Source organism: Leptodactylus fuscus, chromosome 2 (assembly GCF_031893055.1).
Source record: "Leptodactylus fuscus isolate aLepFus1 chromosome 2, aLepFus1.hap2, whole genome shotgun sequence".
In the NCBI taxonomy this organism is placed as follows: domain Eukaryota; kingdom Metazoa; phylum Chordata; class Amphibia; order Anura; family Leptodactylidae; genus Leptodactylus; species Leptodactylus fuscus.
The window spans coordinates 227,928,305-228,000,393 of NC_134266.1; positions in this window are offsets into that span (position 1 = coordinate 227,928,305).

Sequence of the window (72,089 nt, forward strand, 5' to 3'; positions counted from 1 at the left end):
TTAATTGTTGGGAATGCCGGGAAATAAATTCTTTCATATAAGTTCCATACGTTACAATTTGAGCTTAGCATGTTCAGTATTGATGGATCTAGGAATTATTACTTCCTTTCCCACACAGACCTAAAACCCGCTCAGTACATTTATTAGTTTCATTGTGGTTTCCGCTGCTATTTCTTACCATTGAAATGTTTATTGCAGTTTTCATTTTGCTTTTGTTCTTGTTGTTTTTGCTGATATGACAAAGAAACATCTCAAGTTGCTGTTGATGGATCATCCTCTATTTACTATAGTCATGGCCAAGACATCACTAACAAGTAACAATAAGATATGTTCACAGAGCACAAGCAAAGCAAATAAGGCTACATTCACATCTACATCGGAGTCCCCAATATGGATTATCCAGAACAATGGACACCGATGTACCCCATTACAGTAAATAAGACTGAGGCTCTGTTTCTGTCCATCATAGTGTGAATCTGTTTTTGTCTGTTTTTCTGTTCTTCTGGTTCTCTAATGTATCAGATAAATGTAAACACTAAAGCTAGGTTCACACCCGAACCTGATCTCCGCCTGGGAATTCCGTTCCCCATTCCAGTTTAAAAATGTGGAGAGAAAAGTCCTACAAGCAGCGCTTTACGCTCTGCATTTTCTGCCCTTTTCGGGCGGAAACCTGGTGGACCCCATTATAGTCTATGGGATCTGCGGGTTTCCAAAGGTAACTGCTTTTTTAAGCAGATTAGGTTTCTATTCGGGGGTCCCCAAGCGAACCCCTTGAATGGAAATCCGAAAGCAAGACAAAATGGGTAAAGTATAATACAAATATTTTACATTTGCTAACAAAACATCCTGTGTTAAAGGTGTTTTCTCATCTTCCTATTTCAGCAGCTTTGCCTGTTGTCTCTTGTTCTCACTTCCTGTATTCCTTATCAAACAGTCAAAGCCGTCTCCCCCCAGCTTGCTGAACAGGACACTATAAATGATCACAATACTTATTATAATCACTAGAAATATAATATACATGCAGATGAAATAATATACACATGCTTCTAGAGAAGGACTCTGTTTTTTGTGTGTTTACACAGAGAGATAACAGACAAGGCTTTATCAGCAAACTGCAAGTAGATGAACAGCAGAGCTATAGATAGATTTTGTGCACTATTCTGATTAATTTGTCAATTGCGACTTGCTTCATTTTAAAAAAATTAATAAAAAATAAAAGTTCTCTACTGGAATTTTATTTACTATTCTATTTTTATGCAATAAATTCATATTAACCTATCTAAAGGTGAAGCTGCATGCATAAATGGAAGAGAGGGGCCAAAGCAAAAGTTAATAATAACTGGCCTAAACCAAGATTTTTGGACTTGGTCACAAAGACAAACATAGACTGTTTGGACTATTAGGACATGGACTGTTCTATTCCAGAAACATTTCAGACCCCAAAGATTAATAAGTGGAGGGCCAGGTAAGTCAAGTAAAAAAAATTAAAGTGGTTATTCACTTTCCCTTACGTCTGAACTCTATCATGGCGGCTGGTGGGCATTCTTTAAAATCTTCAGTCCTCTTTGGGTCTCTTCTGTGACTTCACAAGCTCCAAGAGACAGCTGAGGTCCAGTAGTTGGGAGTGTGCTGAGATCATTAAAGAGGCTGGAAATATTTTACATTTGCTAACTATCCTGTGTTAAATGAGCTTTCCTATCTTTCTGTTGCAGCAGTTTTGTCTGCTGTCTCTTCTTCTTCCTTCCTGTATTCCTTATCGAGCAGTCAAAGCCGCCTCCCTCCAGCTTGCTGAACAGGACAATATAAATTATTAGAGATGAGCGAACAGTGTTCTATCGAACTCATGTTCGATCGGATATTAGGCTGTTCGGCATGTTCGAATCGAATCGAACACCGCGTGGTAAAGTGCGCCATTACTCGATTCCCCTCCCACCTTCCCTGGCGCCTTTTTTGCTCCAATAACAGCGCAGGGTAGGTGGGACAGGAACTACGACACCGGTGACGTTGAGAAAAGTAGGCAAAACCCATTGGCTGCCGAAAACATGTGACCTCTAATTTAAAAGAACAGCGCCGCCCAGGTTCGCGTCATTCTGAGCTTGCAATTCACCGAGGACGGAGGTTTCCGTCCAGCTAGCTAGGGCTTAGATTCTGGGTAGGCAGGGACAGGCTAGGCTAGGAAGGAGAAGACAACCACAACAGCTCTTGTAAGAGCTAAATTCCAGGGAGAAGCTTGTCAGTGTAACGTGGCACTGACGGGCTCAATCGCCGCAACCCAGCTTTCCCAGGATCCTGAATGGAATACACTGTCAGTGTATTCCCGTATACCCGATATATACCCCCGATACCCGTTCCAACGGTGTGCCCCCCCACCTTCACCCCAGAAATACCCTGCAAGTCCCCTAGCAATAGAATTGGGGCTATATACACCCACTATTTTTGCTACTGCCATATAGTGCCATTGTCTCACTGGGAATTCAAAGAATATATTGGGCTTACATATAACTTCAATTCCAGGGAGAAGCTTGTCAGTGTAACGTGGCACTGACGGGCTCAATCGCCGCAACCCAGCTTTCCCAGGATCCTGAATGGAACACACTGACAGTGTATTCCCGTATACCCCATATATACACCCCAAATCACCGTTCCAACGGTGTGCCCCCCCACCTTCACCTCAGAAATACCCTGCAAGTCCCCTAGCAATAGAATTGGGGCTATATACACCCACAATTTTTGCTACTGGTATATAGTGCCATTGTCTGACTGGGAATTCAAAGAATATATTGGGGTTACGTGCACCCACAATTTTTACTACTGGTATACAGTGCCAGTTTCTGACTGGGAATTCAAAGAATATATTGGGGTTACAAATACCCTCATTTCTTGCTACTGCCATATAGTGCCAGTTTCTGACTGGTAATTCAAAGAATATATTGGGGTTACGTGCACCCACAATTTTTACTACTGGTATACAGTGCCAGTTTCTGACTGGGAATTCAAAGAATATATTGGGGTTACAAATACCCTCATTTCTTGCTACTGCCATATAGTGCCAGTTTCTGACTGGTAATTCAAAGAATATATTGGGGTTACGTGCACCCACAATTTTTACTACTGGTATACAGTGCCATTGTCTGACTGGGAATTTAAAGAATATATTGGGGTTATAAATACCCTCATTTCTTGCTACTGCCATATAGTGCCAGTTTCTGACTGGGAATTCAAAGAATATATTGGGGTTACGTGCATCCACAATTTTTACTACTGGTATACAGTGCCATTGTCTGACTGGGAATTCAAAGAATATATTGGGGTTATAAATACCCTCATTTCTTGCTACTGGTATATAGTGCCATTGTCTGACTGGGAATTCAAAGAATATATTGGGGTTACGTGCACCCACAATTTTTACTACTGGTATACAGTGCCAGTTTCTGAGTGGGAATTCAAAGAATATATTGGGGTTACAAATACCCTCATTTCTTGCTACTGCCATATAGTGCCAGTTTCTGACTGGTAATTCAAAGAATATATTGGGGTTACGTGCACCCACAATTTTTACTACTGGTATACAGTGCCATTGTCTGACTGGGAATTCAAAGAATATATTGGGGTTATAAATACCCTCATTTCTTGCTACTGCCATATAGTGCCAGTTTCTGACTGGTAATTCAAAGAATATATTGGGGTTACGTGCACCCACAATTTTTACTACTGGTATACAGTGCCATTGTCTGACTGGGAATTCAAAGAATATATTGGGGTTATAAATACCCTCATTTCTTGCTACTGGTATATAGTGCCATTGTCTGACTGGGAATTCAAAGAATATATTGGGGTTACGTGCACCCACAATTTTTACTACTGGTATACAGTGCCATTGTCTGACTGGGAATTCAAAGAATATATTGGGGTTACGTGCACCCACAATTTTTACTACTGGTATACAGTGCCAGTTTCTGACTGGGAATTCAAAGAATATATTGGGGTTATAAATACCCTCATTTCTTGCTACTGGTATATAGTGCCATTGTCTGACTGGGAATTCAAAGAATATATTGGGGTTACGTGCACTCACAATTTTTACTACTGGTATACAGTGCCATTGTCTGACTGGGAATTCAAAGAATATATTGGGGTTACGTGCACCCACAATTTTTACTACTGGTATATAGTGCCATTGTCTGACTGGGAATTCAAAGAATATATTGGGGTTATAAATACCCTCATTTCTTGCTACTGGTATATAGTGCCATTGTCTGACTGGGAATTCAAAGAATATATTGGGGTTACGTGCACCCACAATTTTTACTACTGGTATACAGTGCCATTGTCTGACTGGGAATTCAAAGAATATATTGGGGTTATAAATACCCTCATTTCTTGCTACTGGTATATAGTGCCATTGTCTGACTGGGAATTCAAAGAATATATTGGGGTTACGTGCACCCACAATTTTTACTACTGGTATACAGTGCCATTGTCTGACTGGGAATTCAAAGAATATATTGGGGTTACGTGCACCCACAATTTTTACTACTGGTATATAGTGCCATTGTCTGACTGGGAATTCAAAGAATATATTGGGGTTATGTGCACCCACAATTTTTGCTACTGGTATATAGTGCCAATTTCTAACTGGGAATTCAAAATGCGCAAGGCTCCCGGAAAGGGACGTGGACGAGGCCGTGGGCGAGGTCGGGGGAATGGTTCTGGGGAGCAAGGTAGCAGTGAAGCCACAGGGCGTCCCGTGCCTACTCCTGTGGGGCAGCAAGCATTGCGCCACTCCACAGTGCCAGGGTTGCTTGCCACATTAACTAAACTGCAGGGTACAAACCTTAGTAGGCCCGAGAACCAGGAACAGGTCTTGCAATGGCTGTCAGAGAACGCTTACAGCACATTGTCCAGCAGCCAGTCAGACTCTGCCTCCTCTCCTCCTATTACCCAACAGTCTTGTCCTCCTTCCTCCCAAAATTCCCAAGCTTCACAGAACAATAACCCCAACTGTCCCTGCTCCCCAGAGCTGTTCTCCGCTCCTTTCATTGTCCCTCAACCTGCCTCTCCACGTCACGATTCCACGAACCTAACAGAGGAGCATCTGTGTCCAGATGCTCAAACACTAGAGTCTCCTCCATCTCCGTTCGATTTGGTGGTGGATGACCAGCAACCCACCCTCATCGACGATGATGTGACGCAGTTGCCGTCAGGGCATCCAGTTGACCGGCGCATTGTGCGGGAGGAGGAGATGAGACAGGAGTTGGAAGAGGAAGTGGTGGATGATGAGGACACTGACCCGACCTGGACAGGGGGGATGTCAAGCGGGGAAAGTAGTGTGGATGTTGAGGCAAGTGCAGCACCAAAAAGGGTAGCTAGAGGCAGAGGCAGAGGTCAGCAGCTTAGGCGAAGCCAGGCCACACCCGGAATCTCCCAAGATGTTCCAGTTCGTACCCAGCCCCGAAAAACTCCCACCTCGAGGGCACGTTTCTCGAAGGTGTGGAGTTTTTTCAAGGAATGCGCCGAGGACAGATATAGTGTTGTCTGCACAATTTGCCTCTCGAAATTGATTAGGGGCTCTGAGAAGAGCAACCTGTCCACCACTTCAATGCGCCGTCATTTGGAATCCAAGCACTGGAATCAGTGGCAGGCAGCAACGGCAGGACAAAGGCCGCCTGCCGTTCACGCCACTGCCACTGCCTCTGCCACTGCCTCTGCCTCTGCCACTGCCACTGCTGACTGTGCTGGCGATGCACTCCAGAGGACGAGCCAGGACACCACTTCATCTGCCTCCGCCACTTTGTTGACTTCTCCCTCATCCTCCCCTGTTCCTGTCTTATCTCCTTCTCCTGCACCATCAAAGGCACCATCAGGCGCTTCTTTACAACAACCCACCATCTCTCAGACATTGGAGCGGCGGCAGAAATACACTGCTAACCACCCACACGCGCAAGCCTTGAACGCCAACATCGCTAAACTGCTGGCCCAGGAGATGTTGGCGTTCCGGCTTGTTGAAACTCCCGCCTTCCTGGACCTGATGGCAACTGCGGCACCTCGCTATGCCGTCCCTAGCCGTCACTACTTCTCCCGGTGTGCCGTCCCCGCCTTGCACCAGCACGTGTCACTCAACATCAGGCGGGCCCTTAGTTCCGCGCTTTGCACAAAGGTCCACTTGACCACCGACGCGTGGACAAGTGCATGCGGACAGGGACGCTACATTTCACTGACGGCACACTGGGTGAATGTAGTTGAGGCTGGGACTGCTTCCCAAACTGGCCCGGTGTACCTCGTCTCCCCGCCTAACATTCCTGGCAGGGACACGAGAAGAACACCCCCCTCCTCCTCCTCCTCTACCGCCTCCTCCTCCGCCTCCTCCTCCGCTGTTAGATTGACCCCAGCTACGAGTTGGAAACGTTACAGCACTGGCGTTGGTAGACGTCAGCAGGCTGTGCTGAAGCTGATCAGCTTGGGGGACAGACAGCACACTGCCTCCGAGGTGAGGGATGCCCTCCTCGATGAGACGGCAATATGGTTTGAGCCGCTGCACCTGGGCCCAGGCATGGTCGTTTGTGATAACGGCCGGAACCTGGTAGCAGCTCTGGAGCTTGCCGGACTCCAACATGTTCCATGCCTGGCCCACGTCTTCAACCTAGTGGTGCAACGTTTCCTAAAGAGCTACCCCAATGTTCCAGAGCTACTGGTGAAAGTGCGGCGCATGTGCGCCCACTTTCGCAAGTCGACAGTAGCCGCTGCTAGCTTAAAATCTCTCCAGCAACGCCTGCATGTGCCACAACACCGGCTTTTGTGCAACGTCCCCACACGCTGGAACTCAACGTTTCAGATGTTGAATAGAGTGGTTGAGCAGCAGAGACCTTTGATGGAATACCAGCTACAAAACCCTAGGGTGCCACTAAGTCAGCTGCCTCAGTTTCACATCCATGAGTGGCCATGGATGAGAGACCTTTGTGACATCCTACGGGTCTTTGAGGAGTCCACAAGGAGGGTGAGCTCTGAGGATGCGATGGTGAGCCTTACAATCCCGCTCTTGTGTGTTCTGAGAGAATCCCTGATTGACATCAGGGATAACTCAGATCACACAGAGGAGTTAGGGATAGCATCCGATCCGTCACAGCTGGAGAGTAGGTCCACACATCTGTCCGCTTCACTGCGTTTAATGGAGGAGGAGGAGGAGGAGGAGGAGGAGGAAGAAGAGTTGTCCGATGATGTGATGGTGATACAGGAGGCTTCCGGGCAACTTCGAATCGTCCCATTGTTGCAGCGCGGATGGGTAGACATGGAGGATGAGGAGGAAATGGAGATTGAACTTTCCGGTGGGGCCAGAGGAGTCATGCCAACTAACACTGTGGCAGACATGGCTGAGTTCATGTTGGGGTGCTTTACAACCGACAAGCGTATTGTCAAAATCATGGAGAACAACCAGTACTGGATCTTTGCTATCCTTGACCCCCGGTATAAAAACAACATCTCGTCTTTTATTCTGGTAGAGGGGAGGGCCAATCGCATCAATGCTTGCCACAGGCAATTGGTGCAGAATATGATGGAGATGTTTCCAGCATGTGACGTTGGCGGCAGGGAGGGCAGTTCCTCCAGTAGGCAACCAAGTTCTCACCGGTCCACACAAACGAGGGGCACACTGTCTAAGGTCTGGGACACCTTGATGGCACCCCCTCGCCAAAGTGCCGCCACGGAGGGTCCTAGTGTCACCAGGCGTGAGAAGTATAGGCGCATGTTGCGGGAATACCTTTCCGACCACAGCCCTGTCCTCTCCGACCCCTCTGCGCCCTACACGTATTGGGTGTCGAAGTTGGACCTGTGGCTTGAAATTGCCCTATATGCCTTGGAGGTGCTGTCCTGTCCTGCCGCCAGCGTCCTATCTGAGAGGGTGTTCAGTGCAGCCGGTGGCATCATCACTGACAAGCGCACCCGTCTGTCAGCTGAGAGTGCCGACCGGCTCACTTTGATAAAAATGAACCACCACTGGATAGAGCCTTCATTTTTGGGCCCACCTGTGTAAAGCACCCCAACATGAAACTCCATGTCTGTACTCAACCTCTCCAATTCCTCCGCATCCTCATACTCATCCACCATAAGCATTGCACAATTCTGCTAATACTAGGCTCCCTCCACCCTGATTTCCCCCAACTCTGCTGGTTAGAGGCTCCCTCCACCCTGCTTTCCCACAACTCTGCTGGTTAGAGGCTCCCTCCACCCTTATTTCCACCAACTCTGCTGGTTAGAGGCTCCCTCCACCATGAATTGGTCCAAACTGGGCTGTTTAGCGGCTCCCTCCACCATGAATTGGTCCAAACTGGGGTTTTTAGAGGCTCCCTCCACCATGAATTGGTCCAAACTGGGCTGTTTAGAGGCTCCCTCCACCATGAATTGGTCCAAACTGGGGTTTTTAGAGGCTCCCTCCACCATGAATTGGTCCAAACTGGGCTGGTTAGAGGCTCCCTCCACCATGAATTTGCCCAAACTGGCCTGTTTAGAGGCTCCCTCCACCATGAATTTGCCCAAACTGGCCTGTTTAGAGGCTCCCTCCACCATGAATTGGTCCAAACTGGGGTTTTTAGAGGCTCTCTCCACCATGAATTGGTCCAAACTGGGCTGTTTAGAGGCTCCCTCCATCATGAATTGGTCCAAACTGGGGTTTTTAGAGGCTCCCTCCACCATGAATTGGTCCAAACTGGGGTTTTTAGAGGCTCCCTCCACCATGAATTGGTCCAAACTGGGGTTTTTAGAGGCTCCCTCCACCATGAATTTGCCCAAACTGGGCTGTTTAGAGGCTCCCTCCACCATGAATTTGCCCAAACTGGGCTGTTTAGAGGCTCCCTCCACCATGAATTGGTCCAAACTGGGGTTTTTAGAGGCTCCCTCCACCATGAATTGGTCCAAACTGGGGTTTTTAGAGGCTCCCTCCACCATGAATTGGTCCAAACTGGGCTGTTTAGAGGCTCCCTCCACCATGAATTGGTCCAAACTGGGGTTTTTAGAGGCTCCCTCCACCATGAATTGGTCCAAACTGGGCTGTTTAGAGGCTCACTCCACCATGAATTGGTCCAAACTGGGGTTTTTAGAGGCTCCCTCCACCATGAATTGGTCCAAACTGGGGTTTTTAGAGGCTCCCTCCACCATGAATTTGCCCAAACTGGGCTGTTTAGAGGCTCCCTCCACCATGAATTTGCCCAAACTGGGCTGTTTAGAGGCTCCCTCCACCATGAATTGGTCCAAACTGGGGTTTTTAGAGGCTCCCTCCACCATGAATTTGTCCAAACTGGGGGTTTTTAGAGGCTCCCTCCACCATGAATTTGCCCAAACTGGGCTGTTTAGAGGCTCCCTCCACCATGAATTTGCCCAAACTGGGCTGTTTAGAGGCTCCCTCCACCATGAATTGGTCCAAACTGGGGGTTTTTAGAGGCTCCCTCCACCATGAATTTGCCCAAACTGGGCTGTTTAGAGGCTCCCTCCACCATGAATTGGTCCAAACTGGGGTTTTTAGAGGCTCCCTCCACCATGAATTGGTCCAAACTGGGGTTTTTAGAGGCTCCCTCCACCATGAATTGGTCCAAACTGGGGTTTTTAGAGGCTCCCTCCACCATGAATTTGCCCAAACTGAGCTGTTCAGAGGCTCCCTCCACCATGAATTGGTCCAAACTGGGGTTTTTAGAGGCTCCCTCCACCATGAATTGGTCCAAACTGGGGGTTTTTAGAGGCTCCCTCCACCATGAATTTGCCCAAACTGGGCTGTTTAGAGGCTCCCTCCACCATGAATTGGTCCAAACTGGGGTTTTTAGAGGCTCCCTCCACCATGAATTGGTCCAAATTGGGGGTTTTTAGAGGCTCCCTCCACCATAAATTTGCCCAAACTGGGCTGTTTAGAGGCTCCCTCCATCATGAATTGGTCCAAACTGGGGTTTTTAGAGGCTCCCTCCACCATGAATTGGTCCAAACTGGGGTTTTTAGAGGCTCCCTCCACCATGAATTGGTCCAAACTGGGGTTTTTAGAGGCTCCCTCCACCATGAATTTGCCCAAACTCTGCTGGTTAGAGGCTCAATCCACCCTGATTTTCAAAACAAATGTTGGTGCCAACCTCAACTTACTACAAGGGCCAAATTCACTGCTGGTGACAAGCTCTCCTCACTGCAAGTGCCAAATACACATGTTTCAAGGTGTTTTCCTACTGTCAGAGAGGTGGTATTGAGTGTGTAAAGTGTGTAGTTGTTAGGCTGTGATGTTGGGGTAATAGAGGGTCTTTGGTGTGTTAGATGCCCCCAGACATGCTTCCCCTGCTGTCCCAGTGTCATTCCAGAGGTGTTGGCATCATTTCCTGGGTTGTCTTAGTGGACTTGGTGACCCTCCAGACACGGATTTGGGTTTCCCCCTTAACGAGTATCTGTTCCCCATAGACTATAATGGGGTTCGAAACCCGTTCGAACACACGAACATTGAGCGGCTGTTCGAATCGAATTTCGAACCTCGAACATTTTAGTGTTCGCTCATCTCTATAAATTATCACAATACGTATTATGATTACTAGAGGATTAATAATGCTGCAGAACACACATCGGGACCCTCTAAGGAGCCCAGGATAAGTGAGACCCCAGGAGAGATGAGACCCTGCACTGGGCCTGCACTTATTATGAGTATAATCAAAGCACTTTCCACAACCCTTTATTATAGTGTCTGGTTTTGTACCCAGGTCAGAAGGGTCCATTGTAGCTGAATGGCCTCACACTAAATTACTAATGCTATTGCAACAAAGTATGTATATGTCATGCTTCTACATTACACTGACTAAATACACTATAGATTGTAGCTCAAAAACTCATTACTATACATGACATACTATGATGTAAATAATATATACTGCATGATACAAATGATTTTACTAAATAGCATTCTTATTAGCATGTTGTAAGTATGATCTGGACGATTACAATGTAACTCTATAACCAAGTAACAACAGTTACAGAAACAGTTAATGAAATAAGATTAAGCCAGCTGCAACAAGAGGTTAATGGAGAATTTGGGTTTCCGGTGGGTATTAATGGATGAACTCTGAACTACATTGATCGCTCTGATTTCTTTATCATCGCTGGACAGACAATACAATCCTGCCAGACATCTCTCAAGTTTCTTGCTCTTTGGAGACAGGAATTGACATAAATATCATATAACACTTTGCAGTTGATGATACAGACATGGTAGCAGGCACATCATGAAAGCGATGTAGCTTACATCCCGTATACAGACCAGAAACAGATTATTGTACAGGTATTGTATGTCTAGGAATAGACATATAAGGGATAATATGCTGTATAATGTTAGAAAGCCTGAACACTTGGTTCTGTAGTTTAACCACTTGTGAAATGAGGGCTTAGACTTTATTCACACATTTGATGGCCGTTTTTCCAAAGTCCATTACACAGTCGTTTTGACAAAACATTGATTTCAATGTGTCTATTCACATGTCCATTCTTTTGACTGACCGTTCTTCACAGCTGTCAAAAGACAGATATGTTCTATCTTTGTCCTTTGCTCTGATATATTAACCCAATAAAAATCAGATTGACATCCACTTACATTTGTTAAAAATGAATCAGTATATATATATATATATATATATATATATATACTGTATATATATATATATATACATACTGTATATATATATACATACTGTATATGCAGCCAAGATTTAGTGCACTCATTTCTACGAGAAATGTAATTTACTATGAGAAATTCTTAGTCTTTACAGTAGTCAACAGGCTTGTTTGGTAGCCAGGCTAAAGGATGTGGTGATGGTACTGTCATTCAGGCCCCTTGGCTGCTATGCACAGGTTGATTATCTCAGATAAGGTCATTGGCGCTCTTAACATGGACTCCCTTTGCTAATATAGCAGGCCAAAAGTACTGCCCCTTTATTGCTGACTGCCCAGTTAATGTATACCAGGTAGCTGCTGGATCTCATAGTATTCATGAATCCCAACAGATATTGCTGACAATTTTAATGGACTCTTAATGTCATTGTTGTACTCTTGCAGTGTTGAAAGTGTTAGCCACATTTTCAAAATGGATGGTCAGTGGGGATCTGCCAGTCAAGACCCCCACATATTAGCTACTACCCTTACCATCAAGCCCCTGGCTACAGTATATACCAGATGTTGTGCTGCTCATTTGTTGTACTATTGATAGCGTTATGTGTCAGCCCTGCATAGACTTGAAGATTGCACCACCAGGGTATACATAGATATGTGCTGCATGGTCAGGCATACAGTTATATGCAGAAGCCGACAATCGCTCCCCCAAAAATCTAAAACTGTTGTCCTGAATTTGAAAAGTACCTGAATTTTCATCAAAAGTTTGAATATGTGCAGGGTGGACAGTCTGTTCTGTGGGTGTATAAACCTTCATATGTGGTGTCCTGTCAGTTTATCTGCCACTAATAGCCCCATTATGGATGCAGAACATTTTGCATTTCTGGTAGTAACTGTTTTCTTTATATGCAATTCTGCCAGAAGTAACTGTAAAATAGCAATAAAAAGCTGAGAAAAGTCCAAATGATCATAATATAGGAAATCCGGGGACACTGAATTCCAAATCCAGGATTTGATGCAGGTAAACAGACTCCTTAGTACAATAATGAAAGTTGCAGTGTAGAAGATGGGAAGGCTGTGTGTAACCCTCCACCTCTCCATTCGCTCTGTGAAGAAAGGAGTAAACAGCAAATTAGCTAAAAGGGGGGCACCTAGTTGCAGCAACTTTAGAGAGGTTTTTGAGGCAGAAAACAGCAATATATTTTTATTAAAGTACATTACATTTTGGTTGAGTCTCAATTTCATGATACTAAGTTATATCTGAAAAGTAAGTGACCATTTAAGGATAAGCCATCACAATTGATGTCCTGTCTTAAAGGATAGGCCTTTAATTATGAAAAGATGGAAGACCCTTTTAAATAAAGCTGTGACGATTTAACAGCCAAAATAATGGGGCAGATTTATTAAACTGTCTAAGATAAAAACTAAGTATTCCTTAGTAACCAATTACATCACAGCTTTCGTTTTTCAAGAGCAGAATATTAAATGAAAGCTGTGCTGTGATTGGATGCTATGAAAGTTTTTTTTATTTTAAACAGTGTAATGAATCGGCCCCAATGTCTTTTATATTTATTCTGATCATGGGCTAGTGAGTGAGGGTCCTGTATATGGGAACCCTATACCACCCATTATAACAGGGACTATCTATCTATCTATCTATCTATCTATCTATCTATCTATCTATCTATCTATCTATCATTTTTGGACATGACTGCCAAGTATATTGATATTCAGAACTAGTTTTATTGTAAATGCGGTGCTTATTTATAGTAACCGCATATTAGATCCTGAAAAATCTGCTAATATACTGTAGACTTGCTGAAACTGCTAAAATGAGATATATTCATAGAGGATATGAATATAAGCAGCTGACATGTGAGGCTGGATGTAGATCAAGTGTTTGTAGCACCATCTTATTTTATTTAGGCTGCTAAATACACAAAGACCATAGGTTTGCCATTAGTCACTAGTTGATCTCTACACATTGCATTTCTGTTTGTTGTGTTGTTGTGATATTTGTGTCCTATACATATTTTTTCCTGCATGATCATTGTTGCAGTTTTTGGTCCATTTTTTGGAAAGCAACAAAATACAAAGAAAACCAGTAGACTAAATAGATTAAACGTTGACCTCAATGGGAGCTAAGCTGCAGTTACAGCACCTGGCCACTATATCGTATAGGGGGCGTAACTACCGGGGTAGTAGTGGTAATGGCTGTCATTATTTACTGATCCTGGCTCCTGCTGGGATTGGTAAGTGAGGCCATGGGATCACAAACCACACAAACATTATCATTATACTTGGGGGGCTCAGATGAACATGTATTTATTTAGGCTGTATTTTGTTTTGCTCATTTTGTGCCTGAAGTCAAGGTTTATTTATTTTCCTGTTTTTTTCTAAGTAAACCAGTTTGCTGCATATATGTCCCTGTCTTGACTGTTTGGGTCCGCGCCATTGTTTCTACAGAGCTAACTTCCCCACAGCCTATATAAACCATCTGATCACCTGCTCATTTCTTGGGTGATGGTGGACATGTTTCTGCAAGGCAATAATTGGTAATAAATCCATCTATGAGCAATTGTTTGCCTGCCCATTGATATGTGTAAAGGGCACTTAGGCTGGTATCACACACATTTAGTATTCATTTCTTTTGGATTTTAACATTGTAACAAGTTGTTTGCTGTAAAACATCTCAAATGTTATTTGAACATCTACATACAGGGCTTCATTTTTGTAGCATTTTAGTGGTCTTTGAGGTCAGTGGTATTTTGTATTACATCATGCTGAAAGGGATATTTTACAGACATTTGCTCCAAAGGCTTCTCAATATAACCCCCAAAACCTCAAAAATACCTTCAAAAATAGTCAAAACTTAAAGACCACTACTAAAAATTTCTAGAAAAACACTCAAAATTGCAGACATTTGTGTAGTGGATGAAGAAAAGCCCTGCTATGTAAAGCTAATAATAATAATTTTAGTATTAATAGTCCATAGAAGAAGCATCGTCCTTATGTCCATTTCCTCTTCCCTTGACAGACACCAAAGATCGCCTTTACTATTTTCATTTACATTACGCATCCTGAATTTACCCTTGTATGAAGTCATTATATTGCAAGGGACCATATTTTACCAGAGGGCGGTAGGAAATATCAGTCATAAATAAACTGTGTGATAGTAGCCTTTTATAATGCGGTGCAATGTCAAGGGCTCGAGGATTATAGCAGAAGGCATTATAGGAAAGCAAACAGTCCGAGCCATACAATGTATCCAGATCTGCATTCCTACACTGTACTTTTTTTTTTCAATTTTCCATGCAGCAGAAGAAAACCAGCCAAGTGTGACTTGGCATAAACAGGTTTAACAACCTGCATCACAAGTAAGAAGAACCTGGAGCAAGGACACTCAATTATTTTCCAAGAGGCCAACTTTCTGCCAACCTCAATTTATAACGTCCAGACAATAAGACATAAGTCTGATTTCCTCCCTTTGCTGTGCACTGATCTGTGGACTGAAGACATGAAGTCTCACCTGGAACCTCCTTTGTGATTCTACGGAAAGGAACGCTAACAAGTCCTAGTTATATATTTGGAGATATAATCGGGTTCTGCAATAAGAGGAAATATAAAAGGCATTAAGCATAAAGTAATGGAAAATAATGGACCCTGGGAAATTGAAGTACGGTGAAATGGTTATGTTATGTGATGAACTGCAAGTAAAATAGTAGTTACTGGGCACCGCTGTATATAATACAATACCCGCAGGCTGAAACTCAAAGGCTTTGTTGTCTGAGAATAATTGTATCATTTCAGATGCATTAACCACTTAAGGACTGCCTGCTGTATATTTATGGAAGCCGATCATGGTACTTAAACCCGCACCATTACACATTTATGGCACAAGTTTATGCCAGCTGCCAAGCAATCTGCAACTAAATGTCGAATGACCGGCTATCAGAAACTTCTTAGAATAGTGGAGAAAACATGTCTTTATAACTTTTCTCACCAGGCAAACTAAGTCCATGTTATTTATTCTTAAGCTGTGCCAAGTCCATCCCATTGAAGAAGGGCCTATTACTAAAATGTTTGGGATCTACTGGATGCCATCACTCTTTATGACGTTTGTATACCGCGTCACCTGGATTTGTTTGTCTCATTCAATAAACATGTCTGCAACAATTTCCTGACGGAGTAATTCTAACACTATATATGACATTATATGACAATGATAAGCCCCCTTATAATGGCATCCTGGGGCGCAGAACCATTCTCCACTTTACAAAAGTCATCTCTGATTTGCCATACGGGTGCTTAATATGTGCTAGGTAAAGAACAGAGGAGGAGATGATATGTTCCATGTTCCATAAACACTTGCCCAAAAGTCAGCAGGCTGTGGATACCATCTTATCAGCGCTAGTCAATGGTTTCAACTTGTGGGAAGCGCTTTCTGTAAAACTTATACAGAGTTGCATCATACAAAGCAAAATCTTATTCATTTCCAGTTTCTTACTGCTAAATAGACCATAGTGAGAGCTTGGAAGCAGCAAAATCCTTCACTTTTCTGAACTCAAACACTGAATGAACTACAACATGGTCGACCAGAAACAAACTGCCTTTATGTGAGGTTCCCTTTAAGGAAATTTGGGATCCTTCAAGGACTTATACCTTTCTAGCCATTTGAACATATGTTTCAGTGATATTCAGGGGCGGATCCAGGGCCGGGCGAGCCGGGCAACCGCCCGGGGCCCCGAGCTTAGCGGGGCCCCGCGACGCGGCCGGGACCTAACAAAATGGTCCCGGTCGGCATGTCCCGACTCCAACAGAGCTCAGCGTTAAAGCAGGAGCTGAGCTCACAGCTCCTGCTTTAAACGCCTATGTATTTCATCTCATCGGCGGTAGGACGCCGATGAGATGAAATACATAAGCGTTTAAAGCCGGAGCTGTCACAGCTCAGCTCCGGCTTTAAGGCTGAGCTCCGGCCTCCGGCATTTGTAGCCGCGATGTGATGACGTCATCACATCGCGGCTACAATATGTGTCTGAGGGAGAGAGCTGCGAGGGAACGAGGAATGGTGAGTGTGTGTGTGTGAGAGAGAACGTGAGAACGGCATGACCCTGGGGCAGATGGAGGAGGAGAACGGCATGGCAATGGGGCAGATGGAGGAGGGAGAACAGCCTGACACTGGGGCAGATGGAGGGGGGAGAACGGCCTGACACTGGGGCAGATGAAGGGGGAGAACGGCATGACACTGGGGCAGATGGAGGGGGAAGAACAGCATGACACTAGGGCAGATGAAGGGGGGAGAATGGCATGACACTGGGGCAGATGGAGGGGGGAGAATGGCATGACACTGGGGCAGATGGAGGGGGGAGAATGGCATGACACTGGGGCAGATGGAGGGGGGAGAATGGCATGGCACTGGGGCAGATAAAGGGGGGAAGAACAGCATGACACTGGGGCAGATGGAGGGGGGAGAATGGCATGACACTGGGGCAGATAGAGGGGGAGAGAACAGCATGACACTGGGGCAGATGGAGGGGGGAGAATGGCATGACACTGGGGCAAATGAAGGGGGGAAGAACAGAATGACACTAGGGAAGATGGAGGGGGGAGAATGGCATGGCACTGGGGCAGATGAAGGGGGGAAGAACAGCATGACACTGGGGCAGATGGAGGGGGGAGAATGGCATGACACTGGGGCAGATGGAGGGGGGAGAATGGCATGACACTGGGGCAGATAGAGGGGGAGAGAACAGCATGACACTGGGGCAGATGGAGGGGGGAGAACGGAATGACACTTGGGCAGATGGAGGGGGGAGAACGGCATGACATTGGGGCAGATGGAGGGGGGAGAACGGCATGACACTGGGGCAGATGGAGGGGGGGAGAACAGCATGACACTGGGGCAGATGAAGGGGGGGAGAACAGCATGACACTGGGGCAGATGGAGGGGGAGAACGGCATGACACTAGGGCAGATGAAGGGGGGGAATGGCATGACATTGGGGCAGATGAAGGGGGGGGAACGGCATGACACTGGGGCAGATGAAGGGGGGAGAACGGCATGACACTGGGGCAGAGACGGGGGGGAAATGAAACTGTGGGCAGATAAAGGGGGAGAATGGCATGAAACTTGTTACAGAGATAGAGGGGGGGACATGAAACTAGGGGTAGATGAAGGGTATATATGAAAATGGGGGGAGATATAATTTACGGGTGACTGTAGGAGGATTATACTGTGTGGAATCACATGAAAATTGAATGAGAATGGGTGGAGTCAACATAAAAGTGTCAATGGGTGGAGTCAACATAAAAACGTTTTGTTCCCTCTTTCTAGTCTTCAACAGTTGGGAAGTACAGGTTAGAAGTGCGAGACCCCCAGTAAGTAGGGCCCCGCCAAAGTCAATTGCCCAGGGCCCCGCAAACCCTGGATCCGCCACTGGTGATATTGTTGACTATCTGGTGGCAGATCCTGATCATCCACCCCTCTTGTGTCTTGTCTTCCCATAAGGGCTACACTTCTATTATTGCCTTGATTCACCAATGGACTGAAGCGCAGAATGACTGATGCAGACTGAGCTTTCTTCTGGGGTGTTAATTTTTCAAGATAGATGAAGGTGACTTGGAAGGGTGCTCCTTCTGCATCAGTCATTTTGATGGCTTTTCATTCCATTGCACTTATCCTATGACAGATCATAAGAACTGGACTTTAATGATGGCAGTGTGAACACACCCTTAGCCTATACATAACTAGAAAAACAAGTAAACACTGCCCATAGTAAAAAAAAATATACTCCCCTTAGTTACAGTATCACTGGAACAGCTCAAATACCCCATAATGCACATGTATCATGCAGATATTAACCAAATTAAATTAGTGCTAATATTTTATTTTACAGTTTTATTTGATCATGGGAAAACAATGCTGCAAATTCTACTTTCTTCCACCTGCTGCCTTTCCTTCCTCCTGTCTTTCTTACTTTCCTTCCTTCCTTCCACCTGCTAGTCTGTCCTTCGTTCCTCCTGCCTGTCTGTCCTTCCTCCTCCTGTCCTTCCTTCCCCCTGCCTGTCGGTCCTTCCTTCCTCCTGCCTGTTGGTCCTTCCTTCCTCCTGCCAGTCTGTCCTTCCTTCCTCCTGTCCTTCCTTCCTTCCTTCCTTCCTTCCTTCCTTCCTTCCTTCCTTCCTTCCTTCCTTCCTCCTGCTTGTCGGTCTTTCCTTCCTCTTGTCTGTCCTTCCTCCCTGCTGTCTGTCTGTACTTCCTTCTTTCCTCCCTTCTAACCTTCCCCAGCATATTCGCAGCTCTTTACAGACTTTGTTAACATCACTCCTCATCCCAAGTAAACAAACTAAATTTCATATCCTGTCCTTGAGGTTAAAAAAAATGATATCAATATTCCAAAAATAAAAAAGTTAAAGCTTTTAGACTAAAATGCATTAAAACAGCTGAGATGTGTCTGACTCTGTAGAAACCAATTACACTAGAAGTAAATATTACGTGGGAACAAATACAGTGTTGGCCAAAAGTACTGGCACCCCTGCAATTCTGTCAAATAATACTCATTTTCTTCCAGAAAATGATTGCAATCACAAATTCTTTGGTATTATTATCTTCATTTAATTTGTCTTCAATGGAAAACCACAAAAAGAATTGTCAAAAAGCCAAATTGGATATAATTCCACACCAAACATAAAAAAGGGGGTGGACAAAAGTATTGGCACTGTTTGAAAAATCATGTGATGATTCTCTAATTTGTATAATTAACAGCACCTGTTACTTCCCTGAGGCACCTAACAGGTGGTGGCAATAACTAAATCATACTTGCAGCCAGTTGAAATGGATTAAAGTTGACTCAACCTCTGTCCTGTGTCCTTGAGTGTACCACATTGAGCATGGAGAAAAGAAAGAAGACCAAAAAACTGTCTGAGGGCTTGAGAAGCAAAATTGTGAGGAAGCATGAGCAATCTCAAGGCTACAAGTCCATCTCCAAAGACCTGAATGTTCCTGTGTCTACTGTGTGCAGTGTCATCAAGAAGTTTAAAGCCCATGGCACTGAGGCTAACCTCCCTAGATGTGGTCGGAAAAGAAAAATTGATGAGAAATTTCAACGCAAGATTGTGCGGATGGTGGATAAAGAACCTCGACTAACATCCAAACAAGTTCAAGCTGCCCTGCAGTCCGAGGGTACAACAGTGTCACCCCATAACATCCGTCAGCATCTGAATGACAAGGGACTGTATGGTAGGATACCCAGGAAGACCCCACTTCTTACCCAGAGACATAAAAAAGCCAGGCTGGAGTTTGACAAAACTTACCTGAGAAAACCAAAAATGTTTTGGAAGAATGTTCTCTGGTCAGGTGAGACAAAAGTAGAGCTTTTTGGGAAAAGGCATCAACATAGAGTTTACAGGAAAAAAAAAGAGGCCTTCAAAGAAAAGAACACTGTCCTTACAGTTAAACATGGCGGAGGTTCCCTGATGTTTTGGGATTGCTTTGCTGCCTCTGGCACTGGACTGCCTCACCGTGTGCATGACATTAAGAAGTCTGAAGACTACCAACAAAATTTGCAGCATAATGTAGGGCCCAGTGTGAGAAAGCTGGGTCTCCCTCAGAGGTCATGGGTCTTCCAGCAGGACAATGACCCAAAACACACTTCAAAAAGCACTAGAAAATGGTTTGAGAGAAAGCACTGGAGACTTCTAAAGTGGCCAGCAATGAGTCCAGACCTGAATCCCATAGAACACTTGTGGAGAGATCTCTTGGTGGCAGTTTGGAGAAGGCCCCCTTCACATCTCAGGGACCTGGAGCAGTTTGTCAAAGAAGAATGGCCTAAAATTCCAGCAGAGCATTGTAAGAAACTCATTGATGGTTACTGGAAGCGGTTGTGCGCAGCTATTTTGTCTAAAGGTTGTGCTACCAAGTATTAGGCTGAGGGGGCCAATACTTTTGTCCGGCCCATTTTTGGAGTTTTGTGTAAAATGATTGTGATCAATGATTTTGCTTTTTTTTCATTCTCTTTTGTGTTTTTTCATTGCAAGCAAAATAAATGAAGATATTAATACCAAAGAGTTTGTGCTTGCAATCATTTTCTGGAAGAAACTGAATATTATCTGACAGAATTGCAGGGGTGCCAATACTTTTGGCTAACACTGTATCATGGACTTCTCAGTTTTCAAAACATCTTTTCTGTATGATTTGCTATTCTTCTGCTTTTTCTCCTGGAAATCTGTTTATAAGATGACAACTGGACGTCACCATTCTCCTTGTAACTGGTGCAAGTCTCTTCATAGTCTAAGGGAATGATATCTGTCATAAATGTATTTCTACATTTCCAGGAGGAATAACTGTGGAACAACATGAGGCATAAGAAATAGGACACTTCAATGCACTTCTATTAATATACTATCTCCCAACAAGCAATGGCTTAGGGATACTGAAATTAAAAAATTTCATATCCCACCCCCACCCATTTGAAATTAAGTCAGTAAGACGCCCCCCATACACTATGGTTAGGTTTACACCAAGTATTTCCTCTACCTATACTTCTAACATAGCAAAGACTGGCACTAGTCAAATATATGACAAAAGCTAGCCTACAGTGCCAGACAGAAATAGTGTCATTTACCAGCAGCCAAGTAAAGGAAGTTTTAGGGCTCCTCATGGGCGGGCTTATAAGAAGCTTTTCTTGTTGATTGGCTCACTCTGAGCTTTTATTGATCGTCTGCCAAATGCCTAAAAATATTTTCCATCACTGTTTGTTTTTCATTCAGTAAACTCATAAATGCGGGTGGCTGGTCAGGGCTATTTGGCTGCCAGTGGCGGTCTGGAGATGTCGGTGCCAGCATTTACAGCTGGATACTAATTAATGTCTCTGTAATGGAGAGTCATTAACACCCATTGGCACACATTCCGTGTTACTTTTTTATATAATAGCTGCATTTCCAGTGAATCTAAATGGTCTGGAGCGTCGTTTCATGATTTGACCCTGAGACTCCAGATTTTTAGGTAATTAAGTTCTCTCAGCTCAGCATCCAGTACGTTTTAGAGGGAATATTTGATATATTCTTCCCTTAGCTTTTCACGTCAATTATTCTCTGTCTTTCAATATCTCGAATCTAATGTGCTCTTCGCTTTGATGTATTTTTATTTGTTAATTCATAAAATGCATGGGTGATTTATACGACTCCTATTTCAGAAGGTTAACATTAATTGTGCATTGTTTTCGGATCTGGGTCACATGAAATATTGAGCAATGGATATTAATCCTCATATTGGCTTTTATGTGGTTTGACTGTTGATTTTTTTAATACTGTAAAGGATCCCAGGGTCATTTTTAGAAAGATTTCAGGTCTGTCACTGGTTTAAGGTGACCAGATGTGAAAATGGCAAATGTATGCATACACATCTGTCACATAGGTGTCTATAGGGATGCCGCACTGCAATTCTGGATAACTTCTGGATATTTATTCTTAAAGAGGACATTTTAACATGTTGGTATAATAGTCGTATTGTCCATGAAATAACAGTTCTGTAGCTTATTATGATAACTTTGTATTTCCTAAAAAAAATATTCATGAATTGGCAATTGAGTGTTACCATTTTCCTGGCCATAGGGATGCATTAGCACTAATGGGACAGTGTCAGATGGACCAGGACAGAGGGACAGTGCAGGGAAATACCCCCAACTGGTAACACCCAGTTGTCATTTTATTCATAAATTTCTAGGAGGAATAAGGTTAGGTACACGTGGCAGAATTTGGAAATTTTGAAGTGGTCTTTTGGCGAAGACTCCAGTCCAAATTCCAGCTACGTAGAATCTGCAGCAGTAACCTGCTGTTTAGCCCTGAGCACATTGGGGCTACTCAGCCTGGGCTTCACCTTATGGATTTTGCAGCCTGGGACGACTGAGCAGGACACTTTGTTGGGTGGAATTTAGAGCTGATTTTGAGTCAGAAGCCATCTAAATTATTATTTAGTAGGTCATGTGAACCTATATTAACAGATAAATTAGAGACATACTGTAAAAACACTTAGCCTGCAATAGCACTGGCACTATTATGCAATACATAGCAATACATTAGGATTGCAATGCATTGCATTCTTTAGGACACCCCCTGCTCTTGTACAACCATATTGTTTTGCAAGCTGCTGGATGCAGCCTGCAAAACTCATTACCATTAAAATAAAAAAAATAAAACAAAAAAAAAAATACTGTGAAACACACACATTACCGAAGTATATTAATTTGAAAGACCTCAGTCCTAAACACTCTATGTACACTTTTGGAAAACAACGTATAGCAGCTCAAATAAAAACTACGTTAAACAAAAAAGCCTCACGTATTCTCTCAATTACCCAACATTCATATCCCATACCTTTTACACACTACTAAAATTTCACCCGCAACTCTATTTACACACTTCTACAATCACCGCAGACGAAGTTGCGGGTAGCAGCTAGTATCTTATAAATGGTGCAGTTTTAACCCCAAAAAGTGGCAAATATACACATTTTATTAAGATACTTAAATGTGGGAATCTGATACTTTTAAATGTATTACAATGTACAGTAAATTGAAGTCAATGAAGTCCTATATATATACCCTACTAATATTATAAATGTGAAAGTTTGTATGTTTGTGTGCTTGGATGTTTGTTAGTCAATCATGTAAAAACGACTGAATGGATTTGGATGAAATTTGGAACATGGATAGTTTGTAACCTTGATTAACACATAGGCTACTTTTTATCCTAGTAAATGACATGGCTTCACAACTGTTATGAATTTATGTTAATATACTATGTTAAACTGCAGGACTCAGCTGATTGCACTTTGCTGATAAAGCCTGGTCTGTTATCTCTCTATGTAAACTAAGTCCATTCTGTACAGGCATTTGCATATTATCAGATCTGCATAAGTGTTCTGTGTCCCGTTCAGCCAGAAGAAGGAGGGGGGAAAGGAATACAGTAAGTGAGAAACAGACACTCTAGGCAGCATGCTGAGACACTGACATAGGACAACCCCTTTAATTTAAATTAGCAGTTTCCCAATTTTAAACATGCCGGCAAAATGAAAATCTAATTTGTCACAAAATTCTCAAAAAACAAGAGCTATGAAGATAGCTAGAAGTCAATACACTTCTCCTCAAGCGGAGCTGAGGAGGATTGAGCAATCTAGGCATCAAGCAGTTCTTAAAGCAGCTGAAATGCTGGGGCATGCGGATCATCGATGCCAACAACACACTCATTATATGGTGTCCCAGTGAGCTGCTGAGATTCCAGAACAATCACAAACACAGGGCCAGGAATAAGTTCAGTGGCAGGCCAGCTTGAGAGATTTTTTTTTTTTTTATTACTCACACACTTTTCATTTCTCTCTGGACCCAATTCTGAAGTCCACGCAGACGAAGTTGCGATTGGAAGTGAGTGTGTGTGTATATACAGTCCTATGAAAAAGTTTGGGCACCCCTATTAATCTTAATCATTTTTAGCTCTAAATATTTTGGTGTTTGCAGAAGCCATTTCCGTTTGATATATCTAATAACTGATGGACACAGTAATATTTCAGGATTGGAATGAGGTTTATTGTACTAACAGAAAATGTGCAATATGCATTAAACCAAAATTTCACCGGTGCAAAAGTATGGGCACCTCAACAGAAAAGTGACATTAATATTTAGTAGATCCTCCTTTTGCAAAGATAACAGCCTCTAGTCGCTTCCTGTAGCTTTTAATCAGTTCCTGGATCCTGGATGAAGGGATTTTGGACCATTCCTCTTTACAAAACAATTCAAGTTCAGTTAAGTTTGATGGTCGCCGAGCATGGACAGCCCGCTCTCAAATCATCCCACAGATGTTCAATGATATTCAGGTCTGGGGACTGGGATGGCCATTCCAGAACATTATAATTGTTCCTCTGCATGAATGCCTGAGTCGATTTGGAGCAGTATTTTGGATCATTGTCTTGCTGAAATATCCATCCCCGATGTAACTTCAACTTCGTCACTGATTCTTGAACATTATTCTCAAGAATCTGCTGATACTGAGTGGAATCTATTCGACCCTCAACTTTAACAAGATTCCCGGTGCTGGCATTGGCCATACAGCCCCAAAGCATGATGGAACCTCCACCAAATTTTACAGTGGGTAGCAAGTGTTTTTCTTGGAATGCTGTTTTTTTTGGACGTCATGCATAACGCCTTTTTGTATGACCAAACAACTCAATATTTGTTTCATCAGTCCACAGGACCTTCTTCCAAAATGAAGCTGCCTTCTCCAAATGTGCTTTTGCATACCTCAGGCAACTCTATTTGTGGCGTACGTGCAGAAACGGCTTCTTTCTCATCACTCTCCCAAAGCTTCTCCTTGTGCAAAGTGCGCTGTATTGTTGACCGATGCACAGTGACACCATCTGCAGCAAGATGATGCTGCAGCTCTTTGGAGGTGGTCTGTGGATAGTCCTTGACTGTTCTCACCATTCTTCTTCTCTACCTTTCTGATATTTTTCTTGGCCTGCCACTTCTGGGCTTAACAAGAACTGTCCCTGTGGTCTTCCATTTCCTTACTATGTTCCTCACAGTGGACACTGACAGGTTAAATCTCTGAGACAACTTTTTGTATCCTTCCCCTGAACAACTATGTTGAACAATCTTTGTTTTCAGATCATTTGAGAGTGGGCTGTCCATGCTCGGCGACCATCAAACTTAACTGAACTTGAATTGTTTTGTAAAGAGGAATGGTCCAAAATCCCTTCATCCAGGATCCAGGGACTGATTAAAAGCTACAGGAAGCGACTAGAGGCTGTTATCTTTGCAAAAGGAGGATCTACTAAATATTAATGTCACTTTTCTGTTGAGGTGCCCATACTTTTGCACCAGTGAAATTTTGGTTTAATGCATATTGCACATTTTCTGTTAGTACAATAAACCTCATTTCAATCCTGAAATATTACTGTGTCCATCAGTTATTAGATATATCAAACTGAAATGGCTGCTGCAAACACCAAAATATTTAGAACTAAAAATGATTAAGATTAATAGGGGTGCCCAAACTTTTTCATAGGACTGTATATATATATATATATATATATATATATATATATATATATATATATATATATATATAATATTTTTTTTTTTTCTAGTTTCTACAACACTACTTTAACATTCACAAAGAACCTAGAACACAACAAGAAATATCTATTCAGTAGACAGGCATATCAGCAGAGCCATCAGACCATGTATGATATGATATATGTGTCTGCAGTGACACTAGCGGTACATTTTGTTTGCGGCTACTGTTACACAGTTGATGCTTTTTGCAGTATTTATTTTTGATATATGTCTATTGGTTTACATGTATTATTTATGGAAGTATTACATGCTTGAATAAATGTGCTTTAGATATAAACATGTGTCGACGTCTGTAAAGAAACCGGAGAAAGCCTTGTAAATTGTACAAGGAACAGTGGCTTAAAAGCATTAGGAAGCCATATGTTACATTCATTTGATTTTTCTTTCACAGAGCTCCAAATCCATTGTTTCCCTGTCCATTAGCTATCTTCCCCGCCAAAAAGAAAGGGGTCCCAAATGGGGTATCCCATTTTTGACATTCATGTCTTCTATAGATAGTATGGAAAGGTTTATCTTTATGTGACAACTAGAGATGAGCGAACAGTGTTCTATCGAACTCATGTTCGATCGGATATTAGGCTGTTCGGCATGTTCGAATCGAATCGAACACCGCGTGGTAAAGTGCGCCATTACTCGATTCCCCTCCCACCTTCCCTGGCGCCTTTTTTGCTCCAATAACAGCGCAGGGTAGGTGGGACAGGAACTACGACACCGGTGACGTTGAAAAAAGTAGGCAAAACCCATTGGCTGCCGAAAACATGTGACCTCTAATTTAAAAGAACAGCGACGCCCAGCTTCGCGTCATTCTGAGCTTGCAATTCACCGAGGACGGAGGTTTCCGTCCAGCTAGCTAGGGCTTAGATTCTGGGTAGGCAGGGACAGGCTAGGATAGGAAGGAGAAGACAACCAACAGCTCTTGTAAGAGCTAAATTCCAGGGAGAAGCTTGTCAGTGTAACGTGGCACTGACGGGCTCAATCGCCGCAACCCAGCTTTCCCAGGATCCTGAATGGAATACACTGTCAGTGTATTCCCGTATACCCGATATATACCCCGATACCCGTTCCAACGGTGTGCCCCCCCACCTTCACCCCAGAAATACCCTGCAAGTCCCCTAGCAATAGAATTGGGGCTATATACACCCACAATTTTTACTACTGGTATACAGTGCCATTGTCTGACTGGGAATTCAAAGAATATATTGGGAATACAAATACCCTCATTTCTTGCTACTGCCATATAGTGCCAGTTTCTGACTGGTAATTCAAAGAATATATTGGGGTTACGTGCACCCACAATTTTTACTACTGGTATACAGTGCCATTGTCTGACTGGGAATTCAAAGAGTATATTGGGAATACAAATACCCTCATTTCTTGCTACTGCCATATAGTGCCAGTTTCTGACTGGTAATTCAAAGAATATATTGGGGTTACGTGCACCCACAATTTTTACTACTGGTATACAGTGCCATTGTCTGACTGGGAATTCAAAGAATATATTGGGAATACAAATACCCTCATTTCTTGCTACTGCCATATAGTGCCAGTGTCTGACTGGGAATTCAAAGAATATATTGGGGTTACGTGCACCCACAATTTTTACTACTGGTATACAGTGCCATTGTCTGACTGGGAATTCAAAGAATATATTGGGAATACAAATACCCTCATTTCTTGCTACTGCCATATAGTGCCAGTGTCTGACTGGGAATTCAAAGAATATATTGGGGTTACGTGCACCCACAATTTTTACTACTGGTATACAGTGCCATTGTCTGACTGGGAATTCAAAGAATATATTGGGAATACAAATACCCTCATTTCTTGCTACTGCCATATAGTGCCAGTGTCTGACTGGGAATTCAAAGAATATATTGGGGTTACGTGCACCCACAATTTTTACTACTGGTATACAGTGCCATTGTCTGACTGGGAATTCAAAGAATATATTGGGAATACAAATACCCTCATTTCTTGCTACTGCCATATAGTGCCAGTGTCTGACTGGGAATTCAAAGAATATATTGGGAATACAAATACCCTCATTTCTTGCTACTGCCATATAGTGCCAGTGTCTGACTGGGAATTCAAAGAATATATTGGGGTTACGTGCACCCACAATTTTTACTACTGGTATACAGTGCCATTGTCTGACTGGGAATTCAAAGAATATATTGGGGTTATAAATACCCTCATTTCTTGCTACTGCCATATAGTGCCAGTTTCTGACTGGTAATTCAAAGAATATATTGGGGTTACGTGCACCCACAATTTTTACTACTGGTATACAGTGCCATTGTCTGACTGGGAATTCAAAGAGTATATTGGGAATACAAATACCCTCATTTCTTGCTACTGCCATATAGTGCCAGTTTCTGACTGGTAATTCAAAGAATATATTGGGGTTACGTGCACCCACAATTTTTACTACTGGTATACAGTGCCATTGTCTGACTGGGAATTCAAAGAGTATATTGGGAATACAAATACCCTCATTTCTTGCTACTGCCATATAGTGCCAGTTTCTGACTGGTAATTCAAAGAATATATTGGGGTTACGTGCACCCACAATTTTTACTACTGGTATACAGTGCCATTGTCTGACTGGGAATTCAAAGAATATATTGGGAATACAAATACCCTCATTTCTTGCTACTGCCATATAGTGCCAGTGTCTGACTGGGAATTCAAAGAATATATTGGGGTTACGTGCACCCACAATTTTTACTACTGGTATACAGTGCCATTGTCTGACTGGGAATTCAAAGAATATATTGGGAATACAAATACCCTCATTTCTTGCTACTGCCATATAGTGCCAGTGTCTGACTGGGAATTCAAAGAATATATTGGGGTTACGTGCACCCATAATTTTTACTACTGGTATACAGTGCCATTGTCTGACTGGGAATTCAAAGAATATATTGGGAATACAAATACCCTCATTTCTTGCTACTGCCATATAGTGCCAGTGTCTGACTGGGAATTCAAAGAATATATTGGGGTTACGTGCACCCACAATTTTTACTACTGGTATACAGTGCCATTGTCTGACTGGGAATTCAAAGAATATATTGGGGTTATAAATACCCTCATTTCTTGCTACTGCCATATAGTGCCAGTTTCTGACTGGTAATTCAAAGAATATATTGGGGTTACGTGCACCCACAATTTTTACTACTGGTATACAGTGCCATTGTCTGACTGGGAATTCAAAGAATATATTGGGAATACAAATACCCTCATTTCTTGCTACTGCCATATAGTGCCAGTGTCTGACTGGGAATTCAAAGAATATATTGGGGTTACGTGCACCCACAATTTTTACTACTGGTATACAGTGCCAATTTCTAACTAGGAATTCAAAATGCGCAAGGCTCCCGGAAAGGGACGTGGACGAGGCCGTGGGCGAGGTCGGGGGAATGGTTCTGGGGAGCAAGGTAGCAGTGAAGCCACAGGGCGTCCCGTGCCTACTCCTGTGGGGCAGCAAGCATTGCGCCACTCCACAGTGCCAGGGTTGCTTGCCACATTAACTAAACTGCAGGGTACAAACCTTAGTAGGCCCGAGAACCAGGAACAGGTCTTGCAATGGCTGTCAGAGAACGCTTACAGCACATTGTCCAGCAGCCAGTCAGACTCTGCCTCCTCTCCTCCTATTACCCAACAGTCTTGTCTTCCTTCCTCCCAAAATTCCGAAGCTTTACAGAACAATAACCCAAACTGTCCCTGCTCCCCAGAGCTGTTCTCCGCTCCTTTCATTGTCCCTCAACCTGCCTCTCCACGTCACGATTCCACGAACCTAACAGAGGAGCATCTGTGTCCAGATGCTCAAACACTAGAGTCTCCTCCATCTCCGTTCGATTTGGTGGTGGATGACCAGCAACCCACCCTCATCGACGATGATGTGACGCAGTTGCCGTCAGGGCATCCAGTTGACTGGCGCATTGTGCGGGAGGAGGAGATGAGACAGGAGTTGGAAGAGGAAGTGGTGGATGATGAGGACACTGACCCGACCTGGACAGGGGGGATGTCAAGCGGGGAAAGTAGTGTGGATGTTGAGGCAGGTGCAGCACCAAAAAGGGTAGCTAGAGGCAGAGGCAGAGGTCAGCAGCTTAGGCGAAGCCAGGCCACACCCGGAATCTCCCAAGATGTTCCAGTTCGTACCCAGCCCCGAAAAACTCCCACCTCGAGGGCACGTTTCTCGAAGGTGTGGAGTTTTTTCAAGGAATGCGCCGAGGACAGATATAGTGTTGTCTGCACAATTTGCCTCTCGAAATTGATTAGGGGCTCTGAGAAGAGCAACCTGTCCACCACTTCAATGCGCCGTCATTTGGAATCCAAGCACTGGAATCAGTGGCAGGCAGCAACGGCAGGACAAAGGCCGCCTGCCGTTCACGCCACTGCCACTGCCTCTGCCTCTGCCTCTGCCACTGCCACTGCTGACTGTGCTGGCGATGCACTCCAGAGGACGAGCCAGGACACCACTTCATCTGCCTCCGCCACTTTGTTGACTTCTACCTCATCCTCCCCTGGTCCTGTCTTATCTCCTTCTCCTGCACCATCAAAGGCACCATCAGGCGTTTCTTTACAACAACCCACCATCTCTCAGACATTGGAGCGGCGGCAGAAATACACTGCTAACCACCCACACGCGCAAGCCTTGAACGCCAACATCGCTAAACTGCTGGCCCAGGAGATGTTGGCGTTCCGGCTTGTTGAAACTCCCGCCTTCCTGGACCTGATGGCAACTGCGGCACCTCGCTATGCCGTCCCTAGCCGTCACTACTTCTCCCGGTGTGCCGTCCCCGCCTTGCACCAGCACGTGTCACTCAACATCAGGCGGGCCCTTAGTTCCGCGCTTTGCACAAAGGTCCACTTGACCACCGACGCGTGGACAAGTGCATGCGGACAGGGACGCTACATTTCACTGACGGCACACTGGGTGAATGTAGTTGAGGCTGGGACTGCTTCCCAAACTGGCCCGGTGTACCTCGTCTCCCCGCCTAACATTCCTGGCAGGGACACGAGAAGAACACCCCCCTCCTCCTCCTCCTCTACCGCCTCCTCCTCCGCCACCGCCTCCTCCTCCGCCACCGCCTCCTCCTCCGCTGTTAGATTGACCCCAGCTACGAGTTGGAAACGTTGCAGCACTGGCGTTGGTAGACGTCAGCAGGCTGTGCTGAAGCTGATCAGCTTGGGGGACAGACAGCACACTGCCTCCGAGGTGAGGGATGCCCTCCTCGATGAGACGGCAATATGGTTTGAGCCGCTGCACCTGGGCCCAGGCATGGTCGTTTGTGATAACGGCCGGAACCTGGTAGCAGCTCTGGAGCTTGCCGGACTCCAACATGTTCCATGCCTGGCCCACGTCTTCAACCTAGTGGTGCAACGTTTCCTAAAGAGCTACCCCAATGTTCCAGAGCTACTGGTGAAAGTGCGGCGCATGTGCGCCCACTTTCGCAAGTCGACAGTAGCCGCTGCTAGCTTAAAATCTCTCCAGCAACGCCTGCATGTGCCACAACACCGGCTTTTGTGCGACGTCCCCACACGCTGGAACTCAACGTTTCAGATGTTGAATAGAGTGGTTGAGCAGCAGAGACCTTTGATGGAATACCAGCTACAAAACCCTAGGGTGCCACAAAGTCAGCTGCCTCAGTTTCACATCCATGAGTGGCCATGGATGAGAGACCTTTGTGACATCCTACGGGTCTTTGAGGAGTCCACAAGGAGGGTGAGCTCTGAGGATGCGATGGTGAGCCTTACAATCCCGCTCTTGTGTGTTCTGAGAGAATCCCTGATTGACATCAGGGATAACTCAGATCACACAGAGGAGTTAGGGATAGCATCCGATCCGTCACAGCTGGAGAGTAGGTCCACACATCTGTCCGCTTCACTGCGTTTAATGGAGGAGGAGGAGGAGGAGGAGGAGGAAGAAGAGTTGTCCGATGATGTGATGGTGATACAGGAGGCTTCCGGGCAACTTCGAATCGTCCCATTGTTGCAGCGCGGATGGGTAGACATGGAGGATGAGGAGGAAATGGAGATTGAACTTTCCGGTGGGGCCAGAGGAGTCATGCCAACTAACACTGTGGCAGACATGGCTGAGTTCATGTTGGGGTGCTTTACAACCGACAAGCGTATTGTCAAAATCATGGAGGACAACTAGTACTGGATCTTTGCTATCCTTGACCCCCGGTATAAAAACAACATCTCGTCTTTTATTCCGGTAGAGGGGAGGGCCAATCGCATCAATGCTTGCCACAGGCAATTGGTGCAGAATATGATGGAGATGTTTCCAGCATGTGACAGTGGCGGCAGGGAGGGAAGTTCCTCCAGTAGGCAACCAAGTTCTCACCGGTCCACACAAACGAGGGGCACACTGTCTAAGGTCTGGGACACCTTGATGGCACCCCCTCGCCAAAGTGCCGCCACGGAGGGTCCTAGTGTCACCAGGCGTGAGAAGTATAGGCGCATGTTGCGGGAATACCTTTCCGACCACAGCCCTGTCCTCTCCGACCCCTCTGCGCCCTACACGTATTGGGTGTCGAAGTTGGACCTGTGGCTTGAACTTGCCCTATATGCCTTGGAGGTGCTGTCCTGTCCTGCCGCCAGCGTCCTATCTGAGAGGGTGTTCAGTGCAGCCGGTGGCATCATCACTGACAAGCGCACCCGTCTGTCAGCTGAGAGTGCCGACCGGCTCACTTTGATAAAAATGAACCACCACTGGGTAGAGCCGTCATTTTTGTGCCCACCTGTGTAAAGCACCCCAACATGAAACTCCATGTCTGTACTCAACCTCTCCAATTCCTCCGCATCCTCATACTCATCCACCATAAGCGTTGCACAATTCTGCTAATACTAGGCTCCCTCCAACATGATTTCCCCCAACTCTGCTGGTTAGAGGCTCCCTCCACCCTGATTTCCACCAACTCTGCTGGTTAGAGGCTCCCTCCACCCTGCTTTCCCACAACTCTGCTGGTTAGAAGCTCCTTCCACCATGAATTTGCCCAAACTGGGCTGTTTAGAGGCTCCCTCCACCATGAATTGGTCCAAACTGGGCTGGTTAGAGGCTCCCTCCACCATTAATTGGTCCAAACTGGGCTGGTTAGAGGCTCCCTCCACAATTAATTGGTCCAAACTGGGCTAATTAGAGGCTCCCTCCACCATGAATTGGTCCAAACTGGGTTTTTTAGAGGCTCCCTCCACCATGAATTGGTCCAAACTGGGCTGGTTAGAGGCTCCCTCCACCATTAATTGGTCCAAACTGGGCTGGTTAGAGGCTCCCTCCACAATTAATTGGTCCAAACTGGGCTAATTAGAGGCTCCCTCCACCATGAATTGGTCCAAACTGGGTTTTTTAGAGGCTCCCTCCACCATGAATTTGCCCAAACTGGGCTGTTTAGAGGCTCCCTCCACCATGAATTGGTCCAAACTGGGCTGGTTAGAGGCTCCCTCCACCATGAATTTCCCAAAACTTGGCTGTTTAGAGGCTCCCTCCACCATTAATTGGTCCAAACTGGGCTGGTTAGAGGCTCCCTCCACCATGAATTGGTCCAAACTGGGCTGGTTAGAGGCTCCCTCCACCATTAATTGGTCCAAACTGGGCTGGTTAGAGGCTCCCTCCACCATGAATTTGCCCAAACTGGGCTGTTTAGAGGCTCCCTCCACCATGAATTGGTCCAAACTGGGCTGGTTAGAGGCTCCCTCCACCATGAATTTCCCAAAACTTGGCTGTTTAGAGGCTCCCTCCACCATTAATTGGTCCAAACTGGGCTGGTTAGAGGCTCCCTCCACCATGAATTGGTCCAAACTGGGCTGGTTAGAGGCTCCCTCCACCATTAATTGGTCCAAACTGGGCTGGTTAGAGGCTCCCTCCACCATGAATTTGCCCAAACTGGGCTGGTTAGAGGCTCCCTCCACCATGAATTGGTCCAAACTGGGCTGGTTAGAGGCTCCCTCCACCATGAATTTGCCCAAACTGGGCTGTTTAGAGGCTCCCTCCACCATTAATTGGTCCAAACTGGGCTGGTTAGAGGCTCCCTCCACCATGAATTTGCCCAAACTGGGCTGTTTAGAGGCTCCCTCCACCATGAATTGGTCCAAACTGGGTTTTTTAGAGGCTCCCTCCACCATGAATTGGTCCAAACTGGGCTGGTTAGAGGCTCCCTCCACCATGAATTTCCCAAAACTTGGCTGTTTAGAGGCTCCCTCCACCATGAATTGGTCCAAACTGGGCTGGTTAGAGGCTCCCTCCACCATTAATTGGTCCAAACTGGGCTGGTTAGAGGCTCCCTCCACCATGAATTTGCCCAAACTGGGCTGGTTAGAGGCTCCCTCCACCATGAATTTGCCCAAACTGGGCTGTTTAGAGGCTCCCTCCACCATTAATTGGTCCAAACTGGGCTGGTTAGAGGCTCCCTCCACCATGAATTTGCCCAAACTGGGCTGTTTAGAGGCTCCCTCCACCATGAATTTGCCCAAACTGGGCTGTTTAGAGGCTCCCTCCACCATTAATTGGTCCAAACTGGGCTGGTTAGAGGCTCCCTCCACCATGAATTTGCCCAAACTGGGCTGTTTAGAGGCTCCCTCCACCATGAATTGGTCCAAACTGGGTTTTTTAGAGGCTCCCTCCACCATGAATTGGTCCAAACTGGGCTGGTTAGAGGCTCCCTCCACCATGAATTTCCCAAAACTTGGCTGTTTAGAGGCTCCCTCCACCATGAATTGGTCCAAACTGGGCTGGTTAGAGGCTCCCTCCACCATTAATTGGTCCAAACTGGGCTGGTTAGAGGCTCCCTCCACCATGAATTTGCCCAAACTGGGCTGTTTAGAGGCTCCCTCCACCATGAATTTGCCCAAACTGGGCTGTTTAGAGGCTCCCTCCACCATGAATTGGTCCAAACTGGGTTTTTTAGAGGCTCCCTCCACCATGAATTGGTCCAAACTGGGCTGGTTAGAGGCTCCCTCCACCATGAATTGGTCCAAACTGGGCTGGTTAGAGGCTCCCTCCACCATTAATTGGTCCAAACTGGGCTGGTTAGAGGCTCCCTCCACCATGAATTTGCCCAAACTGGGCTGGTTAGAGGCTCCCTCCACCATGAATTTGCCCAAACTGGGCTGTTTAGAGGCTCCCTCCACCATTAATTGGTCCAAACTGGGCTGGTTAGAGGCTCCCTCCACCATGAATTTGCCCAAACTGGGCTGTTTAGAGGCTCCCTCCACCATGAATTTGCCCAAACTGGGCTGTTTAGAGGCTCCCTCCACCATTAATTGGTCCAAACTGGGCTGGTTAGAGGCTCCCTCCACCATGAATTTGCCCAAACTGGGCTGTTTAGAGGCTCCCTCCACCATGAATTGGTCCAAACTGGGTTTTTTAGAGGCTCCCTCCACCATGAATTGGTCCAAACTGGGCTGGTTAGAGGCTCCCTCCACCATGAATTTCCCAAAACTTGGCTGTTTAGAGGCTCCCTCCACCATGAATTGGTCCAAACTGGGCTGGTTAGAGGCTCCCTCCACCATTAATTGGTCCAAACTGGGCTGGTTAGAGGCTCCCTCCACCATGAATTTGCCCAAACTGGGCTGTTTAGAGGCTCCCTCCACCATGAATTTGCCCAAACTGGGCTGGTTAGAGGCTCCCTCCACCATGAATTGGTCCAAACGGGTTTTTAGAGGCTCCCTTCACCATGAATTGGTCCAAACTTGGCTGTTTAGAGGCTCCCTCCACCATGAATTGGTCCAAACTGGGGTGGTTAGAGGCTCCCTCCACCATTAGTTGGTCCAAACTGGGCTGGTTAGAGGCTCCCTCCACCATGAATTTGCCCAAACTGGGCTGTTTAGAGGCTCCCTCCACCATGAATTTGCCCAAACTGGGCTGGTTAGAGGCTCCCTCCACCATGAATTGGTCCAAACGGGTTTTTAGAGGCTCCCTTCACCATGAATTGGTCCAAACTTGGCTGTTTAGAGGCTCCCTCCACCATGAATTGGTCCAAACTGGGGTGGTTAGAGGCTCCCTCCACCATTAATTGGTCCAAACTGGGCTGGTTAGAGGCTCCCTCCACCATGAATTTGCCCAAACTGGGCTGGTTAGAGGCTCCCTCCACCATGAATTGGTCCAAACTGGGGTGGTTAGAGGCTCCCTCCACCATTAATTGGTCCAAACTGGGCTGGTTAGAGGCTCCCTCCACCATTAATTGGTCCAAACTGGGCTGGTTAGAGGCTCCCTCCACCATGAATTTGCCCAAACTGGGCTGGTTAGAGGCTCCCTCCACCATGAATTGGTCCAAACTGGGTTTTTTAGAGGCTCCCTCCACCATGAATTTGCCCAAACTGGGCTGGTTAGAGGCTCCCTCCACCATGAATTGGTCCAAACTGGGGTTTTTAGAGGCTCCCTCCACCATGAATTTGCCCAAACTCTGCTGGTTAGAGGCTCAATCCACCCTGATTTTCAAAACAAATGTTGGTGCCAACCTCAACTTACTACAAGGGCCAAATTCACTGCTGGTGACAAGCTCTCCTCACTGCAAGTGCCAAATACACATGTTTCAAGGTGTTTTCCTACTGTCAGAGAGGTGGTATTGAGTGTGTAAAGTGTGTAGTTGTTAGGCTGTGATGTTGGGGTAATAGAGGGTCTTTGGTGTGTTAGATGCCCCCAGACATGCTTCCCCTGCTGTCCCAGTGTCATTCCAGAGGTGTTGGCATCATTTCCTGGGGTGTCATAGTGGACTTGGTGACCCTCCAGACACGGATTTGGGTTTCCCCCTTAACGAGTATCTGTTCCCCATAGACTATAATGGGGTTCGAAACCCGTTCGAACACACGAACATTGAGCGGCTGTTCGAATCGAATTTCGAACCTCGAACATTTTAGTGTTCGCTCATCTCTAGTGACAACCTGTTTAAGGAGTGAACAATGGATTTTCTGACCCAGAACATTTGTTTATTTTGGTGATTTCGGGAAATCTCCAGTCTTCCATTCATGTCAGTATAGCAAGCATGTGGACAGCTAGAGCCGCTCTTCAGTATAATGAGAATGTATGCAGTTCAGTTCTGGGCAATGGCTCATCGAAAAGATGTCTTGGAGCAGAGGAAGGAGAAAATAAGAGAGAATGGAAGATTCTAAAAGAGTTGTATACATTTAGTTTTGGGAAGAGACATCTGAGGGGAGACTATATAAATTTATATAAGTATACAAATAACAAAAAAAAATTATACGTCATGTAAAATACCCTCAAAAGAAAACCTCTCGTCTACAGATGTGAGAAGGATTCTTTAAAATAAGAGTAATAAATCTGTGGACTACTCGCCTCACCAATGGTGTTCACAGGAACTGCTAGTGGCTTTAAAGGGATTCTACCACTATAACACTGTTTTTTCTGCTTTAGACGTCGGAATAGCCTTTAGAAAGGCTATTCGGCTCTTACCTTTAGACATGGTCTCCACCGCGCCGTTCCTTTGAAATATCGTTTCTTACCGGTATGCTAATGAGTTCCCCACAGTAATGAGGGCAGGTCCCAGCGCTCAAACGGCGATGGGGGCGTCCCCACTGCTGCCCGAGACCCTCTCACCAGTGACGCCTTCTTCTTCACCTACATCCTCCCATTCTCTGTCGTCTTCCTTCTTCATCAGCTCTGACGCGTGCGCAGTCTTGCCTTGCAGCCTCGAAAATATGGCTGCCGGCCGGTACGCGCAGTCGGCTCTACCAGTGTCTCGCTGGCAGAGCCGACTGTGCAGGCGTCAGAGCTGACGAGGAAGGAAGACGACAGAGAAGGGGAGGATGCAGTTAAAGAAGAAGGCATTGCTGGAGAGAGGGTCTCGGGCAGCAGTGGGGACGCCCCCATCGCCATTTGAGCGCTGGGGCCCACACTCATTGCTGCGGAGAACTCATTAGCACACCGGTAAAAAACGGTATTTTTAAGGAACAGCGCGTCGGTGACCACATCTAAAGGTAATATAGGAGAGGAGGAGACAAAGATCCGCGCTCAAATGGTCATGCCAGGAAAGTGAAAACCCATCGACAGAGGAGGTTTAAGTCGATTTTTAATGGTATCAGGTACAGAAAGAGCACAACGCGTTTCGGGTAAAACAGACCCTTTTTCAAGTGTGTAAAATACCAAAAGCACATCGAGCAGGATGCATCACAATACTACTACACTTAGTGCGCTCGGTGTCCATCTCTTTCTTTCTTTCTTTCTTTCTTTCTTTTTTTGTCACATCTAAAGGTAAGAGACAAATAGTCTTTCTAAAGGCTATTCCGACGTCTAAAGCAGAAAAAACTGCGTTTTAGTGGTAGAATCCCTTTAATAATATCTTACGCTAGGTTCACACTGGAGTTCGGGTTTCCGTCTTTCAGGATCTCATAGAGACCTGAAAGTAGGAGACCCTGTCCACTTAAAAATTGGTTACATGCAGAAACCTTGCAGGACTTTTCTCTCTGCCAATTTTAAGCGGATTCCGTGGCAGAGTCTCCAACGCAAGTGTGAATCCAGCCTTAGATGAGTTCTTAGAACAAGCTAAGATAAACTCTTGTGTAAATCGTATTTTGGATCCAGTCTGATCATCACATGGGAAAAATAATGGCACATGCTTCATAGTCTTTTGTCTTCCACTTGATGAGTAGGGAGAACCAATATTCTGAAACCTATCACTATCCCTTCACATTATTGACAACCTCTCCAATCTCCTAGTTGAAATTCAGGGACCAGACATAGTGATGCATTAAGATGTGTATGAAGAGTGAAGACCACCAAGTTCTAATATCATGGCTGAGCCAACATACAGTACATGTAGCAAGGCCTCTAGAGACTAAACACAGGATATAACACACTGCTACAATCCACTAGCTAATGCTTGCATGTCCATTACAATGCTACTGGGCCCCAATGATCAACAATCAGCTTGTCCTTTTCTATGTATATCCTGGGTGTCTAGATGGGACCAGGAAGAAGAGACCAGCAGACCTGGACAAAGCCTGAGCGGAAGTGGTAGAGGGTCATTGAAGTGAGTATTGGTTCTTTATTAATTGTTAATCTACTCTGAATCTGCTGCCACCAAAGTTTTTCCCACAGGAAGATCCCTTCAACTTAAAATATCCTGCTCTATTTTTAACTCTCTCCTATAAGTTAGGGCTTAAAGAGAGTCTGTCACCAGAACCGAGCATATCAACCCAGCCCCGCAGATGGATAGGTTATGGTCACCAGAATCAAACAGTGTTCTCCCCTTGTGAATTGGTGTCTCAACTGCCAAGTTATCATCTTTTAACCAATATACAAATGAACTCTTTGGAGTATTGCCATTGGTAGAAGAAGGTAGGCAGTAATATCTTCATTGTGCTAAAGAAGTGACAAAACCAATGATATCTCAGTAATGGAGGCAGCAATTCACAAGAAGAGTGTTAGGAGTAGGGCTGGAGCCCCCGCAACGCTGTGCAGAGGTTGCCGGCCCGTTCCTCTCTGCACTTCCACGTTTCCTGCTTCTGGGTCTCGGAAGGCAGGCCGGAACCTCCGCAGCGATGTGCGGGGGTTGCCGATCTCCTCCTGAGCCGGCCTGAGACTAGTGGCGGGCTGGAGTCTATATAAAGATAGGCTCTTGCTCTGGACCGCTGATTATTCAGTGTTCCTCCTGAAGTTCCTCTCTTCTACTGTCTGATTGCCTCGTTTCTGACTCCTTGCCTTGACCTCTGACTCTGTCTCCTGATTGTGTACTGCACCTGCTCCCATTGATGACTCCGGCTTGCCTTTAGACCTCTGCTCCTTGATCCCGATTTTGTACTGTACTGCTCTCCTGTTACCGTCTTGGCCTGCCTGATCTTCTCTTTGGATTACCCTCTGTACTGCGCTACCCTCACGTTGATGACTCGGATTGGACGACTACGCTATGGCTCTCTGCTGTCACTTGCTGACTACCGCCAGCTGCTATCTTCTCGTTTCTTGGACCTGCACCGCTACTCTGAAGATCTGCTGGTAAGACTACCCAAGTTTCTGGCTCTGCTCTGATTTGTGATGCACTGTGCATCTGGCGTTTCCGAACCTGTACCGCTCTGCCTGGCAGTGCCTCCAAGCCCATCCCCACCATCTGGGGCTCTGGTGAATACCGTTGTTGGGTTGGAATTGGTTTTGCCTAGGAGTTGGAGTAGGAGCTGGACATACAACGCCCTATTAACCTTTTAGATCAGTGTATCTAGTGCTGGTTCTCACTTTTGGCTCAGAACTGTATCTGCTATCCTAACAGAGAGAACATGTTTGATTCAGTGACTCTAACTTATTGATCTGCAGGGCTGGGTTTATATGCTGGGTCCTAATGACAGACTCCCTTTAAATCATCCCAGTTTTCTGCTATATGAGTTAACCTACATCCCTCTAGCTGTAGAATGGCAATTATACCACTAATGAATCACTTTATACATTATTTATGATTTTATACATATATTACTAGCATCCGATGTTTCAGCCTGAGAGGATAATACAGCAATGCATAGTACAATAATCTGTCCGATCTGGCAGGTCTGGATCAGCTTACTAAATACATGGTCACAATTGGAGTCTTCCCTTTCATCATTCCAGAAGCAGCATCTGGTCGTGTTTAGCTATATTCAGACAATTCTTCTTTGTGGGCAATCTGGTGTTATAATTCGTATATAATATGGGTCTCAGCTTTGTCATTTATCTAAGATCGCAATGTGCACATTAGGAACAATTCGTTTCGCTGCCATGTATGCCATATATTCCTCACTGTATCCCTAACACAGTCTCTGCCTGCTCACCAGTCAGTTTATTTTTAGTAAAGGAGTAGATGTCTTTTTTTCTTGAAATTTCAGTTTGCATAGCAACAAAATTGGATACTGTAATGTGGAATCCAGCACACAAAACCTCTCGAAAACAATCAATACTCATAAAAGTAAATGAATATGTGGGATGTGCCTGAAACACTATGGGGGAGAAACTAGTTTAATGTCACTGCTGAGTTGGAGGCCATTAAAGTGTCTGTGAGAACCTATTTATTGCATAAAATCATACTTTTCACATAAAGAATCACACGAATAAGTGGCACAATGATAATTTATTGAGTCATTGGCGCTCTTGCTCAATTTCAATGGTATATAAACTAATGTAATTTAATATTGCGCTTATTTTGTGTGTTAAAGGACCACTACCCTACAAACATATAACGTTAAAGTTGCCATACACCTTCAAGAGCTGTCCAAACAGTAGAGATGGGAGAACCTTGCAAGTCTTGTCTAGCGAAAATTTGCAAGGTTGGTCCACCTGCTTTGTCCACCTGGCTGAAGAGCTATTATTATATTCTGGGATATGTTCAGACCCCAGTATATAATAAGCAGAAACCCAAGGAAGGTGAGCAAAACATAATGAATACTCATACTCTCCTTCCCTCATTGGTGTCCTGCTCTCCCTTGAGATCCTCTTAGGTCATCTTCTGATCTCTTCTAGCCTTCTGGGTGAAGTCACACATGTCGGAGAAATGCTGAGGCCTGGGATTGATTTTTAGTGATCGCATGGCATGCAAACAACATAGCACTTTATTGCATGCGTCATGATGTCAATGTGCCCCATATGGACATTGACGCCCAATCACAGGACTCAGAAGTTCTCTGAGGTGCGTGACATCCCCCAGGAGGATGAAAGAAACGGGATGCTGATTGAAAAGGATCTTGAAGGAGCACCAGATGCAAAGAGGGAACTCATGAGAAATGAGAGAAGGTAAGTATGAATGTTTGTTATGTTTACCCATATTATACTCTAGGGCCTGAAGAGCCCCCACAGTATAAAAGTGAATTGTGGGTGGTGGACCCAAAATTTGGGTTGAACCCAGTTCATTCTCTCTAGTCAACATTTATCCTTCTCAACTTATGCATGAGTAGACAATGGGGAGAGGGCTCATCTCCCCTCAGAACAACAGGATCTAACATTGAAGTTAAACATACCGATATAACATCTCTGCCTGCTCAGGTCTCAGTGCCACCCTCCGCTCGTGCGCTGTGGCACAGGAGGAATGTTCAGTTATTGTTCCATGCTTTAGATTCTTCTTGCATTGTCTGAACACTGTCCTATTCTCTCACCTCTGTAATTGATCTTCCACCACACTCATCTCCTTCTCCTTGGTTTCCCTCTGCTCTACTAGTTTATCTTATCCTTACCTATGTGATTGACAGCTTATCTGCTAATCAAGTCTGAGGCGGATTCTGGACTTCATATAAACAGGTCATCAGCCCATACGGGTTTGCTGGTTATTGTGACGTTGTCCTTGCTAAGCTTTCTACTTGCTCTTCCTTTATTGCACTTACTGACCTCTGACCTTTGGCTTTTCTTGTGACTACTCTTTTGGATTGCGATTTGGTACTGCTTTGTCTCTATGGCTTTGACCCTTGGCTTGTTGACTCCTCTTCTGTGTTGTCTTGTCTGCGTTTAGTGTTTATACTTATTCAGAGAAGGGACTGTCGCCCAGTTGTCTCTGTCATGAGGACAGTTGTGACAAGTAGGGAGGGACAGAGGCTGGGTCAAGTTTAGGACTCACTGTCCTTGTCTTCCCCTTCTCCCAGGTTTCAACAGAAGTACTAGGAAATTGCTCAACTGCCAATTCCCTTACAACTGATCCTTCTTTCATGTTACTCTGTTAGATGAGAATCGAGAGGCAACCATACACATAAGATACTCATCTGGTTTTGTCAAACTCTTATGTTTATAAGGGCTTTTATACTAGAGTATATAAATATTTTGGTGCTTAAGGGATTTTTTTCCCCAAATTACACATATCATACTAGTACTCCCATCAATCACTAGAATGAGGGACCCCATTTCCCATTCCTTTGCCTATGTTGAACATGTACACATCTTGAATCATACAAGTCTATAGGAGAGATGGTAAGAGCAATGCATTCTCTTGACTGTTTCCATATTTCCCATTGACTTGCACAGATCGGTCCATGCTCATGCTGAAAAGGAATGGGAAACACCTTTCTTTTATTGTAAAAATCAGTGAGGATTCTAGTGGCTGGACCCAATAGTTTACATTTTAGAGACAAAGTACCTATATGGTAGTTAGTTCCTATATGTCATAGGCTAACCCAAAGATTACTTTGTGGGATTTTGTACAAATTGGTTACAACCTTTACAAAATCCTTTCTCCCTTCCCGTTCATAATGCTCAGTTGAATCCAGCCTTTAGCATAACATTGATCTGAAATCAAAGACAAAATATGCATTTTTCTATTAGGGATGATGGGAAATGTAGCTCTATAGTACAACCAGAGAGGAAGAAAATTACTAGCTTCTTCTCATACTTAGGTTTCAATAGAAATCAATATATCAGCAGATTGAAAGTTGCATCTGCAGCAGCTTTGCCCTGAACAGTTTTTGCACAAATCCCTAAAAATACCTTTTATTCTGTTGGTACATGGCATGCCTCCTCTGAGGAAATGGCTGCTTAGAGACACCGAGAGAACATTCAACTGCAGATTAAATAGAGATTAAAAAAAACCTTGAAGTTTAACAGCAATCTATAGAAAATATATTATCAAAAAATTACATCATTTAGAAATATGTTTGGTATTTTTTGCTTTATTTTTTTTTATATATGCCATTTAGTGACTGCTTTAAATATTTTTCACATTACTAAAAATAAATTAAATAAATATTTCATTTAATAATTAAAAAATTGCTAAAGCCTAATAATAACAATAATAATAATACTAATAATAACAATAATAATAATACTAATAATAACAATAATAATAATACTAATAATAACAACACATTTTATTTATATAATGCCAACATATTCCATAGCACCTTACAAAATGTAAACATTTTTTTCCTTTTAAAGGGGTTGGCCACTTTCAGACCAATATTGACAAACAAATGTACAATAAAAAGATATACAATTTTCCAATATACTTTCTGTATCAATTCCTCACGGTTTTCTAGATTTCGGCTTGCTGTCATTCATTCTGTTACTTCTATTGGATAAAAGTCTGACCATGGTCAAGTAATTTACAGTCCATGGTCAACCCCTTTAAGTATGTTTTTCGTATGCTAAGCTTTTTCTTTTCCTACATATATATGTTATGTATAGAGATGAGCGAACACTAAAATGTTCGAGGTTCGAAATTCGATTCGAACAGCCGCTCAATGTTCGTGTGTTCGAACGGGTTTCGAACCCCATTATAGTCTATGGGGAACAGATACTCGTTAAGGGGGAAACCCAAATCCGTGTCTGGAGGGTCACCAAGTCCACTATGACACCCCAGGAAATGATGCCAACACCTCTGGAATGACACTGGGACAGCAGGGGAAGCATGTCTGGGGGCATCTAACACACCAAAGACCCTCTATTACCCCAACATCACAGCCTAACAACTACACACTTTACACACTCAATACCACCTCTCTGACAGTAGGAAAACACCTTGAAACATGTGTATTTGGCACTTGCAGTGAGGAGAGCTTGTCACCAGCAGTGAATTTGGCCCTTGTAGTAAGTTGAGGTTGGCACCAACATTTGTTTTGAAAATCAGGGTGGATTGAGCCTCTAACCAGCAGAGTTTGGGCAAATTCATGGTGGAGGGAGCCTCTAAACAGCCCAGTTTGGGCAAATTCATGGTGGAGGGAGCCTCTAAAAACCCCAGTTTGGACCAATTCATGGTGGAGGGAGCCTCTAACCAGCCCAGTTTGGGCAAATTCATGGTGGAGGGAGCCTCTAACCAGCCCAGTTTGGGCAAATTCATGGTGGAGGGAGCCTCTAACCAGCCCAGTTTGGACCAATTAATGGTGGAGGGAGCCTCTAACCAGCCCAGTTTGGACCAATTAATGGTGGAGGGAGCCTCTAACCACCCCAGTTTGGACCAATTCATGGTGGAGGGAGCCTCTAAACAGCCAAGTTTGGACCAATTCATGGTGGAGGGAGCCTCTAAAAACCCCAGTTTGGACCAATTCATGGTGGAGGGAGCCTCTAACCAGCCCAGTTTGGGCAAATTCATGGTGGAGGGAGACTCTAAACAGCCCAGTTTGGACCAATTCATGGTGGAGGGAGCCTCTAACCAGCCCAGTTTGGACCAATTAATGGTGGAGGGAGCCTCTAACCAGCCCAGTTTGGACCAATTAATGGTGGAGGGAGCCTCTAACCAGCCCAGTTTGGACCAATTAATGGTGGAGGGAGCCTCTAACCAGCCCAGTTTGGACCAATTAATGGTGGAGGGAGCCTCTAACCACCCCAGTTTGGACCAATTCATGGTGGAGGGAGCCTCTAAACAGCCAAGTTTGGACCAATTCATGGTGGAGGGAGCCTCTAAAAACCCCAGTTTGGACTAATTCATGGTGGAGGGAGCCTCTAACCAGCCCAGTTTGGGCAAATTCATGGTGGAGGGAGCCTCTAACCAGCCCAGTTTGGACCAATTAATGGTGGAGGGAGCCGCTAAACAGCCCAGTTTGGGCAAATTCATGGTGGAGGGAGCCTCTAAACAGCCCAGTTTGGACCAATTCATGGTGGAGGGAGCCACTAAAAAACCCAGTTTGGACCAATTCATGGTGGAGGGAGCCTCTAAACAGCCCAGTTTGGGCAAATTCATGGTGGAGGGAGCCTCTAAACAGCCCAGTTTGGGCAAATTCATGGTGGAGGGAGCCTCTAACCAGCCCAGTTTGGACCAATTAATGGTGGAGGGAGCCTCTAAACAGCCAAGTTTTGGGAAATTCATGGTGGAGGGAGCCTCTAACCAGCCCAGTTTGGACCAATTCATGGTGGAGGGAGCCTCTAAACAGCCCAGTTTGGGCAAATTCATGGTGGAGGGAGCCTCTAAAAAACCCAGTTTGGACCAATTCATGGTGGAGGGAGCCTCTAACCAGCCCAGTTTGGACCAATTAATGGTGGAGGGAGCCTCTAAACAGCCAAGTTTGGACCAATTCATGGTGGAGGGAGCCTCTAAAACCCCCAGTTTGGACCAATTCATGGTGGAGGGAGCCTCTAACCAGCCCAGTTTGGGCAAATTCATGGTGGAGGGAGCCTCTAAACAGCCCAGTTTGGGCAAATTCATGGTGGAGGGAGCCTCTAACCAGCCCAGTTTGGACCAATTAATGGTGGAGGGAGCCTCTAACCAGCCCAGTTTGGACCAATTAATGGTGGAGGGAGCCGCTAAACAGCCCAGTTTGGGCAAATTCATGGTGGAGGGAGCCTCTAAACAGCCCAGTTTGGACCAATTCATGGTGGAGGGAGCCTCTAAAAAACCCAGTTTGGACCAATTCATGGTGAAGGGAGCCTCTAAACAGCCCAGTTTGGGCAAATTCATGGTGGAGGGAGCCTCTAAACAGCCCAGTTTGGGCAAATTCATGGTGGAGGGAGCCTCTAACCAGCCCAGTTTGGACCAATTAATGGTGGAGGGAGCCTCTAAACAGCCAAGTTTTGGGAAATTCATGGTGGAGGGAGCCTCTAACCAGCCCAGTTTGGACCAATTCATGGTGGAGGGAGCCTCTAAACAGCCCAGTTTGGGCAAATTCATGGTGGAGGGAGCCTCTAAAAAACCCAGTTTGGACCAATTCATGGTGGAGGGAGCCTCTAACCAGCCCAGTTTGGACCAATTAATGGTGGAGGGAGCCTCTAAACAGCCAAGTTTGGACCAATTCATGGTGGAGGGAGCCTCTAAAAACCCCAGTTTGGACCAATTCATGGTGGAGGGAGCCTCTAAACAGCCCAGTTTGGGCAAATTCATGGTGGAGGGAGCCTCTAACCAGCCCAGTTTGGACCAATTAATGGTGGAGGGAGCCTCTAACCAGCCCAGTTTGGACCAATTAATGGTGGAGGGAGCCTCTAACCACCCCAGTTTGGACCAATTCATGGTGGAGGGAGCCTCTAAACAGCCAAGTTTGGACCAATTCATGGTGGAGGGAGCCTCTAAAAACCCCAGTTTGGACCAATTCATGGTGGAGGGAGCCTCTAACCAGCCCAGTTTGGGCAAATTCATGGTGGAGGGAGCCTCTAAACAGCCCAGTTTGGGCAAATTCATGGTGGAGGGAGCCTCTAACCAGCCCAGTTTGGACCAATTAATGGTGGAGGGAGCCGCTAAACAGCCCAGTTTGGGCAAATTCATGGTGGAGGGAGCCTCTAAACAGCCCAGTTTGGGCAAATTCATGGTGGAGGGAGCCTCTAACCAGCCCAGTTTGGACCAATTAATGGTGGAGGGAGCCTCTAAACAGCCAAGTTTTGGGAAATTCATGGTGGAGGGAGCCTCTAACCAGCCCAGTTTGGACCAATTCATGGTGGAGGGAGCCTCTAAACAGCCCAGTTTGGGCAAATTCATGGTGGAGGGAGCCTCTAAAAAACCCAGTTTGGACCAATTCATGGTGGAGGGAGCCTCTAACCAGCCCAGTTTGGACCAATTAATGGTGGAGGGAGCCTCTAAACAGCCAAGTTTGGACCAATTCATGGTGGAGGGAGCCTCTAAAAACCCCAGTTTGGACCAATTCATGGTGGAGGGAGCCTCTAACCAGCCCAGTTTGGACCAATTAATGGTGGAGGGAGCCTCTAAACAGCCAAGTTTGGACCAATTCATGGTGGAGGGAGCCTCTAAAAACCCCAGTTTGGACCAATTCATGGTGGAGGGAGCCTCTAACCAGCCCAGTTTGGGCAAATTCATGGTGGAGGGAGCCTCTAAACAGCCCAGTTTGGGCAAATTCATGGTGGAGGGAGCCTCTAACCAGCCCAGTTTGGACCAATTAATGGTGGAGGGAGCCTCTAACCAGCCCAGTTTGGACCAATTAATGGTGGAGGGAGCCTCTAACCACCCCAGTTTGGACCAATTCATGGTGGAGGGAGCCTCTAAACAGCCAAGTTTGGACCAATTCATGGTGGATGGAGCCTCTAAAAACCCCAGTTTGGACCAATTCATGGTGGATGGAGCCTCTAACCAGCCCAGTTTGGACCAATTAATGGTGGAGGGAGCCGCTAAACAGCCCAGTTTGGGCAAATTCATGGTGGAGGGAGCCTCTAAACAGCCCAGTTTGGACCAATTCATGGTGGAGGGAGCCACTAAAAAACCCAGTTTGGACCAATTCATGGTAGAGGGAGCCTCTAAACAGCCCAGTTTGGGCAAATTCATGGTGGAGGGAGCCTCTAAACAGCCCAGTTTGGGCAAATTCATGGTGGAGGGAGCCTCTAACCAGCCCAGTTTGGACCAATTAATGGTGGAGGGAGCCTCTAAACAGCCAAGTTTTGGGAAATTCATGGTGGAGGGAGCCTCTAACCAGCCCAGTTTGGACCAATTCATGGTGGAGGGAGCCTCTAAACAGCCCAGTTTGGGCAAATTCATGGTGGAGGGAGCCTCTAAAAAACCCAGTTTGGACCAATTCATGGTGGAGGGAGCCTCTAACCAGCCCAGTTTGGACCAATTAATGGTGGAGGGAGCCTCTAACCACCCCAGTTTGGACCAATTCATGGTGGAGGGAGCCTCTAAACAGCCAAGTTTGGACCAATTCATGGTGGAGGGAGCCTCTAAAAACCCCAGTTTGGACTAATTCATGGTGGAGGGAGCCTCTAACCAGCCCAGTTTGGGCAAATTCATGGTGGAGGGAGCCTCTAACCAGCCCAGTTTGGACCAATTAATGGTGGAGGGAGCCGCTAAACAGCCCAGTTTGGGCAAATTCATGGTGGAGGGAGCCTCTAAACAGCCCAGTTTGGACCAATTCATGGTGGAGGGAGCCACTAAAAAACCCAGTTTGGACCAATTCATGGTGGAGGGAGCCTCTAAACAGCCCAGTTTGGGCAAATTCATGGTGGAGGGAGCCTCTAAACAGCCCAGTTTGGGCAAATTCATGGTGGAGGGAGCCTCTAACCAGCCCAGTTTGGACCAATTAATGGTGGAGGGAGCCTCTAAACAGCCAAGTTTTGGGAAATTCATGGTGGAGGGAGCCTCTAACCAGCCCAGTTTGGACCAATTCATGGTGGAGGGAGCCTCTAAACAGCCCAGTTTGGGCAAATTCATGGTGGAGGGAGCCTCTAAAAAACCCAGTTTGGACCAATTCATGGTGGAGGGAGCCTCTAACCAGCCCAGTTTGGACCAATTAATGGTGGAGGGAGCCTCTAAACAGCCAAGTTTGGACCAATTCATGGTGGAGGGAGCCTCTAAAACCCCCAGTTTGGACCAATTCATGGTGGAGGGAGCCTCTAACCAGCCCAGTTTGGGCAAATTCATGGTGGAGGGAGCCTCTAAACAGCCCAGTTTGGGCAAATTCATGGTGGAGGGAGCCTCTAACCAGCCCAGTTTGGACCAATTAATGGTGGAGGGAGCCTCTAACCAGCCCAGTTTGGACCAATTAATGGTGGAGGGAGCCGCTAAACAGCCCAGTTTGGGCAAATTCATGGTGGAGGGAGCCTCTAAACAGCCCAGTTTGGACCAATTCATGGTGGAGGGAGCCTCTAAAAAACCCAGTTTGGACCAATTCATGGTGAAGGGAGCCTCTAAACAGCCCAGTTTGGGCAAATTCATGGTGGAGGGAGCCTCTAAACAGCCCAGTTTGGGCAAATTCATGGTGGAGGGAGCCTCTAACCAGCCCAGTTTGGACCAATTAATGGTGGAGGGAGCCTCTAAACAGCCAAGTTTTGGGAAATTCATGGTGGAGGGAGCCTCTAACCAGCCCAGTTTGGACCAATTCATGGTGGAGGGAGCCTCTAAACAGCCCAGTTTGGGCAAATTCATGGTGGAGGGAGCCTCTAAAAAACCCAGTTTGGACCAATTCATGGTGGAGGGAGCCTCTAACCAGCCCAGTTTGGACCAATTAATGGTGGAGGGAGCCTCTAAACAGCCAAGTTTGGACCAATTCATGGTGGAGGGAGCCTCTAAAAACCCCAGTTTGGACCAATTCATGGTGGAGGGAGCCTCTAACCAGCCCAGTTTGGGCAAATTCATGGTGGAGGGAGCCTCTAAACAGCCCAGTTTGGGCAAATTCATGGTGGAGGGAGCCTCTAACCAGCCCAGTTTGGACCAATTAATGGTGGAGGGAGCCTCTAACCAGCCCAGTTTGGACCAATTAATGGTGGAGGGAGCCTCTAACCACCCCAGTTTGGACCAATTCATGGTGGAGGGAGCCTCTAAACAGCCAAGTTTGGACCAATTCATGGTGGAGGGAGCCTCTAAAAACCCCAGTTTGGACCAATTCATGGTGGAGGGAGCCTCTAACCAGCCCAGTTTGGGCAAATTCATGGTGGAGGGAGCCTCTAAACAGCCCAGTTTGGGCAAATTCATGGTGGAGGGAGCCTCTAACCAGCCCAGTTTGGACCAATTAATGGTGGAGGGAGCCGCTAAACAGCCCAGTTTGGGCAAATTCATGGTGGAGGGAGCCTCTAAACAGCCCAGTTTGGGCAAATTCATGGTGGAGGGAGCCTCTAACCAGCCCAGTTTGGACCAATTAATGGTGGAGGGAGCCTCTAAACAGCCAAGTTTTGGGAAATTCATGGTGGAGGGAGCCTCTAACCAGCCCAGTTTGGACCAATTCATGGTGGAGGGAGCCTCTAAACAGCCCAGTTTGGGCAAATTCATGGTGGAGGGAGCCTCTAAAAAACCCAGTTTGGACCAATTCATGGTGGAGGGAGCCTCTAACCAGCCCAGTTTGGACCAATTAATGGTGGAGGGAGCCTCTAAACAGCCAAGTTTGGACCAATTCATGGTGGAGGGAGCCTCTAAAAACCCCAGTTTGGACCAATTCATGGTGGAGGGAGCCTCTAACCAGCCCAGTTTGGACCAATTAATGGTGGAGGGAGCCTCTAAACAGCCAAGTTTGGACCAATTCATGGTGGAGGGAGCCTCTAAAAACCCCAGTTTGGACCAATTCATGGTGGAGGGAGCCTCTAACCAGCCCAGTTTGGGCAAATTCATGGTGGAGGGAGCCTCTAAACAGCCCAGTTTGGGCAAATTCATGGTGGAGGGAGCCTCTAACCAGCCCAGTTTGGACCAATTAATGGTGGAGGGAGCCTCTAACCAGCCCAGTTTGGACCAATTAATGGTGGAGGGAGCCTCTAACCACCCCAGTTTGGACCAATTCATGGTGGAGGGAGCCTCTAAACAGCCAAGTTTGGACCAATTCATGGTGGATGGAGCCTCTAAAAACCCCAGTTTGGACCAATTCATGGTGGAGGGAGCCTCTAACCAGCCCAGTTTGGGCAAATTCATGGTGGAGGGAGCCTCTAAACAGCCCAGTTTGGGCAAATTCATGGTGGAGGGAGCCTCTAACCAGCCCAGTTTGGACCAATTAATGGTGGAGGGAGCCGCTAAACAGCCCAGTTTGGGCAAATTCATGGTGGAGGGAGCCTCTAAACAGCCCAGTTTGGGCAAATTCATGGTGGAGGGAGCCTCTAACCAGCCCAGTTTGGACCAATTAATGGTGGAGGGAGCCTCTAAACAGCCAAGTTTTGGGAAATTCATGGTGGAGGGAGCCTCTAACCAGCCCAGTTTGGACCAATTCATGGTGGAGGGAGCCTCTAAACAGCCCAGTTTGGGCAAATTCATGGTGGAGGGAGCCTCTAAAAAACCCAGTTTGGACCAATTCATGGTGGAGGGAGCCTCTAACCAGCCCAGTTTGGACCAATTAATGGTGGAGGGAGCCTCTAAACAGCCAAGTTTGGACCAATTCATGGTGGAGGGAGCCTCTAAAAACCCCAGTTTGGACCAATTCATGGTGGAGGGAGCCTCTAACCAGCCCAGTTTGGGCAAATTCATGGTGGAGGGAGCCTCTAAACAGCCCAGTTTGGGCAAATTCATGGTGGAGGGAGCCTCTAAACAGCCCAGTTTGGGCAAATTCATGGTGGAGGGAGCCTCTAACCAGCCCAGTTTGGACCAATTAATGGTGGAGGGAGCCTCTAACCAGCCCAGTTTGGACCAATTAATGGTGGAGGGAGCCTCTAACCACCCCAGTTTGGACCAATTCATGGTGGAGGGAGCCTCTAAACAGCCAAGTTTGGACCAATTCATGGTGGAGGGAGCCTCTAAAAACCCCAGTTTGGACCAATTCATGGTGGAGGGAGCCTCTAACCAGCCCAGTTTGGGCAAATTCATGGTGGAGGGAGCCTCTAAACAGCCCAGTTTGGGCAAATTCATGGTGGAGGGAGCCTCTAACCAGCCCAGTTTGGACCAATTAATGGTGGAGGGAGCCGCTAAACAGCCCAGTTTGGGCAAATTCATGGTGGAGGGAGCCTATAAACAGCCCAGTTTGGGCAAATTCATGGTGGAGGGAGCCTCTAACCAGCCCAGTTTGGACCAATTAATGGTGGAGGGAGCCTCTAAACAGCCAAGTTTTGGGAAATTCATGGTGGAGGGAGCCTCTAACCAGCCCAGTTTGGACCAATTCATGGTGGAGGGAGCCTCTAAACAGCCCAGTTTGGGCAAATTCATGGTGTAGGGAGCCTCTAAAAAACCCAGTTTGGACCAATTCATGGTGGAGGGAGCCTCTAACCAGCCCAGTTTGGACCAATTAATGGTGGAGGGAGCCTCTAAACAGCCAAGTTTGGACCAATTCATGGTGGAGGGAGCCTCTAAAAACCCCAGTTTGGACCAATTCATGGTGGAGGGAGCCTCTAACCAGCCCAGTTTGGACCAATTAATGGTGGAGGGAGCCTCTAAACAGCCAAGTTTGGACCAATTCATGGTGGAGGGAGCCTCTAAAAACCCCAGTTTGGACCAATTCATGGTGGAGGGAGCCTCTAACCAGCCCAGTTTGGGCAAATTCATGGTGGAGGGAGCCTCTAAACAGCCCAGTTTGGGCAAATTCATGGTGGAGGGAGCCTCTAACCAGCCCAGTTTGGACCAATTAATGGTGGAGGGAGCCTCTAACCAGCCCAGTTTGGACCAATTAATGGTGGAGGGAGCCTCTAACCACCCCAGTTTGGACCAATTCATGGTGGAAGGAGCCTCTAAACAGCCAAGTTTGGACCAATTCATGGTGGAGGGAGCCTCTAAAAACCCCAGTTTGGACCAATTCATGGTGGAGGGAGCCTCTAACCAGCCCAGTTTGGGCAAATTCATGGTGGAGGGAGCCTCTAAACAGCCCAGTTTGGGCAAATTCATGGTGGAGGGAGCCTCTAACCAGCCCAGTTTGGACCAATTAATGGTGGAGGGAGCCGCTAAACAGCCCAGTTTGGGCAAATTCATGGTGGAGGGAGCCTCTAAACAGCCCAGTTTGGGCAAATTCATGGTGGAGGGAGCCTCTAACCAGCCCAGTTTGGACCAATTAATGGTGGAGGGAGCCTCTAAACAGCCAAGTTTTGGGAAATTCATGGTGGAGGGAGCCTCTAACCAGCCCAGTTTGGACCAATTCATGGTGGAGGGAGCCTCTAAACAGCCCAGTTTGGGCAAATTCATGGTGGAGGGAGCCTCTAAAAAACCCAGTTTGGACCAATTCATGGTGGAGGGAGCCTCTAACCAGCCCAGTTTGGACCAATTAATGGTGGAGGGAGCCTCTAAACAGCCAAGTTTGGACCAATTCATGGTGGAGGGAGCCTCTAAAAACCCCAGTTTGGACCAATTCATGGTGGAGGGAGCCTCTAACCAGCCCAGTTTGGGCAAATTCATGGTGGAGGGAGCCTCTAAACAGCCCAGTTTGGGCAAATTCATGGTGGAGGGAGCCTCTAACCAGCCCAGTTTGGACCAATTAATGGTGGAGGGAGCCGCTAAACAGCCCAGTTTGGACCAATTCATGGTGGAGGGAGCCTCTAAAAACCCCAGTTTGGACCAATTCATGGTGGAGGGAGCCTCTAAAAACCCAGTTTGGACCAATTCATGGTGGAGGGAGCCTCTAACCAGCCCAGTTTGGACCAATTAATGGTGGAGGGAGCCTCTAAACAGCCAAGTTTGGACCAATTCATGGTGGAGGGAGCCTCTAAAAACCCCAGTTTGGACCAATTCATGGTGGAGGGAGCCTCTAACCAGCCCAGTTTGGACCAATTAATGGTGGAGGGAGCCTCTAACCAGCCCAGTTTGGACCAATTAATGGTGGAGGGAGCCTCTAACCACCCCAGTTTGGACCAATTCATGGTGGAGGGAGCCTCTAAACAGCCAAGTTTGGACCAATTCATGGTGGAGGGAGCCTCTAAAAACCCCAGTTTGGACCAATTCATGGTGGAGGGAGCCTCTAAACAGCCCAGTTTGGGCAAATTCATGGTGGAGGGAGCCTCTAACCAGCAGAGTTGTGGGAAAGCAGGGTGGAGGGAGCCTCTAACCAGCAGAGTTGGTGGAAATCAGGGTGGAGGGAGCCTCTAACCAGCAGAGTTGGGGGAAATCATGTTGGAGGGAGCCTAGTATTAGCAGAATTGTGCAACGCTTATGGTGGATGAGTATGAGGATGCGGAGGAATTGGAGAGGTTGAGTACAGACATGGAGTTTCATGTTGGGGTGCTTTACACAGGTGGGCACAAAAATGAAGGCTCTATCCAGTGGTGGTTCATTTTTATCAAAGTGAGCCGGTCGGCACTCTCAGCTGACAGACGGGTGCGCTTGTCAGTGATGATGCCATCGGCTGCACTGAACACCCTCTCAGATAGGACGCTGGCGGCAGGACAGGACAGCACCTCCAAGGCATATAGGGCAAGTTCAAGCCACAGGTCCAACTTCGACACCCAATACGTGTAGGGCGCAGAGGGGTCGGAGAGGACAGGGCTGTGGTCGGAAAGGTATTCCCGCAACATGCGCCTATACTTCTCACGCCTGGTGACACTAGGACCCTCCGTGGCGGCACTTTGGCGAGGGGGTGCCATCAAGGTGTCCCAGACCTTAGACAGTGTGCCCCTCGTTTGTGTGGACCGGTGAGAACTTGGTTGCCTACTGGAGGAACTGCCCTCCCTGCCGCCAACGTCACATGCTGGAAACATCTCCATCATATTCTGCACCAATTGCCTGTGGCAAGCATTGATGCGATTGGCCCTCCCCTCTACCGGAATAAAAGATGAGATGTTGTTTTTATACCGGGGGTCAAGGATAGCAAAGATCCAGTACTGGTTGTCCTCCATGATTTTGACAATACGCTTGTCGGTTGTAAAGCACCCCAACATGAACTCAGCCATGTCTGCCACAGTGTTAGTTGGCATGACTCCTCTGGCCCCACCGGAAAGTTCAATCTCCATTTCCTCCTCATCCTCCATGTCTACCCATCCGCGCTGCAACAATGGGACGATTCGAAGTTGCCCGGAAGCCTCCTGTATCACCATCACATCATCGGACAACTCTTCTTCCTCCTCCTCCTCCTCCTCCATTAAACGCAGTGAAGCGGACAGATGTGTGGACCTACTCTCCAGCTGTGACGGATCGGATGCTATCCCTAACTCCTCTGTGTGATCTGAGTTATCCCTGATGTCAATCAGGGATTCTCTCAGAACACACAAGAGCGGGATTGTAAGGCTCACCATCGCATCCTCAGAGCTCACCCTCCTTGTGGACTCCTCAAAGACCCGTAGGATGTCACAAAGGTCTCTCATCCATGGCCACTCATGGATGTGAAACTGAGGCAGCTGACTTTGTGGCACCCTAGGGTTTTGTAGCTGGTATTCCATCAAAGGTCTCTGCTGCTCAACCACTCTATTCAACATCTGAAACGTTGAGTTCCAGCGTGTGGGGACGTCGCACAAAAGCCGGTGTTGTGGCACATGCAGGCGTTGCTGGAGAGATTTTAAGCTAGCAGCGGCTACTGTCGACTTGCGAAAGTGGGCGCACATGCGCCGCACTTTCACCAGTAGCTCTGGAACATTGGGGTAGCTCTTTAGGAAACGTTGCACCACTAGGTTGAAGACGTGGGCCAGGCATGGAACATGTTGGAGTCCGGCAAGCTCCAGAGCTGCTACCAGGTTCCGGCCGTTATCACAAACGACCATGCCTGGGCCCAGGTGCAGCGGCTCAAACCATATTGCCGTCTCATCGAGGAGGGCATCCCTCACCTCGGAGGCAGTGTGCTGTCTGTCCCCCAAGCTGATCAGCTTCAGCACAGCCTGCTGACGTCTACCAACGCCAGTGCTGCAACGTTTCCAACTCGTAGCTGGGGTCAATCTAACAGCGGAGGAGGAGGCGGTGGCGGAGGAGGAGGCGGTGGCGGAGGAGGAGGCGGTAGAGGAGGAGGAGGAGGGGGGTGTTCTTCTCGTGTCCCTGCCAGGAATGTTAGGCGGGGAGACGAGGTACACCGGGCCAGTTTGGGAAGCAGTCCCAGCCTCAACTACATTCACCCAGTGTGCCGTCAGTGAAATGTAGCGTCCCTGTCCGCATGCACTTGTCCACGCGTCGGTGGTCAAGTGGACCTTTGTGCAAAGCGCGGAACTAAGGGCCCGCCTGATGTTGAGTGACACGTGCTGGTGCAAGGCGGGGACGGCACACCGGGAGAAGTAGTGACGGCTAGGGACGGCATAGCGAGGTGCCGCAGTTGCCATCAGGTCCAGGAAGGCGGGAGTTTCAACAAGCCGGAACGCCAACATCTCCTGGGCCAGCAGTTTAGCGATGTTGGCGTTCAAGGCTTGCGCGTGTGGGTGGTTAGCAGTGTATTTCTGCCGCCGCTCCAATGTCTGAGAGATGGTGGGTTGTTGTAAAGAAACGCCTGATGGTGCCTTTGATGGTGCAGGAGAAGGAGATAAGACAGGACCAGGGGAGGATGAGGTAGAAGTCAACAAAGTGGCGGAGGCAGATGAAGTGGTGTCCTGGCTCGTCCTCTGGAGTGCATCGCCAGCACAGTCAGCAGTGGCAGTGGCAGAGGCAGAGGCAGTGGCAGTGGCAGTGGCGTGAACGGCAGGTGGCCTTTGTCCTGCCGTTGCTGCCTGCCACTGATTCCAGTGCTTGGATTCCAAATGACGGCGCATTGAAGTGGTGGACAGGTTGCTCTTCTCAGAGCCCCTAATCAATTTCGAGAGGCAAATTGTGCAGACAACACTATATCTGTCCTCGGCGCATTCCTTGAAAAAACTCCACACCTTCGAGAAACGTGCCCTCGAGGTGGGAGTTTTTCGGGGCTGGGTACGAACTGGAACATCTTGGGAGATTCCGGGTGTGGCCTGGCTTCGCCTAAGCTGCTGACCTCTGCCTCTGCCTCTAGCTACCCTTTTTGGTGCTGCACCTGCCTCAACATCCACACTACTTTCCCCGCTTGACATCCCCCCTGTCCAGGTCGGGTCAGTGTCCTCATCATCCACCACTTCCTCTTCCAACTCCTGTCTCATCTCCTCCTCCCGCACAATGCGCCGGTCAACTGGATGCCCTGACGGCAACTGCGTCACATCATCGTCGATGAGGGTGGGTTGCTGGTCATCCACCACCAAATCGAACGGAGATGGAGGAGACTCTAGTGTTTGAGCATCTGGACACAGATGCTCCTCTGTTAGGTTCGTGGAATCGTGACGTGGAGAGGCAGGTTGAGGGACAATGAAAGGAGCGGAGAACAGCTCTGGGGAGCAGGGACAGTTTGGGTTATTGTTCTGTAAAGCTTCGGAATTTTGGGAGGAAGGAAGACAAGACTGTTGGGTAATAGGAGGAGAGGAGGCAGAGTCTGACTGGCTGCTGGACAATGTGCTGTAAGCGTTCTCTGACAGCCATTGCAAGACCTGTTCCTGGTTCTCGGGCCTACTAAGGTTTGTACCCTGCAGTTTAGTTAATGTGGCAAGCAACCCTGGCACTGTGGAGTGGCGCAATGCTTGCTGCCCCACAGGAGTAGGCACGGGACGCCCTGTGGCTTCACTGCTACCTTGCTCCCCAGAACCATTCCCCCGACCTCGCCCACGGCCTCGTCCACGTCCCTTTCCGGGAGCCTTGCGCATTTTGAATTCCTAGTTAGAAATTGGCACTGTATACCAGTAGTAAAAATTGTGGGTGCACGTAACCCCAATATATTCTTTGAATTCCCAGTCAGACACTGGCACTATATGGCAGTAGCAAGAAATGAGGGTATTTGTATTCCCAATATATTCTTTGAATTCCCAGTCAGACAATGGCACTGTATACCAGTAGTAAAAATTGTGGGTGCACGTAACCCCAATATATTCTTTGAATTACCAGTCAGAAACTGGCACTATATGGCAGTAGCAAGAAATGAGGGTATTTGTATTCCCAATATATTCTTTGAATTCCCAGTCAGACACTGGCACTATATGGCAGTAGCAAGAAATGAGGGTATTTGTATTCCCAATATATTCTTTGAATTCCCAGTCAGACAATGGCACTGTATACCAGTAGTAAAAATTGTGGGTGCACGTAACCACAATATATTCTTTGAATTACCAGTCAGAAACTGGCACTATATGGCAGTAGCAAGAAATGAGGGTATTTATAACCCCAATATATTCTTTGAATTCCCAGTCAGACAATGGCACTGTATACCAGTAGTAAAAATTGTGGGTGCACGTAACCCCAATATATTCTTTGAATTACCAGTCAGAAACTGGCACTATATGGCAGTAGCAAGAAATGAGGGTATTTGTATTCCCAATATATTCTTTGAATTCCCAGTCAGACACTGGCACTATATGGCAGTAGCAAGAAATGAGGGTATTTGTATTCCCAATATATTCTTTGAATTCCCAGTCAGACAATGACACTGTATACCAGTAGTAAAAATTGTGGGTGCACGTAACCCCAATATATTCTTTGAATTCCCAGTCAGACACTGGCACTATATGGCAGTAGCAAGAAATGAGGGTATTTGTATTCCCAATATATTCTTTGAATTCCCAGTCAGACAATGGCACTGTATACCAGTAGTAAAAATTGTGGGTGCACGTAACCCCAATATATTCTTTGAATTCCCAGTCAGACACTGGCACTATATGGCAGTAGCAAGAAATGAGGGTATTTGTATTCCCAATATATTCTTTGAATTCCCAGTCAGACAATGGCACTGTATACCAGTAGTAAAAATTGTGGGTGCACGTAACCCCAATATATTCTTTGAATTCCCAGTCAGACACTGGCACTATATGGCAGTAGCAAGAAATGAGGGTATTTGTATTCCCAATATATTCTTTGAATTCCCAGTCAGACAATGGCACTGTATACCAGTAGTAAAAATTGTGGGTGCACGTAACCCCAATATATTCTTTGAATTCCCAGTCAGACACTGGCACTATATGGTAGTAGCAAGAAATGAGGGTATTTGTATTCCCAATATATTCTTTGAATTCCCAGTCAGACAATGGCACTGTATACCAGTAGTAAAAATTGTGGGTGCACGTAACCACAATATATTCTTTGAATTACCAGTCAGAAACTGGCACTATATGGCAGTAGCAAGAAATGAGGGTATTTATAACCCCAATATATTCTTTGAATTCCCAGTCAGACAATGGCACTGTATACCAGTAGTAAAAATTGTGGGTGCACGTAACCCCAATATATTCTTTGAATTACCAGTCAGAAACTGGCACTATATGGCAGTAGCAAGAAATGAGGGTATTTATAACCCCAATATATTCTTTGAATTCCCAGTCAGACAATGGCACTGTATACCAGTAGTAAAAATTGTGGGTGCACGTAACCCCAATATATTCTTTGAATTACCAGTCAGAAACTGGCACTATATGGCAGTAGCAAGAAATGAGGGTATTTGTATTCCCAATATATTCTTTGAATTCCCAGTCAGACACTGGCACTATATGGCAGTAGCAAGAAATGAGGGTATTTGTATTCCCAATATATTCTTTGAATTCCCAGTCAGACAATGGCACTGTATACCAGTAGTAAAAATTGTGGGTGCACGTAACCCCAATATATTCTTTGAATTCCCAGTCAGACACTGGCACTATATGGCAGTAGCAAGAAATGAGGGTATTTGTATTCCCAATATATTCTTTGAATTCCCAGTCAGACAATGGCACTGTATACCAGTAGTAAAAATTGTGGGTGCACGTAACCCCAATATATTCTTTGAATTCCCAGTCAGACACTGGCACTATATGGCAGTAGCAAGAAATGAGGGTATTTATAACCCCAATATATTCCTTGAATTCCCAGTCAGACAATGGCACTGTATACCAGTAGTAAAAATTGTGGGTGCACGTAACCCCAATATATTCTTTGAATTACCAGTCAGAAACTGGCACTATATGGCAGTAGCAAGAAATGAGGGTATTTATAACCCCAATATATTCTTTGAATTCCCAGTCAGACAATGGCACTGTATACCAGTAGTAAAAATTGTGGGTGCACGTAACCCCAATATATTCTTTGAATTCCCAGTCAGACACTGGCACTATATGGCAGTAGCAAGAAATGAGGGTATTTGTATTCCCAATATATTCTTTGAATTCCCAGTCAGACAATGGCACTGTATACCAGTAGTAAAAATTGTGGGTGCACGTAACCCCAATATATTCTTTGAATTCCCAGTCAGACACTGGCACTATATGGCAGTAGCAAGAAATGAGGGTATTTGTATTCCCAATATATTCTTTGAATTCCCAGTCAGACAATGGCACTGTATACCAGTAGTAAAAATTGTGGGTGTATATAGCCCCAATTCTATTGCTAGGGGACTTGCAGGGTATTTCTGGGGTGAAGGTGGGGGGGCACACCGTTGGAACGGGTATCGGGGTATATATCGGGTATACGGGAATACACTGACAGTGTGTTCCATTCAGGATCCTGGGAAAGCTGGGTTGCGGCGATTGAGCCCGTCAGTGCCACGTTACACTGACAAGCTTCTCCCTGGAATTTAGCTCTTATAAGAGCTGTTGGTTGTCTTCTCCTTCCTATCCTAGCCTGTCCCTGCCTACCCAGAATCTAAGCCCTAGCTAGCTGGACGGAAACCTCCGTCCTCGGTGAATTGCAAGCTCAGAATGACGCGAACCTGGGCGGCGCTGTTCTTTTAAATTAGAGGTCACATGTTTTCGGCAGCCAATGGGTTTTGCCTACTTTTCTCAACGTCACCGGTGTCGTAGTTCCTGTCCCACCTACCCTGCGCTGTTATTGGAGCAAAAAAGGCGCCAGGGAAGGTGGGAGGGGAATCGAGTAATGGCGCACTTTACCACGCGGTGTTCGATTCGATTCGAACATGCCGAACAGCCTAATATCCGATCGAACATGAGTTCGATAGAACACTGTTCGCTCATCTCTAGTTATGTACAGAAATATCTCTATATAGCAGTACATTGTATGCTTAGAAAATACATTTAAGCTGGCAGAGATATCTCTATATATCAATATAATATGTAAGGCAGTACAATGCTATTACAGCTTTATAGAAAAAATACCTCTTTTTAAAACTAATAGAGCTTGTCGCTCAGTCAGTAGAGAAACAGCCTTACATACTCAGTTTTGTTGGTTTGAATCCCTGCAGATACCTAATGAATAAAGATAAACTTTAAATAAATGAAGATTCTCCTGACACAGTATATTTCAAAGTATATTTGTGAAAATCTGTTACAAGTGAAATAAGGTTATTTTGTAGGAAAACCCATTTAATGATGGCTACTGTTTTATTAGAACCCTAGTTAAAGAAGACCTTTCATGGGTTTAGGCACAGGCAGTTCTATATACTGCTGGAAAGCCGACAGGACGCTGAATTCAGCGCACTGTTGGCTTTCACAATCTGTGCCCCGGGTGAAGATCTATCAGTCCTGGTACTGTAGCTCTTGACAGTCAGAAGGGCGTTCCTGACAGTCTGTCAGAAACGTCCTTCTCCACAGCAGCGCCTATAGCGCTATACTGTATGAGCGGGGAGGAACTCCCCCCTCCCTCTCCTGATAATACTCGTCTATGGAGGAGCACTGTGAGGAGAGGAGGGGGCGTTCCTCCCTGCTCACACAGTACAGTGCGATAGGCACTGCTGTGGAGAAGGACGTTCCTGACAGACTGTCAGGAACGCCCTTCTGACTGTAAAGAGCTACAGTACCGGGACTGATTGCACTTTACCCAGGGCACAGATTGGGAAAGCCGAGAGTGCGCTGAATTCAGCGCACTGTCAGCTTTCCAGCAGTATATGGAACTGCCTGTTCCCCGGACCATGAAAGGTCCTCTTTAAGTGCTCAATATCCATTTGTTTCAGAAATAGTGACATTCATTCTGAGATGTATGGTATCAATAAAGTGGTATCATTGAGGTTATGTAACAGAACACTCTAGGTTCACTTTAATAGTTGCCTGCAATTATATTCCTAGCAGTTTTGCCAATATAGTATTATTTTTTACTCGGAGGATTAGGCCCCACGGGACGCCTTGCAGCAAAAAAGCACTGCGGGAAAAACTGCGACAACAATGCATCACGGTTCTTCCCACAGCGCTTTAGACAGAAAGTATGCAGAGCTTTCCTCTGCAGACTTTCTGTTAAAATTATATCTATGGGCAAATTGCGGCGTTACCGGCCTGTGGGTCTCCGGCCAAAGGCTTAATTTTTACAGCATTATTTTGCAGCCAAAATGACATGTTACCTGAATTCTGTGACTTGGGACAATTTCAAGAGTACCAAATTTCTATTTTTTGTTTTGTTTTAACCCCTTCAGCTGTTTTTTAAATTATTTTTTTACTTTGTATTTTTTTCTTTGATACTGCAATGCTAATACCTATCGCAGTCTGTAATAGAAGCACACTGATTACACAACTGGCAGCCTTTTATAGGCTCTATAGGATAATGGATTGCCACCCCGGATCTTGTTCCAGGGGACAGCAGTAACAGGCAAAATAGTGGTGACCATTGTAACTGGGTCTCTGCTGTATAATATGGTGCAGACCCAGGGGTTATGGTAGCTGCTGAGCTCCTGCGTGACCTCCATATTTAAACACCCAACATTTGTCACATTGCGGATATTGCAAAAGGGGTTAATATGTGCAGCCTCACTACTGCTGCTTACCTCTTTAGAGCAACGGCAACACCATCATGGCTCCAACAAGCTCATCTGCATATTCACAAAAACGGTGTAGGCAAATAAAGGAGGGGGTGATTCACAAGGGGAAACACTGTTTGATCCAGATGACCAAAATGTATCTATCTGCTCAAGCAGTAGGGCTGAGTTCTTATGACAGACTCCCTTTAGGATAAGTTCACACGGGTTTTTTTTAGTCGTATCCGCCTCAAAATCCTGACCAAAAAGACGACTCCCATTGATTTCAATGAGAGCCGCTCAGGTCTTTTTTTCCAGAAGCCATTTGTTCTGGCTCCCGGAAAAAAGAAGCAAGATGCTCATTCTTCAGGCCAATTTGCCTCGCAATTCAGCCTGAAGACACTCCCTCCTCCCGACTAGGCCCATTCATTGGGGCCTAGTGCAGTGCACTGGCATTCAGTTGCGGCTACCTGTTTTTTGGTCTGGAAACTGAGGCGGCCTCCACCTCAGTTTCCAGACCAAAAAACCCCATGTGAACCCAGTCTCAAGGCTACAATAAAATGCTGGGAGTATAAAAAAAAAAAAAAAAAAAATCCTGGACAATCTCTGCTACCCTTTGAGTTGTATCCCTTGTCATGGAACATGAAGTACTGAGCATCATTTCAGATAGAATTATTATTGGATGACCTACATATTGTTACATGACAAGTCTGAGAATGTGACAACCTGTAAACTTGTGAAAAGGCTTCCATTTATACCAGTTATAGCAACATTACATGGTCTTTTCTATCAATCTACTCTATCAAATGTATTGAGTTCTCAGTAAGCTAGACCTGCAGGGTAGGTAGTGTAAAGCTGATGGAGTCAACTTAACCCTATAACTGCTGTATTTTGGTAAGTTATTACAACCTAGATTTACATCTACAGCTGCCATTCATCCAGCTCATTGTGAAGAACATGATCAAAACTCACGTCGTCATTCGGCAATGAATTCACTCTGCTAGGCATCGGGCCTGGGCAGAGACAACTGTGCATGCCCACACTACAAGAAAATGGCTGCTTACAGTCAAAGCGGCCATTTTCTTGTAGTGCGGGCATGCGCAATCGGCTCTGCCCATGCCCGATGCCTAGCAGAGTGAATTCAGAGCCGGAAGACGCCACGGGGACGCAGCGAGGAGAAGACTTCTAAAGGTAGGAGAAGAACCGGCGTTGATTGGCTGACTGTATAGCATTCAGCCAATCAACGCTGGTTCTGCATCGAACTTTCCCGTTCGAATAGCGAGTGGTACTCGATCAAGTATGAGTATTTCGAATACCATAGTATTCGATCGAATACCAACTCGATCAAATATTACTTGCTCATCTCTAATAGTTATATATGAAGCTAATAGTCCCCGCCTCCCAGCCACATACTGCATGTTTGAAGTTGCAGCATTTCCACCAATGTGTGGATGGGATTAGCCAGAATCCCATCCACTCTGCAGGTACTGTAAAACTATGTTTTTTTCGTGGCGTTTCCGCTGCGGCCAAATTGCAGAGTTTATGCTAAGTGGGGCCCCAGCCTAATCTAAGCATATTAATGACTGACCTAGGAGCCTATAGAAATGATTGCTGTCCCTGGATCTTGTGAGGATCATGGTATGTCCATGCACTACTGATAATCTGATGTCTTGATTGTGTTTGACTAAAACATATGAAGGGTTAAACAAGGACTCTAACCTCTGAGCAGCGACTGAGAAGCTATGTTGCCCCCACATCTCTTGATAGGGTACCATATTTAAAGTCCCAACATGCACCTTACTATTACAGCGGCTGTTGAGAAGAAGGTAAAGTCCTAGGGGTTTTTTCAGTCTAAAATGGTTTAAAATCTGCACTTATATGCTGAATATATCTTTATAGCAGACATGGCTCCAAATCCCATACTAAGACATAGATTGTCTAAGATAACATGCTTGCTGCCTGCAGGCACCACTAGAGTGAACTTAGTAGCTTACAATGTGACATTACACATTGCTCCCTCTAGTGGCCGCTGCAAGTAATCGTCATTAGAGATGAGCGAATTGATTTGATTCGATCCGAGATTTTCCGAATCTTTGAAAATGTTACGACGCAGCCGCCAACAGCTGACAAGATATACTAAGAATGAGATTAAGCCGATACAAGGGGGAGATTAACCTATGGTACTTCCACTTTAAATCTATTGACTCTCTCTATGATATCATTTAGCCAGTAGCAAACCTATCGTGATCGATTCCCTAAAAGGTAAAACGAATGCGCATTCCTTGCCAGTCTGAAAACTTTGATGTATATCCCTCCAGCAGACACCTTTTCATCTTCAAAACCAGCATATGGTAATCACTTTCTATAAATACTGATATTTTATGTGTATGTTATTGACTTTCATCTGCTCCAGTCCTATTCTGGAGAGTATTCACATGCATACTAAGTGATGAATAGTGATAGCAGAGCAAGGTGCCACTGGGTGACATGGCAAATAGGAAGATTTGGGAGGCAAGGTGCATAATGGGATGGAGTTTGACAGAGTGGGAAGTTCTGGGTTCCTAAGCAATTATCTCTGATTTGTTGAGCTTTTTATTTAGAACAGCAGATCTCATTTCAGATAGGAGATAGACAAGATTGTCATGTGTTACACGCTTATCGTTGTGCAGGGGACGAAAGCTACGGAGGCAGACGCGGGAAAGAGCAATGATAAAAGCCTGGAGAGCGGATCAAAGATTAAGAGGGAAAATTAGGAAGATAACGGAGTGCTGGGTGGATGAGAGAAAAATCTACAGTAACAAGATATTTGTATTCAAGGAACCGACTTACAGCAAATAAGTTTGGTTAGAATATGGGACTTAAGGTTTGTTCTTGCTACTATATTGTTAGCGATATAACAGTGGCTGGCTGGATCGCTTTTTCTTAAAGGGGCTCTATCACTAGGAAAAGTCATTTTTAACCCCTTAACGACCGGCCCATAGGGAATCTACATCGGCACTTGCAGGTCCTTCCTGACTGCCCTATAGGAAAACTACGTCGGGCAGTCAGGGAAGGATTCCCTGTAAGTGCCGACATAATTGGATGGGATTTTAGCTGTATCTAACAGCTAAGACCCCATTCCATAACCCCCTATCGGAGGGGTCTCCAATCGGGGGGTTTTAACCCCTTCAGTTCCGTGATCAAACATGATCACGGAACTGAAGCGGTTCTGTGACGGTGCCGGCTGAATCGGCACCCCCCGCAGCGAGATCGAGGGGTGCCGATGTCTCTAACATGGAGCCTGGGGTCTGGCCAGTGACCCCAAGCTCCAAGAGACCCCCAATACTTGGTTGATCCTGCCCGGGGAAGAGGAAGTCAGACGCAGGCAGCCCCTGCGTCTGACTTCCTCCAGACGCTGCAAGACACTGACTGCTGTGTCCTGCAGCGTCTAATAGAGAATTAGTGATGCTTTTATCAAAGCATCACTAATTCAAGTGTCCTAAAGGGACACATGAAAAAGTAAGAGAAAAAAGTGAAAAATAAATAAATAAAGTGTCTGATAAAAATGAATAAACTTATAAAGCCCCAAAATTCCCTTTTTTCTATAGAAAATGAATTATATTAAAAAAACCTAAAAGTTAATAAAAACAATACATATTTGGTATCGTCGCGTCCGTAACAATCTGAACAATAAAACTACAACAATATTTAATGTATACGGTGAACGTCGGAAAAAAAAAATGGAAAAAACCCGCCGGAAGTAGTGATTTTTCGCCATCTCACCTTACAAAATATGCTATAAAAAGTGATCAAAAAGTCATAATCACCGCACAACAGTACCAATAAAAGGCGCACATTGTCCCGCAAAAAATAAGCCCTCAACCAACACTGTCAACCAAAAAATAAAAATGTTACGCCTCTCAGAAGATGGCGATACAAAAAACATTGATTTATGTCCCTAAATGTGTTTTTATTCTACAGAATTAGTATCGCATTAAAAAATAACATAAATGAGGTATCGCTGTAACCGTACCGACCCACAGAATAAAGGTCACATGTTACTTATACTGTACGCTGCATGGCGAAAAATTTAAAAGGTAGAATGCAATGCCAGAATTGATTTTTCTTTAGAAAATCCAGCAAAAAAGAGTTAATAAAATGTATTCAATAAGTTGTAGGCACCCAAACATGGTGTCATTACAAAATGCATCTCATCCCGCAAACAACAAGCCCTTATATGGCCACATCACCAGAAAAATAAAGAAAATATAGCATCTAGTAATGTGAAGACAAACAACCCCAAAATCACCAAATCATTAGAACACGACTGGCTGCGGCAGGAAGGGAATATATAAGCTGTGCGAGCGAATATCAGGGGACACCCCAGATTTACAGCTTATGAGCGAAAAGACACCAGAAGTGACCCCCTAAGTGACCCCAGAGTGACTCCCCCAATCATAGGAGCTACTGGGACATAGTAGGGAATTTGGTGTTTGCAATGTTCTCCGCACCGCTTACATATTCCCTCTTCGCCATCCGCTGTGCAGTCACGTCTGGGATACTAATACTCACTACACCCCCTGAGAAATTCTTTGAGGGGTGCAGTTTTCAAAATGGGTCACTCCTTTGGGGAATCCAATTTTCTGGTACCTTACAGGCTCTATAGCAACAAAGTGAACCAGCCACACAAAATATATGAATAAAAATTAACTTTTATTAAGTGCTCCTAAAAAGGTGTAGCAACATATATACATACAAAATATATAAACAAACATAAAACAAAATCATATAGGGGTAGACAATGCTACAAATACCAACTTGTCAGCCATGGAATGTACACTGGATGGCAACACTAATATCATGGTACAAAGGGCTCAACCATAGCTAAGACTGAAAGTGTCCAATAATAAAGTGTTGTAAATGAAAACAACAAATAATCAGTGTAATAACCCACAGATAGCTATGAGACTGCCCACATAAGATGATCCAAGATTAGCCTCCATACATACCAACAGTAAAGGGACCCGACGCGCGTTTCACCTGTGCTTGACAGGTTTCGTCAGGGGACCTTACAGGCTCTACAAACATGACATGGCAGCCAGATACCAAACATCTGAATCTGTACTCCAAAAGCCGCATTGCGCTCCTTCCCTTCTGCGCCCTGCTGTGCGCCCAAACTGCAGATTATGCCCCATGTATGACACTGGTGTACCCGGGATAACGTACGTAATGTCATATGTGGGTATAAACTGATATTAGGGCACAGCCGGACACAGAAGGGAAGAACGGTTATTGGGTTTTTGGAGCACAGACGGTTTGGTTTTTGGATGCCATGACACTTTTGCAGAGCTGAAGCGCCAGTAAAGTGGAATCCCCTGATATGTGACCTTATTTTGGAAACTACACCCCTGAAGGATTTATCCAGGGGTACAGACAGCATTTTTAACCCCCAAATGTTGCTATAACTTATTATCCATAAATTAATACAAAGCTGATTGTGAGAGGTGAAAATGACCATTTTTCCAGGAATCTGTCATTTCAGTGCGTAATATGTTGTGCCCGACTTGTATCAGAGATGAACGCTGTAAAAGCTGTTGTGCCCGGGATACCCGCTTACCAGTGTTTGGAGTGTCTCTGCTGACATAAGTCGGGCACAACATATCAGATACTGAAATGGCAAATCTCTGGAAAACTTCATTTTTAACTTCTCATTATCAGCCACAATTTCATTTCTGGAAACCAAATAAATGCAACACTCAAGGGTTAAAAATGCTCGCTACACCGCTTGATAAATCCCATCTGTGGGCTAGTGTCCAAAATGGCGTGACATGTCTGCGGATTCCACTTTATTGGCAATTCAGGGGCTTTGCAAAAGTGACGTCCAGAAACCAAACTGTGCTCCAAAAACCAAAATAGCGCTCCTTCCCTTCTGTGCCCGGCTGTGTCCAAACAGCCTTTCTACCCACATATGGCATTAAGTCCGTTATCCGGGGTACACCAGTGTCATACATGTGGCCATACACCGCCATTTGGGTACACAGCAGGGCGCAGATGTGAAGGAGCGCTATGTGCTTTTGGAGTGCAGATTCAGATTGTTGGTGTTTGGACACCATGTCATATTTGCCGAGACCCTAAAATTTCCCCTACAAAATGGGGTCACTTCTTGGCGAATTCCAGTTTACTGGCACCTCCAGGGCTCTGCAAAAACAACATGGCGCCCCAACAGTCCCTCTAACTCTGTACCCCAATAGCTAAAAAGCGCAGTGCTCCTTCCCTTCTGCGCCCTGCTGTGTGCCCAAGCAGCAGTTTACACCCACATACAGTCCTATGAAAAAGTTTGGGAACCCCTATTAATCTTAATCATTTTTAGTTCTAAATATTTTGGTATTTGCAACAGCCATTTCAGTTTGACATATCTAATAACTGATGGACACAGTAATATTTCAGGATTGAAATGAGGTTTATTGTACTAACAGAAAATGTGCAATATGCATTAAACCAAAATTTGACCGGTGCAAAAGTATGGGCACCTCAACAGAAAAGTGACATTAATATTTAGTAGATCCTCCTTTTGCAAAGATAACAGCCTCTAGTCGCTTCCTGTAGATTTTAATCAGTTCCTGGATCCTGGATAAAGGTATTTTGGACAAACAATTCAAGTTCAGTTAAGTTAGATGGTCGCCGAGCATGGACAGCCCGCTTCAAATCATCCCACAGATGTTCAATGATATTCAGGTCTGGGGACTGGGATGGCCATTCCAGAACATTGTAATTGTTCCTCTGCATGAATGCCTGAGGATTTGGAGCGGTGTTTTGGATCATTGTCTTGCTGAAATATCCATCCCCGGCGTAACTTCAACTTCATCACTGATTCTTGAACATTATTCTCAAGAATCTGCTGATACTGAGTGGAATCCATGCGACCCTCAACTTTAACAAGATTCCCGATGCCGGCATTGGCCACACAGCCCCAAAGCATGATGGAACCTCCACCAAATTTTACAGTGGGTAGCATGTGTTTTTCTTGGAATGCTGTTTCTTTTTGGAAGCCATGCATAACGCCCTTTTTTATAACCAAACAACTCAATTTTTGTTTCCAAAATGAAGCTGCATTGTCCAAATGTGCTTTTTCATACCTCAGGCAACTCTATTTGTGGCGTACGTGCAGAAACGGCTTCTTTCTCATCACTCTCCCATACAGCTTCTATTTGTGCAAAGTGCGCTGTGTAGTTGACCGATGCACAGTGACACCATCTGCAGCAAGATGATGCTGCAGCTCTTTGGAGGTGGTCTGTGGATTGTCCTTGACTGTTCTCACCATTCTTCTTCTCTGCCTTTCTGATATTTTTCTTGGCCTGCCACTTCTGGGCTTAACAAGAACTGTCCCTGTGGTCTTCCATTTCCTTACTATGTTCCTCACAGTGGAAACTGACAGGTTAAATCTCTGAGACAACTTTTTGTATGCTTCCCCTGAACAACTATGTTGAACAATCTTTGTTTTCAGATCATTTGAGAGTTGTTTTGAGTAGCCCATGATGCCACTCTTCAGAGGAGATTCAAATAGGAGAACAACTTGCAATTGGCCACCTTAAATACCTTTTCTTATGATTGGATACATCTGGTTATGAAGGTCAAAGCTCACTGAGGTTACAAAACCAATTTTGTGCTTCAGTAAGTCAGTAAAAAGTAGTTAGGGGAATTCAAATCAATAAAATGATAAGGGTGCCCATACTTTTGCACCGGTCAAATTTTGGTTTAATGCATATTGCACATTTTCTGTTAGTACAATAAACCTCATTTCAATCCTGAAATATTACTGTGTCCATCAGTTATTAGATATATCAAACTGAAATGGCTGTTGCAAACACCAAAATATTTAGAACAAAAAATGATTAAGATTAATAGGGGTGCCCAAACTTTTTCATAGGACTGTATATAATTTTCTGCCCCTCGGGATGGCCCCTTAATAGTTTTAGGAGTGTAGGTTTCTGACAACACAAAGTGGGTGCAACGTATTGGGCACCGAAATAGCATATTTCTTTAAAAATTTCAATTTTCATTTTGTACATTAATTTTTGGGAAGCATTTTTAGGCTCAAAATGATAATACCCCTTGATACATTCCTTGATGGGTGTAGTTTTTAAAATGGGGTCACATCTGAGGACTTTCCATTGTATTGGTACTTTAGGGGCTCAGCTAATGCGACATGGCACCTGAAAACTATTCCAGCCACATCTGCCCTCCAAAAGCCAAATAGCGCTCTTCCCATTCTAAGCCCCACCATGTCCCCATACAGCAGATTATGGCCACATATGGGGTATTGCCGTGTTCAGGAGAAATTGTGTAACAAACTGTGGGGGGCTTTTTCTCTTTTAACCCCTTGTGAAAATGAAAACTTTGGGGATAAAGGGACATTTTAGTAATTTTTAACCTACATATCCCAAGGTTAGTAAAATCTGTGAAACGGCTATAGGGTCAAAGCTCACTATACCCCTCAATGAATACCTTAAGGGGTCTAGTTTATAAAATGGGGTCATTTATGGGGGTTTTCAATTGTTTTGGTAACTCAAATCTTGTTTGAATGTGCAATGGGCCTGAAATATCTGCAAGCAAAATTTGTGTCTTGAAATCCAGTTGGTGCTCCCATCTTTTTGGGCCCTACCGTGCATCCGTACATAGGATTAAGGCCACAAAGTGTACATTTTTGAACACGGGAGAAATGGGGCCATCTATTTTGGGGTGTTTTGCTTTATTTTCATGCCTTGTGTGCAAAAAAACTGCCATTAAAATGACTCTTTTTTGTAAAAAAATATTAGAATTTTTTGTTTGACGCAAATTCTTTTAAAACCTATGGGGTCAAAATACTCACTATACCCCTCAATGAATACCTCAAGGGGTCTAGTTTATAAAATGGGGTCATTTATGGGGGTTTTCAATTATTTTGGTAACTCAAATCTTGTTTAAATGTGCAATGGGCCTGAAACATTTAGAAGCAAAAATTGTGTCTTGAAATCCAGTTGGTGGTCCCTTCTTTTTGGGCCCTACCGTGCATCTGTACATAGGAGTAAGGCCACAAAGTGTACGTTTTTGAACACAGGAGAAATGGGGTCTTCTATTTTGGGGTGTTTTTCTTCATTTTCATGTGTTATGTGCAAAAAAACTGCCTATAAAATGACACTTGTGTAAAAAATATGATTTTTTTTTTTTGTTTGACGCACATTTTCTCAAAACTTATGGGGTCAAAGTACTCTCTATACCCCTCAATGAATACCCTAAGGGGTCTAGTTTATAAAATGGGGTCATTTATGGGGGGGTTTCAATTGCTTTGGTAACTAAAATCTTGTTTGAATGTGCAATGGGCCTAAAATATCTGCAAGCAAAATTTGTGCTTTGAAATCCATTTGGCCCTCCTTACCTCTTAGGCCCTACTATATGTGCGTACATAGGACTAAGGCCACAAAATGGACATATTTTAACACGGGAGAAGTGGGGTGATATATTTTGGGGTGTGTTTCTTCTTTTTGATGTGTTGTGTGCAAAAAAACTGGCTTTAAAATGACATATATTTGAAGAAAATGAAAATGTCATTTTTTTCATCATTTGTAATAATTCTTGCAAA